This window comes from Suncus etruscus, chromosome 8, assembly GCF_024139225.1.
Source record: "Suncus etruscus isolate mSunEtr1 chromosome 8, mSunEtr1.pri.cur, whole genome shotgun sequence".
Taxonomy (NCBI): Eukaryota; Metazoa; Chordata; class Mammalia; order Eulipotyphla; family Soricidae; genus Suncus; species Suncus etruscus.
This window is the reverse complement of record NC_064855.1, coordinates 14134355-14204421: the sequence shown is the minus strand read 5'-3', so window position 1 is coordinate 14204421 and position 70067 is coordinate 14134355. Positions and strand designations below refer to the sequence as shown.

Genomic DNA, 70067 nt, shown 5'->3' with positions numbered 1-70067 from the left:
CCACAGGGGCCAGAACTGAACAGACCCTGGCACAGGCAATGGGAGGGCAAACCCACAGGCCCTTTGGGGGGACACAGAGTGTTGGTGGGGAGCCCCTCAGCAGGTTCTGGGCTCCCCCAGGCTGCAGTGAGGCTCCTGGAAAGTGGGTCTATTACCCCTGCCCATGGGGAGGGAGGCAGCTGGTGGCTTCTTCCACAGGATAGAGGGGGGCACAGGACAGAAACTGAGTGTTGGGGACTTGGTCCTACTTGGCCATCATGTCTGGCTCCACTGCGAGGGCTCAGCCCATGTGCTGGGCAGGGTTGACACCTGTGTCAAACATGAACAGGCACTTTGCTGCCACAACCATGGCCCTGAGCACCCACAAAGAGCAGGACATGGGTCCCCTGGGGGACCAGACACAGGGTCCCAGGGGGAGTCAGACATGAGGGGTTCCACTAGGTCCAGTTGTGCTGCCCCGTCTCACCACAAGGTGTCTCTACGCCTCTGTGAAGCTGGTGCCATGAGCCTTGCTGCTTCTTCTGCCTCCTAATCTTTCCCTTCTGTTCCCTTCCCCGCAGCGATGGCCCTGGACGGGTCTCTGGACTCACTTCCCCCCATTCCCGCATGCTCTTGGTCTGCTCAGGCACCCTGGCACTGGGGAATCCCAATCCCCTGGAATCTAGGAGACCAATTCCAGCCACTCCCTGGAACCTGGGCCTGTCCCCCACCTGCTCCTTGAACATTCCCCAGGTTGTTGGAAAGTGGGGTGAACCCAGTGGAAAGGTCACAAGCTCCAGTGACCTATAACTTTTTATTGTTTGTTTGTTTTGGGGCTATACTCTAAGGTGCTCAGGGGTTACTCCTGGCTACATGCTCAGAAATCGCTCCTGGCATGGGGCTAGCGAGGTGGCGCTAGAGGTAAGGTGTCTGCTTTGCAAGCACTAGCCAAGGAAGGACAGTGGTTTGATCCCCGGTGTCCCATATGGTCTCCCCAAGCCAGGGGGCAATTTCTGAGCACTTAGCCAGGAGTAACCCCTGAGCATCAAACGGGTGTGGTCCCAAAAAAAAACAAAACAAAAAAAAATCCCTCCTGGCTTGGGGGACCATATGGGACACTGGAGGGTCGAACCTCAGTCCATCCTAGGCTAGTGCCAACAAGGCAGATGCCTTACCGCTTGCGCCTCTGCTCCGGCCTCTAGGACCTTTAACATTTTAAATGTTGGCTCTAATGTGAGAGATTGAACCCTGGTCTGGGCCACACTCAGGAGGGGTCCCCAGCCCAATCACTCTGGGGTGAGGAAGGAGGCAGAGGAATGGGTGAAGATGCCCAAAGTGGGGGGGGGGCCGCGAAGGTGATTAGGAGAACAGGAAGGGACCAGGAATCTGGCTGTGATCAGACCGTCCTGAGACTGGTCCCTGAGGCTGGTTGGTTTTATGGGGTGAATTACAAGAAAGACAGGGCCTCTCCCCCCTGGAGCCTTTGTAATGGGGGTGGCTCTCCACCCCTACTGGAGTCTTCACCCAGAACTCTCCTGTCCTGTCTGTATGAGAGCATCTTCTCTCAGGGCCCACAGACACCTCTCCTGCTCTGGAAAGATTCCACTGCCCTCTGCTCTCTCCCAAGGCATTGTTGTAATGAGGTGTGGGCTGGGGCCAAGCAGATGAAAAGGCGCCCTAAGTCCCAAGTGGCCAGTCTGCTGGATACAGGTGTCCCACATGTCTCCGAGCAGGCATGGGGCATGGATGCCTGTGTCGGCTCATAGCTGCTACGGCCTCAGTGACTGGGACAAGAGCCCCCCTAAGACTATCTGGGGACCCCAGTGCCCCTGCCCCCAATCTCACCCATCTCCCCTCTTGGCTGAGATGGGGTGTGGACCCCACGGCAGCTACCACAATGTCAGTGTAGACACGGCCTGGCAGCAAGATGATCCAGTATAGAGAGGCTTAGATTCTAGGGGTCAGCCCAAGACACCCCGGTGCTCAGCAGCTCTGATCTGATCTGAGTCCAGCAGGGGCAGGAGTGGGAGGGAATGAGGTGGAGGATGGGACATCAACTTTTTTTTTGTTTTCTGTTTTGTTTTTGGGTCACACCTAGCAGTGCTCAGGGGTTACTCCTGGCTCTATGCTCAGAAATCGCTTCTGGCAGGCTCGGGGGACCATATGGAATGCTGGGATTCGAACCACTGTCCTTCTGCATCCAAGGCAAATGCCTTGTCAATGTGCTATCTTTCTGGCCCTGGGGGATATCAATTAAAAAAAAAAAAAAACAGAGGGGGCCAGAGGGATAGCACAGCAGAGAGGGCATTTGCCTTGTATACAGCCAATCCAGGTTCAATCCCCAGCATTGCATATGGTACTCGAGCCTGCCAGAAGTAATACTGAGTGCTGCTGGGTGTGGCCCCAAAATAAACAAAACAAAACAAAAAGACAAAAATAAAACCAGATAGTGCACAGGGGTAAGGCACTTTCCTTGTCCCTAGGCCAGCCCCAGTTCAATCCCTGACACCCTGTATGGCCTCCCAAGTAAAGCCTAAGCACCGTCAGGTGTGACCCCCAAATCCTCAAAAAGTGAAAACACAACAGAAACCCTCTTTTTTCTGTACTCCAAACCAGAGAATACTCTCATGGTCCCTACCGCTTAGGGTCCCTTCTCTGGGTCCCTTTCCGGCTAGGGAGGTAAGAGTTTAGCATTGGCCAAAGAAGGGTTGACCCCCCTATCCCCTTTGGGAGATACCAGTGCATTGATAACAGATAGAAGTTATCTCTCTCCTCCATGGTTTGTCCATTTTCCAGAGATTTCTACAGGTATGTGTGTACTATTGGTCATAATATAGGAGACAGCCCCCATGGGTGTTTCCAGGGTGGGGAAACCAAGCCCAGTCCATCCACACTGGCCCAGCGTGCCAAAGTGAAGTGTGTGCACTGATAAGTGAAAGCAGGTGGGTATAAACAGTCAATGTATGGACAGGTGCTTGCTTTGTGCTAAAAGCTCTCAGATTTGCATGTAGAAGGCCCCAGGTTCAATCCTTGAGTTTTTCCAGGAGTGACCCCTGAGCAGCACCAGGTGTGACCCAAACCAGCCAAACAATTCTATGTTGTTTTGTTTTGGGAGTCACACCTTGTGGTACTCAGGGCTTATTCCTGTTTCTGTGCCCAGGAATTATTCCTGGTAGGTTTGAAAGATGATAAGGAGGCCACGGATCAAACCCAGGCCAGCAGCATTCAAGACAAGCACCCACCCTCTGAACTATCACTACACCCCCCAAAAAAATTCTGTATTATTACGAACAAGTCACGGGGGGGGGGGGGGGCGGAGAAATAGCATGGAGGTAAGGCATTTACCTTTCATGCAGAAGGTCATCAGTTCGAATCCGGCTTCCCATATGGTTCCCTGTGCCTGCCAGGAGCAATTTCTGAGCATGGAGCCAAGAGTTTCCCCTGAGCACTGCCGGGTGTGACCCAAAAACCACAAAAAAAAAAAAGAAAAAAAAAGAAAGGCCCATATAATGTAGCCTGTTGATGGTAAGGAGGAAAACAGCTTGTAGAGATGGAATATTTCTGAGTGAGACTCCAAAATTCATTCAGGGAGAGGGTATCGGGTGGTAGCCAGGAGGAGCAGTGGAGAGGGCCCACTTCCTAATGTAGCACCCTGTGCAACTTTTCCAGTTAAAGAAAATAAGCAACAACAAATAGTTCCTGGGGGCATTCACATTTCTCTCCTGGCTACCTTTGAACCTCCCAAGTCTGGCTGAGGCTTCCTCCCCACGTAGACTGCCCGCCTCCAGCCTGGGTGCCTATTTCTGCCTCAGTTAGGGACAGGCCTGTGCCCCAGGCTCCTTCCAAACAGCAAGAAACCCTAGGGTTGGGGAATTCTCCGGTGGCCAATGGAGGACACAGAAGCAGTGAATTAGGCTGGAACTGAGTTTCATTCAATGCTGACTAGTCATTGCAGTCACCTACAAGAGGCATCAAAGTCTCTAGGACTTGCAAAAAAAATTAGTTCTTGGGGACTGGCGTGATAGCATAATGGGAAGGTCATTTGCCTTGTACAAGTTACAATTGGGTTTGATTCCCGGCATCCCAGATGGTCTGAGCCTGCCAGGAGTGATTTCTGAGCACAGAACCAGGAGTATGCCTGAGCACTGCTGGGTGTGGCCCCACATCAAACAAACAAACAAAAATAATTTAATGGGGTTCATTCACCTTTTGAATTAATCAACTTGTTTCCCACTCCTCTGGGCTCTCAGCTAGTCCTAAATGGATGAGCTGGGGAAGGCTGAGAATTTCAAAGAAATTCTTCTCCCAGCCCCCCAGTCTGTCCTGATTCCTTCCTAGGAGAGGGTCTAAAGGAAGGCAGGTGGGAGGCATCAGGGAAGGGGAGGGTAGGTGCAGAAGCAGGAAATCCAGTCTGGTTCCCTGGCACCTTCCTTCCAGGCTTCATAGCCAACATGAGGGATTATGGGATCTGTGTGTCATCCTGCCCCTGGTCTTGCTCCTAGAAGCTCCAGACCCTTAGAAGGAGCGAAAGCTTCCGTCTGCCCAAATATGTTCTGGCTGAAGAGCTCGATTCCAGGATGATTTCAACACTGGCTGATTTCCCAGCCCTGGAAGGCATGTGGGAGCTTGGAAGGCGGACAATGTGTTTGAAATAAGGGGGCTTCTCGTCATGCTTAGGAGGACATATGGAAGGGATGTGCTGACTCCTGGATCTGTGCTCAGGGATCCCTCCTGGTGGTACTCAAGGGACCATACGGGATGCCAGGGATCGAAAACATTCACATACTTCCATGCTCACACACTCACACACACATATACATTTACACAATCACTCACACAGATATACACTCTGCAATATACTCACACATGAAAACACACACACATGAAAACCCCATTGATGGGGTCAGAGTCAGGTTACCCCAGTACTGATGTCCTGCCCAAGTGTTTCAAAGTAAGGGACCAGAACTTTTCAAGTTTCTCATTTCACATCCAAAATGAGGGAGAATTGATGAACATGCAAAGGCCTTCCTGAACTCTTCCGAACTGAAGGAGCTGGAGGAGATGGGGCAGGAACCTGAGCAGAGGGATACAGGGATGAGACATTTCCCAGGAGAGGCTGAGAAATGTGCTTCTCAGGATCATGACTCCCCCCAAAAAGCCAAAGCTTTCTATCTCATAGGATTCACATGGACAACATGGCAACACCTCCTCCTCTTATGACCCCTATCCCACCCCCACCCCCAGTGTGAGCTCCCCAACTGCCTGCAACCATCCCAACCAGGGCACCCCAAGGCAATGCTGAAGAGACCGAAGCACACTAGGTCAGGGCTAAGGGAGACTATGGATGGGGCACTAGAAATATCTCTGCAAAGGCCTGGCACAAAATCAACCTGATCTTGAAGTCACTGCACAGAGGTGTTTGGGCTAAGTTCAGAGCCAGGTTCAGAGTTCAAGGGCAAAGGCAGACAGAGGTGACACTGAATCCAGATAGTGCCATGGACCAGAGGACATGGTTCAGAGGTGATCCTGGGCGTTAGCTCCCCAACTCACGGCCTCTGAGTCAGCACCCCAAGCTGGAGGCGAGCAGAAGCCACCTGGGGCCTTCTCAGAACCCTGTGGGGGTGTGGGCTGGGTTCCGGTGAGACTCCGGCCAAGGCGGCCCAGCATGGTCCATTCCCAAGGAATGAAACCCAGGGCAGCTTTGATCCCATGGCTAGTGGTTCCCAGGGGCAGCCTCGCCTACTGCCCAGCCTACCAGCCCCTCTGAAGGGTTGCCTCGTTAATGTGGATGGTCCCTCCCCGCCCTCCTGTAGCCGCAGCAGCCCCTAGTTTCCCCCAGAACACCCCACCCTCGAACCAGCGCTGACTCCAACCTCTGAGCTTCCTCACCTTGAGTCAGACACAGAAAGCCAGAGCCACGTCCAGTCCATCTAGAGGGCCTTGTTCTAGACGCTGACCTGCCCTCTGCTCTCTGACCTCCCTCCACCCTCTGACTTCCCCTCTGCCCTCTGACCTCCCTTCTACCTTCTCCCTCCCCTTCACCCTCTGCCCTCCCCTCTGCTCTCTCTTTTACCCTCTGACCTCCCCTCTGCCCTCTGACCTCTTCTCCACCCTCTACCCTCCCCTCTGCCCTTCTCTCTGACCTCTGACCTCCTCTCTGCCCTCTTACCTCCCCTCTGCTCTCTTACCTGCCCTCCCAGGCCCTCCTTTCTCAGCCCTCTCTCCTTGTTCCCCACTGTGCTATGAAAGGGCTCTGTCCTCTGGCCTTCTGGAAAATTCCGCTTCTGCAAACTCAATCACCCCTTGCTCCTCCCCACAGCAGAAGGGCCCCCCAAAGTCCATTCGTGGACTCTGCAGCAGGCGCCTGGGCAGCCCATGCTTGAGTCCAAACCAGGCGGCAGGGCAGCCCTGAATCCTCAGGGAAAGTCGCCTCTGGGGCTCAGCCCAGCTTTCTCCTGTTAATTGAGATAATGAGACTGGAGCCAGGCTTGAAAGGGGCTTTGAGAGGAGGATGAAAGGCGCAGCCCATTACAAGGCTCAGGCCAAGCTGGCCAGGAGGGGGCCTGGCAGAGCCTTTACAGTCCCTGCTGAGTCACTTCCTCCCCTGGCTGCCTTCTCCCCAGTCCAGGGGGGTCTTCCCAGACCCTGTGAGCAGGCCTTAGATGGGTGAACATCGACTTAGCAGCACCAGGCCGTGGCCTGGTCACCTGGAGGTGCTTGACACTTTTGAAATGTCCCTTCCCACACATCCTAGAGGCCGATGGGCTGACCCCTGGTGCCCGCGTGGGACCTGGCCCCCAGAGCCTGCTTTGACCTGGGGCTGCTGGCATTGGGCCCCACTTCCAGGTTGTTCTGCGATCCAGAAGGCCCCACTTAGCCTTGAAGGAAATCTTTTCTTTTCCAGCTCAACTAGTACCACATGAGCCCTAAAAAGGTCCCCCTTGATATTTCAGGAGAGATTTAAGGGGAAAATCAGGGTGGTTGAGCAGGGGTTGAGGCCCTGGGCAGGGTCCAAGGTGGCTGTGGGTGGACTTGAACTCAAATACTTCCAGAAAGGCTCCTCTGCCCACCGTGGCCATTGTAAGCTTCAGATTCCCTAAATCACCCTCTGCAATCCTTGCATCTGGGGGTGGGGTGGGGGGTGGTTCTGGGACTGGGACTGGGACTGGGACTGGTGCAAGAAAATGACTCCCTGAAGGTGAACACAGAAGGACAGAGATGAAGATAGTGCTGGGATACTGGCACTTTGGAACCCCAAATGCAGGGTCATTCCCAAATCTATCCAGACTCCAAAATTTCTTCCCGGGGAGCACCAGAAGCAGGTTCCTGGGGTCACATCTGGGACGTGCCCCTCTAGCCCTGCACTTTTAGCCCTCCCTCCTGCTCCTGTCACCCACTCTTGTTAGAAAACACTGGGGAGATGTGGGAACAAGAGAAATCTTCAGAAGGAAGAGAGGTTCCTGCAGGCCAGGGGTGAGAAAGGACTTTATGGGAGACCTTCAAGATGCTCCTTTGTTTGAGGTGTGGTGGAGTCTGGCCTGAGGCATGGGCTCCCCAAATGACCTCGATCTGGGTCTGATCTGGAGCTGCAGGGCAGGTCAGGGGATTAGTTTCTCTGACTTCTCTGGACCCTGCGGCTGGTGGCTCCTCCAGGCACTGAGCTGCCCTGGTCCCAGCTTGTTAGTTTTAACTGGAACAATTTCCTTTGAACTCAGCTTGAATTAGTATCACCATGGCGATGGAGCCACGTTTTTCACAAGCCGACCTGGTCTTCACCCCTCAAGCAATTAGCTGGAAGGAAAAAAAAAAAAGAGGAGTTGAGGAGGAGGAGGAGGAGGATGTGTGAGGGGAAGGGTGAAAGAATGGGGGGACAGGAAGAGGAGGGGAGGAAAGCTGAAAAGGAGGAGGGACCCAAGTGGGAAGTGGAAGTCTGTGAGATAAAGCTCCTGCCTTGCATTCAGCTGACCCAAATGCAATCCCCAAAACCCCATATGGTTACCCCCAGTGCTGCCAAGAGTGATTCCAGAGTGCAGAGCCAGGAGTAAGCTCCGAACACTATCAGGTGTGGCCCCCTAAAAAAGATGGGGCAGGAGTGATGCACAGTGGGTAGATCGTTTGCCTTGAAAGTAGCTAACCTGGATTCTGTCCCTGGCATCCCAAATGGTCCCCCAAGCCATCACTCTTGCTCCAGGCTCTCTCTCTCTCTCTCTCTCTCTCTCTCTCTCTCTCTCTCTCTCTCTCTCTCTCTCTCTCTCTCTCTCTCTCTCTCTCTCTCTCTCTCTCTCTCTCTCTCTCTCTCTCTCTCTCTCTCTCTCTCTCTCTCTCTCTCTCTCTCTCTCTCTCTCTCTCTCTCTCTCTTTGGTTTTTGGGTCACACCCGGCAGCACTCAGGGATTACTCCTTGCTCTACGCTCCTGGCAGGATCAGGGGACCATATGGAATGCTGGGATTCAAACCACTGTCCTGCATGCAAGACAAATGCCCTACCTCCATGCTATCTCTCCGGCCCCTGTCCAGTCTCTCTTGGGGGGGCAGGGAGCACACCCAGTGACAGTGCTTAGGGTTTTCTCCTGACTAAGCTCAGGAGAAATTGCTCCTGACAGGCGGGGTCCCAAAAAAGATGGTGCCTGGAGGAAGGCACCTCCAGAAACTGAAGGTATCTGCTCCCCATTCCTCCTGCTGGCACTTGGGACCAGGAAGTGTGGGAGCGCCTCTATCTCCCTGGAGTCAGCCACCCCAACTGTAGGTAGGAGGAACCTGCAAGTCCCAACACCCCCAGACCACCCCTTGTCAGCAGGAAGGCAGCATTAGATCTAAACATCACTGAATCCCTGATCACACATGCCCAGCCCACAGGACTTTGTTTTTTAAACAGTTTAATAAACGAGTTCTGGCTTCCCTTCTACCCCAGTCAAGGACCTCTCACATGGGGAAAGAATGACAGCCAAAAACTTTTCGAATGAGTGTTGAACCACTCCATGAGCTCCTGTCTTGTCCCACCTTCTTCAGGATGCTCTCAGAGATGTGCTCCTTGCCAAGGAACCTCCCCACTGGTCCCCTGCACTTTGCTCTGTCACCAGATGGGGTCAGTGCTGAGCTATTATATATATCCTCTGTGTCCCTCCCCCAGGCCAAAGCCCCAGGAAGCAAGCACAGGGGAATAGTAGTAGATGCTGCAAACTTGTTTGTGGAGACTTGAAGCCCCATGTTTATGGGATGCCAGGGCCATCACTCAGTGGTGCCCAGCATGGGGCCAGGTATCACCTTTCCAAGGCCAGTGGGGAGGGCATGCATCTTTGCATGCATCTAGGTTTCATCCCTAGCACCCATACTGTCCCCCAACCTTGCCAGAAGTGATGCCTGAATGCAGAGCCAGGAGTCAACCCTGAGCACCGCTGGGTTGGCCCTGAAACAAAATAAGAAAAAAAAAAAAAAAGGCAAACAAATAAGCCCAGAGGCAAGGGTCTACAGTGGGCAAACACAGGGCATGGAGTGGAAGGAAGGCATCTTAGTGCCCTATCTGCTCCTCAAATGTCCAGGAAAGGTTTCTGAGGCCCATGAGAGCCCAGAGCGCCTCTTGGTGGCTTTTAAACTCCAGTACTACATGGCCCCCGAGCACTGTCAGCATGATCCCAACCCGCTATCCAAAGCCCAGGGCACCTCACTTGGGCAGGTACCAAGAGGAAGGACCTTTTTTCTCATCTGGGACCCTCCAACTTCCCCAGAGGAGCAGCCTGTCCCATCAGTGAGGACCCAGGAGGCCCTCCTTTCCTTCCTTCCTTCCTTCCTTCCTTCCTTCCTTCCTTCCTTCCTTCCTTCCTTCCTTCCTTCCTTCCTTCCTTCCTTCCTTCCTTCCTTCCTTCCTTCTCCCCAGTTCTCCCTGTCCCAGGTTCCCACTTGTTCTCAACACCCCCCACTGCTCCTTTCCCAGCTCTCAAGCCCTGCCCTTGGCAGAGGAAGGACCTTTTTTCTCATCTGGGACCCTCCAACTTCCCCAGAGGAGCAGCCTGTCCCATCAGTGGGGACCCAGGAGGCCCTCCTTTCCTTCCTTCCTTCCTTCCTTCCTTCCTTCCTTCCTTCCTTCCTTCCTTCCTTCCTTCCTTCCTTCCTTCCTTCCTTCCTTCCTTCCTTCCTTCCTTCCTTCCTTCCTTCCTTCCTTCTCCCCAGTTCTCCCTGTCCCAGGTTCCCACTTGTTCTCAACACCCCCCACTGCTCCTTTCCCAGCTCTCAAACCCTGCCCTTGGCCTCCCTCTGTGCAGCTCATTATAAAAAAGCAAAACTCGCCAAATACGCAAAAAATTCACTCAGCCCCCAGGACCTGTTGTGCACAATGGGCCACTTCTTTCCAGTGCTCTCTGGGCTGGCCACTGGCTGCTAAGGACTGGCCTTTCACAGGGCTGGGAAGGACAGGCAGCTTCCCAGAGGTTGTGAGGGGGCAGCTGGGGGCGGGTGACATTCTGCAACTCCTAGGGGGCAGGGAGGAAAGTTCTGATTGGATGGCTGGGCTAGCTCAGGACCCTGAAAGCCTTTTTTCAAAATTGTTTTGAATTTATTTTTGTTGTTGCTGTTTTGGGCCCATCCCCGGCGATGTTCAGGGGTTACTCTTGGCTCTGTGCTCAGGAATCATTCCTGCTGGTTCTTTTGTTTTTGTTTTATTTTGTTTTGGGACCACACCTGCTGATGCTCAGGGATTATTCCTGGCTCTGCACTCAGAAATCGCTCCTGGCTTGGGGGACCATATGGGATGCTGGGGGATCGAACTGAGGTCCTTTCTAAGTCAGCCGCTCTGCCACTGCTTTGGAATCGTATGGGATGCAAACCATATGGGATAACAAGTGCTATCCCGCTATGCTATTTTCACAGGCTCCATGAAAGCCTTCTTTAAAGTCAGTTCAGAGGGGCACTGAAGGTCAGAGGTGGGCAGAGTGGGGGGCAGGCCAGCCCCAGATATGAGCACTTCTGGGAGACTTTTGAGAGCACTGTGATCCCTCCACCCTGGGCCCCTGAATCTCACACAGAATTCTCAGAATTCTCCCATCTTGAGGCCATGGGAGCCCTCAAGCTTCAGGCCCCTCAGAACCAGGAGTACCTGGCTTCACTCCAACAGGAGCTGGCTTGGGGCCACCAAGCTTTCATCCCAGAGGAGCCTGGCCTCCTTGGGTGTCTTGGAGGGCAGATGTGGGCAGCAGAGGCAGTAGTGCCCAAGCTGGAGAAAAGCTAAAGGAGGCCTTTGCTCAGCCTCAGCAGGCTCTGCCTCCCACCCCCTGAATTTTTGCCTCTCCCTTTTGCCTGCCTTTATGCTTCCCTTTTCTCCTTCCCCTCACTGGGCCAAGGGCCACAGGGCGTGGGTATTTGGGTTAATCAAAAACCCTGTACTTTGATCAGGAAAGAGGCTGAGCTTGGGCACAGGGTCAACCCACTTGGTTGTTTTTTTTGGTTTTTGGATCACACCTGGCAGCACTCAGAGGTTACTCCTGGCTCTATGCTTAGAAATCACTCCTGGCAGGCTCAGGGGACCATATGGGATGCCGGGATTCGAACCATAGACTTTCTGCATGCAAGGCAAACGCCTTACCTCCATGCTATCTCTCCGGTCCCAGGGTCAACCCACTTGTTTGGGCCCAGAGATTGTTGGAGGGTCCAAGGGCTGTTGAAGGCAGAGGGGAAGTTCTCCTGCTCAGACACCCACTTACAGTAGGGTGCAGGGCACGCCCCTGTTTGTATTGAAGAGACTGGTACAGAGTCATTAAGAAAGTCCCATCTTGCAAAATTAGATGAAGTAGCCCTGGATGCTCCAGAGGGCAGAGGGCACAGAACTAGAACATTCCAGGCTGGACCACAGTGAAGGGCTGGGTGTCAGGGGCAGGCCAGTGTGGGCGCATGTACAGTAGACTCCAGGCCAACGGACAGTCAGGAGCTGGGGAGAGCCCCAGAGATTCCTGGAGACCGAGAGAGAGAGAGAGAGAGAGAGAGAGAGAGAGAGAGAGAGAGAGAGAGAGAGAGAGAGAGAGAGAGGCAGGAATCCTGCGTAAAGAGAGGCTGGAAGGAGCTAGGCTGGGCCTCTTCCCTGAACCCCTGAAAATTCTGGCCAAGCTGGAGAAGAGCAGAAACTTGGGCTTCCTTGTTGGACAGGCCAGGTTTATAGGTCTTATTTCCATGTGAGCCAGGTGGAGACTAAAAGGGGGTAAGTAGCCAAGGATGTGGGGTTGGGGGCTCATTCTTGGCCCCTCCATACCTACCCAGCATCAATGTTCACTGGGGGTCCCGTAGCTGCCCCTATCCTTCCCCTACCTTGAGCTTCCTTCCATTTCTACACCCACCTCATTCTTTGCTCTTCCTTGGCCAGGGCCCCTCTGGCTAGAGAGCAACATGGAGTGTCCTGGACATTGTAAAGGAGAGGGTCAGGCATCTGAGGGAGATGTGGGTTGTAGGCATGGAAAGGGGGGTGGGTCTTCAGAAGGACCACCCAGAGTCCCAAGGAACCAGGTGAGGCAGGAAGGAAGCAAAGACGGAGAATCAGAGGAGGCACCCAGCCTGGGACCTCACTTCTCAACTCACTGGAGCCAGCCTGTTTTGGGGAAGACTCTGGAAGCAGCTGGTCTTACAGCCACCCTTTAGGCCTGTCTCAGGGCCTCCTCAGCTCCCAAGAACCAGCTGCATCCCCACTTAACCCTTGCATGACTGGGGCCTCCTTGGCCCCCTGTCAGCGGCTCCCCCCAAACACCAGATGGCCCCGAGGTGAGGGGCCTGTCCCAGCCCAATCAGCTCCAGAGAAACCACAGAGTACAAAACGTTCCCAGAATGTCTCGCCTCCCTTACCAGAGGCAGAGAGCACTATCGAGTGAGGTGTCCAGGGGCCTGCATGGGGCAGGGTATGGCCGGGCCCAGGGTGCAGCTGGGGAGGTCTGGCTATTGGGGTACAGCTCACCAGGGTGTGATATGAGGGGGTGCCCCTTGCCTGGTGGGATTCAGAAGCGACTGGAGATGAGTCAAGCCTTCCACGAGTGGGCGTGTGAGTCAGCATGCACTGGCCTGCGTGTGGGGGGGGGGGGCGCCCAGATGTCGCATGAGCTGGCACACAGAGGCTGAGGGGCCTGCCCTTGGGTTCACCCAAGAACCTCACAAGGGCAGAAAAGCAGCAGCTGAGGCTCCAACTCCAGCTCCGGAGTTTCCAGCCGGCCACGCTAACCCGGCCCAGATGTGCTGCCACTGTAAACAGACCCCCCAGATTTTTCCAAAGGAAGTTAATATCCTGATGTCTGGCCTGCAGTCAGCCTGGATGGGTGGGGTCGTACATCAGAGCAGAGCCAGAGGGGCAAGACGAAGGGCAAGATGGAGGGGCAAGACAGTTCCCACAAGCCAGCAAAGAGGAGACTAGCTATAGAAAGGTCTGAGCTAGCCATAGAAAGGTCCATTTTGAGAGCATTCAATGGGGAGTCAGGTTTGCTTGGACTCTCCCTACTCCTCTCTGAAGGGGGAAGCAGCATCCTCTACTCTCTCTTGGTGAGAGAAGGCATTGCACCCCCAAACCTTCACCCCAAACAGTCACAAGCACCCTGGCCACGTCTCCTCTGCACCCACACCACACACCTAGTACCCAAACACACCGTCACATCACCCCACACACACATACTGATCACTATATATTTTTGTTTGTTTGTTTGTTTGTTTTTTGGGCCACACCCGGCGGTGCTCAGGGGTTACTCCTGGCTGTCTGCTCAGAAATAGCTCCTTGCAGGCATGGGGGACCATATGGGACACCAGGATTCGAACCAACCACCTTTGGTCCTGGATCAGCTGCTTGCAAGGCAAACGTCGCTGTGCTATCTCTCCGGGCCCGTCATCACTATATTTACATGTACATATGCATACTATCACACACACACTGTTTTGTTTTATTTTTTGGTTTATTTATTTTCATTTTGGGGTCATACCCGGCAGCGCTCTGGAGTTACTCCTGGCTCTACGCTCAGAAATTACTTCTGACAGACTCGGGGGACCATATGGGATACCGGGATTCGAACCACCGTCCTTCAGCATGCAGGCCAAACACCCTACCTCCATGCTATCTCTCTAGCCCCCTCACACACACTGTTATCACATACATTTTGTCACCACATTCACACTTATGTACAATACCAACCACAATACACTCATACTAATAGAACCACATTCATACACATGATACTGTCACCATACAACATGCCCAGTACCACATTCACATCCCAGGGCCTGTGGTCAGCCTGAGGTCATCCATGGCTGCCCCGCACCCTGTGTGGTCCCTGTTGGGTTTTCACATGCCTCCTGTCAGCGGGCTCCTCTGCATTACAGCTTCCCAGGCCAAGCTTGAGTCTCCTCCACTTTCCTTCTTTGCATAGTACACTCCATCCCGGGTTTGATCTCTGGCATTGCTTGCAGCCTCCCCGCCCCACCGGGTGTGACCCCATAGAAAAGTAAGACAGAGGGGCAATAGCACAGAAGGAAGGGTGTTTTCTTTGCAAGCGACTGACCTAGGTTCTATCCCCAGCAGCCCATATAGTCCTGAGGACCCGCCAGAAAATGAATTCTGAGTGCAGAGCCAGGAGTAACCTCTGAGCACTGCTGGGTGGCCCCAAAACAAAACAAAACAAATAAAGCGAAAGTAAGACAGAGCTCCAGCTGTCTGGATACGCCTTCTTTAATGCTGCAACCAGTGATACCACATTCTACATTGCTAGGCCCATGGGGGATCTGGGATACCCTGCAGAGATATTGGGCATAAAGTGGGGTGCAGGGAACCCTATCAAGCTTCCCTGGCCCTGCAAGTGAAGACTGCCCAGGATCCATCACACCACGGCAGGCACCTAAGGCAGTGCCACTTCTGTCCTGAAGGAGGTTTGTGTCCCACCAACAATCTCCAGTCCCTCCCACCCCAAACCCAGTTTCCAAAAGAGAAGCAAATTCAGTGGGACCCTAATGGCCCATTGAATGATCATAAATGAGAGGTTCTGGTTTTGGTTAGCCAGACATACTGAGACATACGGCTTTGGACAAGTCCTGCCATGCCTTACCTCCTCCCCTCACCTTTGTTGTAGGGAGCAGAAGTAACTTCAGGGCTGTGGTTAGTGGCAAATCCTGGCCCTGATCTCCCTGTCATCTTCACCAACATTTCTCAAATTAAAATAGAGTTTCCTAGTGGTAGAGCAAGAGCTCAGGAACCAGAGCCCCTGCCGGGCAAGCGGTCAAGTTCACCAATTCAAGACACACACCACCTCCTTGCGTCCCCACAATCGAGCAACTCTGCAGGGGTATCTCAGCCCTGGATGCGGGGTGAGGAGTGAGGGAGCCCCCCAAAGCAGCTGGCATTACACTGGCAGAGCCTTGCATGGTCAAGCAGGCTTTGGCCCCCATGAGCCCCAACATCTGCAGTGGGAGAAGGGGTGTGGCAAGACCTGGAGGCCTGCACACACCTGCTATGAAGGCCTGGGAAGGAGACCTGAGCTCTGGCTGGACCATCCAAGACCTGAGAGCTGGGAGAAAAGACTTGCACAGCCCATCTTGGTGGTGGGGTCCCCCTTCTGTCCTCAGTGGCCATGCTGGGGCTGTTCCTTGTCCACCTTTGCCCCTTGGAGGTGAAGGCAGTGAAGGGTTAGAGAGCCAGTGGAAAGTTCTGGATTGCAGCCCTGTTCACAGGGATGGTGAAGACACCCACAGCAAAGAGGGGGTATTTCTTTTATTCTAGCCCTTCTCCATATCAGTCTCCTTCAACCCCAGCATGGCCCGGGAAACCCCAAAGCTCTAGAGAGTTTGTGCCCCCAAAGTACCTGGCTACTCTGGCCAAGGAGAGGTTGGTCCCTAAGACCTCCCTGACTCTTCCTTGGGCTCTGAACACCAGAAATTCTCTGAGGACTCCAGGGGCTGGAAAGGGAGGCCGCCAGGAGAGGCCCTATCCCAGGACACTCCCCAAAACCATGATCAGGGTTAGGATGCAGTCCTCAACAAGCTGAGTGGGTCCTTCCATGGAGGGTCCTGTCCTCTAAGCCTCCTGGGAACAGCCAGTCACCTTCCAAGTCCCCAGAAATTTCACCAGGCTCCCTCCAGCTTCAAGCCAAAGCCCAGAATTTGCTGGAAGCACAGAGGACCAGCTGGAGAGGTTTCAGGGCTTAGCTTGCTATCCATTCTCCCCCCACCTCCGAGCATTTCTGAGTGTTGTCCCAATCCCAAAAAATAAGGAAAAAGTAAAGGCAGGGGAGGATCAGCCAGGCCTAGAAGATGCAACTGGGGCCTTAGCACATGTGCAGCCCAGAGTCTGCTTGGCCCCACCCCTCCCACCTGTAGTCGATGCCCCCCTCTTTTCCGACCCTCTTTGTAGCCCTGCCAGATCGGTGGCTCCGCCCACCCTGTACTTGCCCCGCCCAATCCTGCTCCTGGCCCTTTCCAGTCCTTCCTATGGCTTGCTTCACCCCATTCAAGGGGGATGGGAAGTGGAGGGGAGAGCATTCATTCACTACACCCTCTCCCTCTTTGCTGGGGTCTTTGCTGGCTTCTGTGCTGTCCCTGGACAAATGCTCCCTTTTCCCAGAATCTGGCATCCAACAACTGCAGGTCACTGGTGGGACCAGCCACCCAGTTCTCCGGGCTTGGGTGGAGGGTCAGGAATGGACTAGGTGGAGGGTGAGCCATGCTACCTCTACCCAGGCTCTGGAGATTCCAGCCCCAGCCCAAAGTTCGGGGTGGACCCAGAGCCATGGCCATGACAGAAGAAAAGAATGCAGCGCGGAGGTTTGTGGGGGAAAGATCCCATCCCTGAGGTCCCACTCCCCTCCCCCGCCCTGTGAGAACGATTTCCCAGCTAGAGGGAGGCGAGGCCTGCACAGAAAGCTGGTTGTTCCTTAGTTGGATCCAGATGTGGCCTTGGCAGGGAGGGTAGGGGTGGGAGACAAGGCTGGAGAGAGGAGGGGGAGCAGGGGAGGGAGGCTGGAAACCTCCATTGTCCTGCAGTCACTGCTGGTTCCTAGGTCCTGTGTTTGGTGCTTGGCTGTGGGCTGACTACAATGAACACCCACAGACATGGCCCAGGTTTAGCCTTTCTTTCACCTTCCCCAAAACCCTCACAGGCAACTCTTTTTGTTCTTTGGGCATCCCCACTGTGTCTGGGGGAACCCAGGACACCAGCACGGCTTTCATTCTGCACATGGACAGCAGATGGGAATGATTCTACCCTGAACCCTTTTTCCCTTGAAGAAACAAAGTTCTGCATCTCAGCAAGCCTCTGCTCATGTCCCTCCCTCCCTTCTCCCCATCTCAGAGCTACCCCCTCTACCCCAGCTGAAACAAGACCAAACTTTGTTGCAGGGAGGCTGAGCAGTATCTTTGAATGACTAGAGACCCAACAAGTCCTAGAAATTAGAGTCTAGTGCAGACAGTTTCAGGAGGCAGAGAGAGGTGATGAGCCCCTACTGCCCTCCTAGGAGACAAGAGCATCTTGGGATGCCAGGGAGCTGGGTACCAGGAGGGCACCGCAGTCCACTGCTCTGGAGGCCCTGACCTCCCATGCCTTGTTGCCTCACCCTTCCGGGAACAGGAAGTCCATGATCGGGTCCATGACCCTGCTGGGAGCAAGGGTCACATCAGCAAGGTGTGTTCTGCTATGTTCCACGCCTCTCTGTGGGCCTGCGCCAGGGGTGTGGCTGGGGCCAGAAGTTGGAGTGAGGCCCAGGGTGGACCCTGGAGCATGGGTAGGACTCACAGCAGATGGGCAGGTGTGGTTCTCCTGGACATAACCTGCCCCTCGAGCTAACCATCAAGCAGAAAGTCTCTGGGCTCCTCAGTCCAGGAGTTCAGGGGCCATGGGGTGTGGGGGGAATGCTGGTCTCTGGCCCTGTCCTAAAAGCAGAGCAATGTTAGCCAGCCCTAACCTTTTGGGTCTCCTTTTCCAGTCCCCAGCAGTCTAGGTCTTCTTGTGGAAGAGACCATTCTGCATCTCTGAATCTCCCCAAACCTCTCCTTCCCTCATTGGGGATGGGGGAATCATTAGCAGAGTTGCAGGACAGGCCCAGGCGACTCAAGGAAGCCTTGCTGAGGATAATTGGCACCATCAGAGCTTTGCCTGATTGCGAAGAAGGAGCGTGCAGACTGCCACAGTGTCTCTGCCCTTGGGGTTCACAATCCATCTCAGATTGCACACATCCCCAGCAGCAGCTCCTCCCTACTCTTCTCCTCCTTCCTGGGCCCCAACTTGGGAGCAGGGCAGGCAGAGGGAGGGGTAGGGACCTAATCCCCTATAAAAGGGTTGGGACTACATCGTCCTACTGCCTCCCCTGAAGACACTGCCAAGCTGCACCCCGATGTCCATTGGGGTCTGAAACACTGGCACTGTCTCCAAAAGGAGCCCCAACTTTTGTTTGTTTGTTTTGGTTTGGTTTTGGGTTTTGGGTCACACTCAGCAGTGCTCAGGGGTTAATCCTGACTCTATGCTCAGAAATTGCTCCTGGCAGGCTCGGGGCACCATATGGAATGCCAGATTTGAACCACCGTCCTTCTGCATGCAAGGCAAATGCACTACCTCCATGCTATCTCTCTGGCCCCAGGAGTTCCAACTTGTCTCAGGAATCCAGGGGTCTGACTTAAATGGAGATTTGGGCACCAGAGAGATAATACAGTGGAAAAGGCACTGCACTTAGCAGATGTGGGTTCTATCTCTGGCATCTCACATAGTCCCCCAATATCACCAGGCATGATCCCTGAGCAGGGTCAAGAATAAGCTCTGAGTACTATTGGGTGTGCCCCCCCCCAAACAAACATGCATAGCCTCTAGCAATGCCACAGCAAGTGATTGTGTGGGTGTGTGGGTGGAAAGTACCCAGGGTCTCACACATGTAGGCAAGTGTCCTACCACTGAGCTACCAATTCTGGCTTGACCTGTTTTTGACCTGCACCCCAGTATTCTAACCTGGGTGTTCTATAATTGAACTTTAAAGGACAAAGATCTAAGCCAGTTATACAGTAGAAAAACAAACTCTGGTGGGATCTAGGAGACAATAAATGGGAATCCAGGAGGCAATAAACACTGATTGGTAGGATCCAGGAGACAATAGATGATGGTTGGTGGGATCCAGGATGGGGGTGGTTTCTGTCGTGTTCATGGATGATCCATGTCCCTAGGATGTCCCTCTTGGGGGAGTCTGGGCTTTCACTCCCTTTCTCCCCTCCCTCTGAGGTCAGGGTGGTCTTTCCCTGCTGCACATACAAGTTGTTTCTGAGTTCATAGGTCAGTTCCAGTTCACATAGAAGAAACCCACATCCCTCAGTTTTGAGGGAGGGATTTAGGGGTCCTGAAGATTCTATTTCCAGAAAATTACTGATACACACAAACCTTTGTCAGCCGCTTTCAGAACCACTGGCCTCTGAAGACCCCTCTGAGCTACCCTCGGCTTTGAAGTACCAGCTAAGAGGCAGCCACTTGGCAAAGGAAAGAGGAAGGTCTGTGGAAAGAGCAGTGATTAAGGGGCCAGGCACCCACAAATTCTGAGAACTTTCACTCCCCCAATTGCTAGGAGGAGACAGAAAAAGTGTTTTGAGTTTAAACAAAGGAGAATTAGGGAGAAAGTGCAAAGTGGTGGGGGTACATCCTACTGTGTAAGCCCCCAATTTGGATTCCAACACCCAATGATATCTCCAGCTTCCTGGAGCTGTGGAGTCCCTGAACATGGAACCATCAGGTGCCCAGGCCCAGGAAAGTTTTGAAGAAACTCCTATGTTCCTGGGCATCACTAAGAACCCCTCTCACCAACCCCTCAAAATCTGTGCAGGAAAGAGAAAGGGACAAGGGGCATTTGACTGGGTTGGTTCTGAGTTTGCGCCTTTCTGGTATGAAGTGGGGACATCCATGCATCTCTCCAGTCTGGATTTTCTCACTCAGTAACAGAAAAATGGTTCCTACTGCCCAGAGACAGAGTAATAATCAAAAAAATGAGGCCAGGTCCAGGTTCCTTTAGTAACTCATGGTGATGTTTACAATAAGTTTTTTTTGTTGTTGTTGTTGTTGTTGCTGTTATTTTGAGGGGGGTTCTTTGGGCAAAGCTATTTAAAATTCCAAATAGGAAATGTAGAAAATGAGCCAGTCTTGGAGCTAGAGGGATAGGACAGTGGAGTGCTGTCACAAGCATAAGGGTGCTTGCCGACATGCCTTGCACTCTGGTTTGATCCTCGGCACCCCATATGGTCCTGGAACTCTCCAGTAGTGCTCCCTGAGTGCAGCACCGAGAGTGAGAGCTCTGAGCACTGCTGGGTGTGTCCCTTCCCCCCCAAAAAAGAGCCATCATTTTTTAAATCCAGGAATCAATATACTCATTATCTTTGCTCGTGTGCAAAGTGGTTATCACAATAGTCTCTCCCCCAAAAGGGTCTTTGGGAATCTATGAGAAATCAGTGGAAGTGACTGATGTTACCTGCAGATACAAGCACACAGAAATGATTTCTCCTCTTGGCCTCAGCCTTCTGCAGCCAGTGGTGTCTCACAGGAGGGCTTCGGCCAGCAGCTCTGTCTGGGTCTAAAGCCAGAGACTGATGTAGTGAGCACACTGAGGTGAACTCTGGATAATAAAGGTGTCAGTATTGACATGAGGACTGTAACAGGACGTTGGAGGCCGAGTGTTCAAGGTTAAGAGATATATGGGGTATCCTGGTCTTTCTGTTTAAATGTTAGTGAAATTCAAACTGATCTCAAAGTCTCTTAAAAACTGTTTGGTCAGGGACCTGAGAGATAGCACAGAGGTAGGGGCGCTTGCCTTGCACTGGACCAATCCATGATGGACTCTGGTTCAATTCCCAGCATCCCATATGGTCTCCTGTACTTGCCAGGTGTGATTTCTGAGCGCAGAGCCAGGAGTAACCCCTGAGCACTACCGGTGTGACCGAAATCTCCCAAAACAAACAAACAAACAAACAAAAGAAAACTGTTTGGTCAGTTAGAGCCATAGTGCAGCAGGGATGACATTTGCCTTGCTCGTGGCTGACCCAGGTTCCGATCCCTGACATCCTATGTGGTCCCTAAATCTGCCAGGAGTAATTTTTTTTTTTTTTTTTTTTTTTTTTGGTTTTTGGGCCACACCCGGTAACGCTCAGGGGTTACTCCTGGCTATGCGCTCAGAAGTCGCTCCTGGCTTGGGGGACCATATGGGACGCCGGGGGATCGAACCGCGGTCCGTCTCCTAGGCTAGCGCAGGTAAGGCAGGCACCTTACCTCCAGCGCCACCGCCCGGCCCCAGGAGTAATTTTTAAGCACAAAACTAGGAATAATCCCTGAGCATCTCCAAGTATGACCCCAAAACTGAAACAACAACAACAAAACCAATCAACTGTTGGTTGGTCCTGAACTGAAGCTCTGACATAGCGATAAGGGCACTTGTCTTGCACGTGACTGATCTGAGTTCAATACCTGACACCATATATGGTCCCCTAAGCACTGCCAGGAGAGACTCCTAAACACAGAACCAGGAGTATGTCCTGAGCACAGCCAGATGTGACTCAAAACCAAAATAAAATGAAAGAAAACAAAGCAAAGCAAACAAAAAAGGAAAACAAAAATGTCACGCCAGGGCCAGGGCCAAAGCTCAAAGGTCTAAAGCGCTTGTTCTGCAAACAGGAGCTCTAGGTTCCATTCCGGGCGGCCACATAGTGCTCTGAGCACCGCCCAGAGTAGCTCTGAAAACTAGTGATTTCGTCCTCACCCTCAAAGTGTCATGATAAGTGGTAAGGTAGCTGAGATCCCAGGTCGAGAAGAGGGGGTGTCCCTTTTCTATTCTGTAAGGAACACAATGTGTGTGGCCCAGCTGGCTGCTGCACCTCCCTTTCTGGATAAGTCCCACCAGGCCCTTGCAGGCGCCTCTGTAAGCCTGGGTGATACCATCAGCCCGATAGTAGAGAGAGAAACAGAACTGTACCCCCCTCCTGACACCCCCTATCCTGGCGTGACAGGAAAAGTAGGTGGCTGGTCAGAAATGGCTCCATCCCGGCCCAGCCTACTCACACTTGGCTCACTAGGAAAAGTCAGGACTCTTGTCCTCTCAAGCTGTGACATGCACCTTCATCCTGGAAGAGCCGTCAAAAGCTGAGCTGAAAATCCAGTGTATTGTTTGCTGATCTGTTTCTGCAGGACTGCACAGAGGCCAGAACAGTCACCCCTGAAATGCCTTTATCAGCACAGGGGAGCAGCCCTGCCAGCTCCCTGTCTTCCCTCGGGGTGCTGTAGGCTTTGTAGGAACCAGACTAGAACAGCACTCAGAGATGCAGGTGCTGGCGAGGGGGGTCACTGGGGGCCCCTCCGGGTTCTCACTCTGGAGCACTCTGTCAGGTACAATTTCTGAAACAGGCATCAGCAGGCATGGGTTGTGTGTGTGTCAAGGCTTTCAAGTCACATGATAAAAAAAAATCCAGGAAAATTTTCACGAATTTTGGTGGTGTCTTCCTTCCTTGTGCTGAGTTGATCTGTGCACTGAGTGCTGGAAAAGGTTTGACATGGAAACAAAGACGAGCCCTATCTCCCAATGCCCCTGCCCTCACAGACCCCCATGTCCCCACCAAGAAGTGTCTCAGGGGGCTGGTGTGGAGTTCAGTGAAGCCTTCCTGGCATCAGAAGGCCATGCTGCCCCCTGACACTGCCACCAGAGTTGGCCTCCTAGTGCCAACACCAATGCAGTGAAATCATTCCAGCAGAAGGCAGAGGTTCCCTGCTAGAACTAGGCCTTGGGTTCCAAAGCCAGGATACTGGATAGACGGGGGTCTGAAAGCAAACATCAATGTAGGAACACTAACACACACACACACACACACAAACACACACACACACACACACACATTAAAGAGGGAGAAATGGTCCAGGAATTCCAACATGTAACCCTTCAGCTCCTAATAAGCAGGAAGCTCAGTGGGAAGACTGGAAATGCAAGAGAGCATTTTCCTACCATCCAGCGTATTTATTGGTGAATTAGGTGTTCTAAACACCAATCCAAGGTACTACATTCAAAGATGTTTCCAGAGCCAGAACGATTGCACAGCGGTAGGGTGTTGGCCTTGCATGCGGCCTACACCGGACACACTCCGGTTCTATTCCCGGCATTCCATATGGTCCCCCTAGACTGCCAGAATTGATTTCTGAGATAAGAGCCAGGAGTCACCTCTGAGTGCCATCAGATGTGACCCAAAACCAAAAACAAACAAGCTAAAAAATATGTTTCCAATCAATGAGTAACAAGACAAATACTGAGTAGGATGGGATCTGGTTAATCCCACAGTACCCCAAAAGTGAACTGCTGTTTCTCAAGCTCACTCTGGGAGACCATCCAGTGTCCAAGCCTGGGTCAAGAATGTGGCCTTCGCCCTGGCCTCTCAAGTCCAGAGATGGAACGTGGAAACTCCCACAGAACATTTCCACTCCCTGGCCCTACAAAGTCAGCATTCCCAGATCCCAGGACTACCAACATGCTCCCAGCCACCAGCATCCCAGCTTCTCTCATGAGGCCACTGCAGTCCAGTCCCAAGGGATCCTGTTAAGCACATGCTCTAGGCCTGCCTTGCCCATCAACCATTAGGTTGCTCCTGGCTTCTAAGGGGAGCAGAGCCAAGCCTGCTGGCACCTCACACTGCCCTCAGGGCCTGGTTGGGCCCCAGACTCATGCCCACTCCATGCCCCACAGGTCTCCACTCTTAGCATACCCAGGAACTCTAGGTAAAGTTTCTGGAGAGCTCAACTGCCACCTGGGTGCCAACTGCCCCTCCTACTGGCACTTTGTCTCTGCTGATAAATCCTGATTCACCTTTGTCATGTTTTGAGGAGACTTAAGGGGCTTTTTCCCACAATGTGGGACCAAACCCAGAAGTGCCGGATCATGCTGAGGGTCCAGGGATATGTTGTTGCTCAGACCCCTGAGCACCTCTTGCAATATTCACAGGCCTCAGGGCTGGACCCAGTGATGTTCAGGAGGCCTTGCAGTGCCAGGGATGGAATTTGGGCAGGACACATGCAAGGCCTGCGTCTTAACCTGGTGCCATAGACCCACCCTTGAAACATCCTGAGTCTTCCAGAACTTTCCTGTGTCTGAGTCCCTGGGCCTAGGTTTGCATTTCCTGTCATTCTCCAGGTTCCCACAATTTGCTTTTACATACTCACTTTTCATTCTTTTGAAATGTTATATGAGGAATAGTACACAGCCAACCGGGATGGACCCAGGTTTGATTCTCAGCATCCCATATGGTCTCCCAGCCTGCCAAGAGCGATTTCTGAATGCAGAGCCAGGAATAACCTCTGAGCACTGCTGGCTGTGGCCCAAAACCAAATAAGCAAAAAAGTTATCTGGGGGAAAGATTGGGCAACACCTGGCAGTCCTTGAGGCTCTATACTCAGGGGCCACTTTTAGCAATGCTGGGGGGGATTGTGCAGTGCTGAGCCAAGCTACACTCAGCCCTTTGAACTATCTCTCAGGCCCATGCACTAAATATTGTTTTTTTTTTGGTGGGGGGGGGGCACATTCAATTCAACTGTGTTCAGGCTTACTCCTGGTTCTGCACTCAGGAGTCACTCCTGGAAGTGCTAAAGATGCTGTAGGTCTGCAAGGGACCCCTGCAAGGTAACCTGTGCAACCTGTGCATGTTGGTAGTCCTGGGACCTGGGGACACTGGGTTTGCAGGGCCCATTGTACTATCTCTCTAGTTCCCACATTGAGCTTCTATTATATTATTTTTTGGTTTTTGAGTCACACCCAGTGATGCTCAGGGGTTACTCCTGGCTATGCACTCAGAAATCGCTCCTGGCTTGGGGCCAGAGAGATAGCACAGCGGTAGGGTGTTTGCCTTAGCTGCAGAAGGATGGTGGTTCAAATCCCAGCATCCCATATGGTCCCCTGAGCCTGCCAGGAGCGATTTCTGAGCGTAGGGTCAGGAGTAACCCCTGAGCGCTGCCAGGTGTGACCCAAAAACCAAAAATAAATAAATAAATGAATAAATTGCGCCTGGCTTGGGGGACGATATGGGACGTCGGGGGATTGAACCGAGGTTCGTCCTAGGTCAGCGTGTGCAAGGCAAATGCCCTACCACTGTGCTACTGCTCCAGACCCAACACATTGAGCTTTTAAATGCCTATCTTGCTGGTGCTTCCCCTGGATTCAGCTTTGCTGCTTCCATCTCTAGTGCTGCCCTAAACGCAGCCCTTTAAAAAAAAAAGTCTTTAAGGGCCCGGAGAGATAGCACAGCGGCGTTTGCCTTGCAAGAAGCCGATCCAGGACCAAAGGTGGTTGGTTCAAATCCCGGTGTCCCATATGGTCCCCCGTGCCTGCCAGGAGCTATTTCTGAGCAGACATCCAGGAGTAACCCCTGAGCACTGCCGGGTGTGGCCCAAAAACAAAAAACACGTTTGTAGTTGGGTTTCAGTCATAAAAAAGAACACCCCTAGGGCCGGAGAGATAGCATAAAGATAGCATGCAAAAGGATGGTGGTTTGAATCTCGGCATTTCATATGGTCCCCTGAGCCTGCCAGGGGTGATTTCTGAGCATAGAGCCAGGAGTAACCCCCGAGTGCTGCCAGGTGTGGACCCCCCCAAAAAAAGAATACCCCTTTCACCAGTGCAACCTTCCCACCACCAGTGCATCCCATCTCCCTCCTCCCCCGCCCCCCCCCAGCCTTGAGCACAGCTCTTTGCACCACCTGTCCTTGGTCTGATAGGTGGGAGCAAGGCAGGGCTATCATGTGGGTCTGTGGAAAATGTTAGTGGTACAGGTCTGCACCTGGTACTCTTGGTTTGCCTGGATCTTGTCGTGGTGCTATTAAAAACTTTTGTATGTAAATATTAATATACAAAGAGTCTTCTAACTCATGGCTTCTATTGCTGCTGGTACAGTCTGAGAAACTGGTCTTATCTTTTTGTATGTTTGCCAGTCTGCAGGCATCCAAAGGCTGCCCAGGGCATGGAGAGATGGTCTGTCCATCTGAATTCAGTGGGGAGGGCGCTGTCCTTACAGATGTGAACCAGGTTCGATCCCCAGTACAGCATGTGATCCTCGGGTCACTGCTAGGAGTGATCCCAGAGAGCAAAGCAGAAGTAGGCCCTGAGTACAGCCAGATGTGACCCCCAAGAAACAAAACAAGATGAGGACAACAACAAAGGTTGCACACTGCTCTGGATGATGATTGGAGGAGGAGGAGGAGGAGGAGGAGGACTATAGCTAGAAGGGAGGAGAGAACTGTGTTCACGCCCAGGAACTGAGGCCCCTTCTGCTGATCTGAACATGTGGCTATTTCTGCTGCTTTTTGCAGCCAAAAGTTACAGACCTACCCCCTCCCTCCAGGGACATGTGGGGCTCTGCTGCCTGTTTGTGCTCTCTCTCTCTCTCTCTCTCTCTCTCTCTCTCTCTCTCTCTCTCTCTCTCTCTCTCTCACACACACACACACACACACACTCTTTCTTTCTCGCCCCTTCCCTCCTGCCCCTTTCCTACCTTCTCTCTCCAGATCCCTTTAATTTTCTCCCTCCTTTCTTCCCTACCCCCTCCCCAGGCCCCTTTCCTTCCCTCTGTCTTTCTCTTTCTCCAGGCCAGCTGCCTCTCCAATCCGCTTTCCCACCCCACCCTGGGATTTATGTAACCGAGTAATTGAGTGATGCTGTAAGAATGATGTTGTAAAACTAATTTGCTCTTGTACTCACCTTTGTCATGCTTTTAGGGGACTTAAGGGGCCTTTCCCACAATATGGGGCCAAACCCAGAAGTGCAGGCTCATGCTGAGGGTCCAAGGATGTGGTGTTGCTCAGACCCCTGAGTGCCTCCTGCAGTGCTCACAGGCTTCTGGGGTCTGGACCCAGCAGTATTCAATGCTCACACAGGGTCAACCCAATGTCACGCTATTTTGGGGGTCACTGCCATGAAGTCTGTGCTCCCCCCCCATTTCACGGAGGAAAAATGCCCAGCTCATGCAAGGCCAAGCTCCAGGACCCTAATGGGCTTGTCCAGAGCTATCACTGGCCAATGCTTTCCTGGCACAGGCGAGCAGAACAGATGAAAATGTTTTTGCCGAGGAGGTTGTTGGCAGTAGCTACATCTGATGGGGCTGGAGTGGAGGGGGGTTGGGGGGTTCCCCAGTCTGGCTGCTCAGGGGGGAAGTTCTGCTTCTCTAGCACAGTGCTGGCAGTTTGAACTGCTTTAAACTATCTTGCTGGACTCTAAGCGAACCCCACAGGAAGCCTGGAGATTCTGAGAGAAGATTGCCCAGGTTCAGGGCAGTGGGGGGGTCTGGCTATTGCTCCTGAGGCTCCCACAGCTGCCCACACACCCTCCTGTGTGACTTTTGGGACTGTTGGTTTGTGACTTTTGGGAGTGTTGGTTTCCTAGGTAGCCCCAAAAGGCAAAGAATAGCAGTTTCTTTGGACAGTCGCCAAGGTCGTTAAATAAGATGATACCTGTTGAGCGTTTGGGGCCTGGCTCAGACTGGACACGGCTCCAGTGAGCAAAATAGGGTGGGAGGCCTGAAGTAGGGGTGAGCCAAACTGGGTGGGGACCCCAGCCCTAGAACCTGGAGATGGGACCTGGAGACAGGTTCAAGCCCAGGAAAGGAGACCGAGGAGACCAGGTGTTGCGTGTCTCCACCTTAGATGCCAAATCTTCATGGATCTGTGGTTAAACGGAAAAAGCTGGTGGTGGGGAAGGAGGAGGGGTGTGGAATGGGGCTCACGCCCAGGATTTGAAGAAGAACAAAGACAGCAGCTAAAGAAGCCAGAGGAACCAGCCCACAGGGCTGCTAAGTGCTTTTGGGGCCTTGTGGGGACCTGCTGGGATTTTGTGAGTGAGCTGATGCTGGGGGAGAGGGCAGACCACGAAGCAGAGGGAGGAAGCAATGGGGTGAAAAGAATATCACGAGTCCTTCCAGCTCAGGACCCAGGAACCCACCTCGGGGAACAAATCAACTTGGGACTGGCCTTATATCCTTCATGCGAAGATGAGGGGCCCAACTGACTCCCCAGGGAACACGCTGCTGTTATTTTTTTAAATTGAGGACCCAGAGCCATAGCATAGTGGGTAAAGTGCTCGCCTTGCATGTTGCTGCCCTGGGTTTGATGCCCAGTATCCCATATGGTCCCCTGCACCCAGCCATAAGTGATCCCTGAGTGCAGAGTCAGGAGTCAGCCCTGAGCACTGCCAGGTATGGCTCCCCCAAATATTTTTTATTCATTCACAGTGATATAGAGTAAAAAGTTGTTGATACATGGGGCCTGGAGAGATAGCACAGCGGTGTTTGCCTTGCAAGCAGCCGATCCAGGACCAAAGGTGGTTGGTTCGAATCCCGGTGTCCCATATGGTCCCCCGTGCCTGCCAGGAGCTATTTCTGAGCAGACAGCCAGGAGTAACTCCTGAGCACCGCCGGGTGTGACCCAAAAACCAAAAAAAAAAAAAAAAGTTGTTGATATTTGAGTTTCATTCTTTTTTGGGGGGAAGGGGTCACACCCAGCGGCACTCAGGGATTACTCCTGGCTCTGTGCTCAGAAATCGCCCCTGGCAGGCACAGAGGACCATATGGGATGCTGGGATTCAAACCACCTTCTGTCCTGGATTGGCTGCATGCACGGCAAAGGCCCTATAGCTTTGCTATCTCTCCAGCCCTTGCATTTCATTCTTTTTCTTTTCTTTCTTTTTTTTGGGGGGTGGTTTTTGGGTCACACTCGGCAGCACTCGGGAGTCACTCCTGGCTCTACGCTCAAAACTCGCTCCTGGCAGGCTCGGGGGACCATGTGGGGTGCCAGAATTCGAATCACCGTCCTTCTGCATGCAAGGCAAATGCCTTACCTCCACGCTATCTCTCCGGGCCCCTTGAGTTTCATTCTTTTTTTTTGGGAGGGGGCCACACCCAGTGGTGCTCAGGGGTTACTCCTGGCTGTCTGCTCAGAAATAGCTCCTGGCAGGCACGGGGGACCATATGGGACACCGGGATTCGAACCAGCCACCTTTGGTCCTGGATCGGCTGCTTGCAAGGCAAACGTCGCTGTGCTATCTCTCCGGGCCCGACTTTCATTCTTAACAGTGTTCCAACTCTTGTCCCTGAGGAAGCTGGCTCGCTGCTGTTTTATGTGGATTTTGTTGTTGTTGTTGTTGTTTGGTTTTGGGGCCACATTTGGTGGCACTCAGGGGTTACTCCTGGCTCTTGGCTCAGAAATCACTCCTAGCAGGCTCAGGGGGAAACCGTGTGGGATGCCGGGGGTTGAACTCGGGTTGACCTTCATGCAAGGCAACCACCCTACCCACTGTACTATCTATCGCTCTGGCCCATATACAGCTGTTTTAGATCCTCTGCTCAACAAACTGACCGAGCAGCACCAATAATTGAGTCTTCCATCAGGATTGCTGGAGATTCCTCCAGAGCCCAGGAGAGAGCACCAAAGGCAGGAGCATTAAGCTCATGGTGGGGTTTCCAGCACTGCATGGTTCCCCCAAGGTAGCACCAGAGAGGTCCTGGAGGCCCCCCAGCACTGCTGACCAGGAGCAGCACTAGGCCTGAACATTACTCGGGGGGTAAAAACCCACTCCCGTTTCTTTTTAAAAAGTGTATTTGTTTGTAGCGGGGCTTGGGTGGCGGGATGCTCACTTCTTTTCTCACAGGATCAGAGAGGCTAAAACTTTAGCTAGCTAGGTTTTAAGCAAGCACCTCGAAGCTCTTTTGTCAGGCAAATTTGGAGACCCTTTCCTTCTGGATTCGCCTCTTTCTTAGCTAATCTTTGGAAGCTTTCAGTCCTAAATTTAGGCTGTGAGTGCCAGAGCAGTGGCCCTGGGGTGGGGGTGGGGGGCAGAAGAGCAGCTCTTTGCAGTCCTGGCCCAGCTGCAGTTCAAGGCTATCTGCTCAGCCAGGCTTGGGGCCTGGGTGCCTGATAAGAAGCCGTCTGTGCTGGGCTCCCCGAGTTGAGGTGAAAAGGGGCCTGCAGAGCTTATGCCCCATTTGCCTTGAGGAAGAAAAAAGACTGGAATAAAGACAAACGCCAAGTTCACACCAGTGCCAAGAGGTTTTCAAGCTCCAGGGGATTGCCAGGAGGTTGCATTTTTCAACTACCCCGCTTACACATATGGAGACAATGGGTCCCCAAATTGGGAGGACTGAGGCCACATCCGTGGTGCTTCTTGTAGAGGGTACTCAGAGGACCATGCGGGTGCCAGAAATGGAAATGGGACTCCCGTGTACAAAACATGTCTTAATCCCTTCGACTCATCTCTGAGACTTGTGAAAAGGTCCAATGCATGGAGCACTTGACCTCCCAGCAGCTTTCTACCAATCTATTGTGGGGGTGCAAGACAAGACAGTCATGTTTTTCCCTGGGCTTTAGAGGAGCACCTGTGGTCAAGCACCAGTGTCCTGAGAAGTGACATGCCTCTGGATTTGCTCAACCCATGAGAGAGAGAGAGAGAGAGAGAGAGAGAGAGAGAGAGAGAGACAGAGACAGAGACAGAGACAGAGACAGAGACAGAGACAGAGAGACAGAGAGAGAGAGACAGAGAGAGAGACAGAGAGACAGAGAGAGAGACAGAGAGAGACAGAGAGAGACAGAGAGAGAGAGACAGAGAGAGAGAGACTAAAGAGTGTGTGTGTGTGTGTGTGTGTGTGTGTGTGTGTGTGTGTGTGTGTGTGTGTGTGTGTGTAGGTTGAATAGGGAAGTGTGGAGGCGCCCTGCAAAAGAAGCTGCCCCAGCACCCAGGGGGTTGTTCCCCAAACCTCCAAAGACATCCTCACTTCTCAAGACCTCAAGCCCTCCAGGTGTGTCAGCAAGCTTGCTTGCGTGCCTGGGAGTGAGTTCTGACTCTCTTCTGAACCCAGCCCGAAGAAATCCGCTGTGTCAGAGAAACGAAAAGGCCCAGCAAAACCCCCCAGAAAACTGCAAAGCCGGATGAGTTCATCCACGTGGCACCAGAACAAGCCAAAAGAAAAAAAGAAAAAAAAGAAAAAAAGAAAAAAAGTGGGGGGGGGGGGGCGGGGGAAGCGGTCCGTCCCGCCCCTGCTGGGAGGAAGAGCTTTGCGGGGAGCGTTAGTTAAACTTCTGACACCGCCTGTCCGGGACGCAGCAGCGGGGAGACACCCGCTAAGCCGCTGGGCCGGGCCTGCAAACCCCCCTGCCAGACGGGACCCCAAAACCCGCACCCCGGGGCGCAGCGCGGGGGAGCCGCCGGCCCTTTAAGGCCCGAGAGGTGCGCGGTCTCTTTAAGGCAGGTCTCGGTTTCTGTTTTCGGAAGGAAGTGACGGGGGGTGGGATTGAATGAAAAGCGCAAAAGCGGGTCGGGGAGCGCAGGAATTGGGGGCCGCGGCGCGGGGTGCGCCGTGCCCACGGGGGTGCGCGCGGCTGGGCGCTGCTGCCCAAACGCGCGCTCGCCCCGGCCCGGCGCTCGGGGGGCTGATCCGGCCCGGGCCCGGGCGTGGGGAGTAGCGGGGAGCCCCCTCCGTGCGCCCCGAGCGCGCCCGCCCGCCACTTGGAGAGAACTTTTGGTTGTTGCGCGCGTCCCGGCCCCGCGCGCAATTACGCACGGGCGCTCCGCAGTCTGGGCCGCCCGGGGATGCCCCGATCCGGCCTCTGCGGGGTCCCCACGGCGCCCCCCGCGCTGCTGCTACTGCTGCTGCTGCTGCTCTGCTCTTGGCCGCTGCGAGGGTCGCCCCGCGCCCTGGCTGCGGGGTCCGGGGCGCCCGCCGAGCTGCGGGTCCGCGTGAGGCTGCCCGACGGCCAGGTGACCGAGGAGACCCTGCAGGCGGACAGCGACGCGGACAGCATCAGCCTGGAGCTGCGCAAACCCGACGGCGCCCTCATCTCCTTCACCGCCGACTTCAAGAAGGTGAGGCCGCGCCCCCCCTCCAGCCCACCCGCTGGAGAGCACCCCCTATCTCCCCGCCTTGGGGAGTCCCCCTCGCTGGTGGCCGGGGAGGGAGGCCACGTCGTCCGCAATGTTTCAGTCTCTCCTCTCTCTCTCTCTCTCTCTCTCTCTCTCTCTCTCTCTCTCTCTCTCTCTCTCTCTCTCTCTCTCTCTCTCTCTCTCTCTCTCTCTCTCTCTCTCTCTCTCCTCCCCTCCCATCCAGGGACCCCCTTCTCTTCGCCCTCTGTCCATCAGTCTATCTTCACCCCAGCCTCTGACCTCTTGGCCACCTCCTCTTGCCCATAAGTGAGTGCTCCCTTCCCTGGAGCTTTGAAGAATTTCTCGCCCTCTGGGGAGTCATTTCCCTGATCTAGCGGTTATGGGTTCTGCCATGTGTTCTGGGACAAGGGACTGTCCATCTTTAGACCCTGTCTAGGGCGCTAGGGCCCCCATTCTGATATCTTGGAGTGGGCACATCTGTCTACTGCTGGGCAGGGGAAGGGAGGTTTCTGGGAAGAATTGTGTTGTGTGTGTGTGGTGGGGGGAGGTTTCTTCCACTCCTAAACTCTTCTCTGGTCTGAAAAGTGGAAGCATGTCTCAGAAGGAACCGAGAAGAGCCTCAAATGAGACAGACCCCCTCATTCTAGGAGAGGGGATCCCCTTCTCCTGCTGTGCTGGAAGCTGAGTTCAGATTGTGGGATTCCCTAGTGCCCCGGAGGTGGGCTTGGCATGCCAGGGCTGGCACTGCAGCTTGGAGGTTCTTGCTGATGATTCTCAGGAGCAGGGCCTAGACAGCTGTGAGGTTCCGCTGTGCCCCAGCCATGCTGGAGAGGGAGTTGAGGCTTAGGACTCACAACTCCCCTAGTTTCTCTGTTCCCCCTTAAGCAGAAGCAGCTGGGGGGTGGGGGAGGACCAGTGAACCTATCATAGGACCAGGGGCAAAGCCTGACTTGAGTTTGGTGAGGAGTTGGGTGCTGGTATTGGTGTTGGATTCTGGGGAGTGGGGAGCAGGTATGGGGGTGGAAGGCATTCTCCTAGAAGGCCAGAGGAGTCTATGGTTTTGGGGTGCAGTTTGTCCTTCCCTTGCTCAATAAGGCCTAAGGTCTTTAAGTAGGGGCAAGTGAGTGTGTGTGGAAAGAGGGGAGCTAAGGACAGACCTCACACCCCAGGTCCAAGAGATAGCAGGTCCTCGAACTTGGTTGATTCTGGTTCCATCCTCAGCATCCCATCTTTCCCTGGACCCGCCTGGGGGTAATTCCTGGGCACAGAGCCAGGAGTAGGTAGGTCCTGAGCACTTTCAAATGTGGCCCACCCAAAAAGTAGGGCCTCTCCTTTCGGCCCATCCAAACTTGAGGACATTTTGTCAGCAAGGCCTCAATGAGTTAATCCAAGGACAAAAACCTCATCCTGTCCAGTGGCCTGCCCTTTGCCCACTTCTCTATCACCAGCCTACTGGCAGAGAGATTCTGTCCTTTTGAGTGCCTTGCAACCCAGCCAGGACTGAGACAGGTTGATAGACAGTTGTTTTTTTTTGTTTTTTGTTTTTTGTTTTTGGCCAAGTGGTTCTCAGGGGTTACTCCTCGTTCTGCACTCAAAAATCACTCCTGGTAGGCTCAGGGGACCATATGGAATGCTGAAAATGTAACCTAGGTCGACCTCATATAAGGCAAAAGCCCTCTCTATTGTGCTATAACTCTGAGCCCTAAGCTGAACTTTTATGGTTCTGAGCTGCTGCTGGGCTTAATTGGGGGGGGGGGTTCCACACTTGGGGGTGGCGGCAGTGGCACTCGGGGGTTACTCCTGGCTCTGCGCTCAGAAATCGCTCTTGGCAGGCACGGGGGACCATATGGGATGCTGGGAATCGAACCACTGTCTGGTTCTGGGTTGGCCGCATGCAAGGCAAGCGTCCTACTGCTGTGCTATCTCTCCGGCCCATGGGCATAATTTCTTTGCTCAGTGGGGGCCAGATGGAAGCAGGATGCAGGAAGAGGCATCTGTGGGGAGAACTGGAGTTAGCCCCTTCCCCTTCTGCGCCCAGAAATTTCCAGGAGAGCCTGGAACCCCGAAACTGTCATTTCACTGCCAGGACTCCATCTGGAGTGGAGGAAGTAGCTCCTGGAGCTCTCCCTTACCAGCTCCCAGCTCAGCCGGCCTTGGGGTAGGGTGGGGTCCGGGAACTGGGGTGCAGGGTAACCTCACTCATCTGAACTGGCAGGTAATCCTTCAACAGAGTGGTCCACCCTTGCTCTTCATCAGGGACACAATTTCCGAGGAAGTGAGTTCTGTCTTGGAGTCATGATTTGTCACGAGGAAGCGGCCCCGGGCATGAGCTTTAGCACTGTGCCCTGCACCCCTTTGGGGAGGATGGGAAGAAGCAGTTGTCAGTGCACTTGGAAATGCCACGTTTGCCCCTGACCATCTCAGGGTGCCCCTGTGTGACCCTGCTTGGTGCACAGTGACCAGTGAGGGCAAAAGCTCCACAAAACACCAGAACTCTGTAGAGAACTCAGAAACTGTGGGAGGAGGTGTTGGGGGAGACCAGCCCTGTGGCTCTTCACTCTGGATGTCCAGATGCCCTCTGCACTGTGGACAAACCCACAAGAATGAGCAGGGATGTTTCCACCACTGCGTTCCTTTGCCAGTGTTCAGGACTGCTGAGGCCCTGCCAGTTCCAGCAAGGAGCAAATGTGTCCTTCTTCGCCCTTGAGGGGGTGCAGTCACCCCCTGACAATGGTGGGAGCCCCGGCTTTCCTCACTCTACCCATATCTGCAGACATTTGGTGTTTGCCCAGTTGCCCTGGCCCAGTCTCACTGGTTAGACTTGCCCTTTGGAGCAGGAAGTACCCATCCTTGACCTATGCTGATAACCCCTGTGCCCTCCTTTACGCCCATCTGGCAGCTTCTGATTTAGGGTTCTGTTCTCACCCACCAATGCTGCCATGGAGTGGGGAAGTGGTCCCAGAGGCCAGTGCAAAGGACAAGGGTCTGGGGCCTCCGTCAGCATTGAGGCCCTGCCCAGTGGGTGGTGCTACCATCCAAAACTAGTGGCTCGCACACCTGGGTGTGCTTTAGGGCTCCCTTGAGTTTAATCCTCAGCATGGTCCATATGTAACGCCAAAACAAGGCAGGAAGGGGCTGGGGTCTCTTTAAATGTATGAAATCCCCAGAGACCATGGCCCAATGCCAAGCACTACAGTAGATTCAGGTTTAGAATACTGTGTTCAGGGGTCACCAGGGCCATATGCAGTGCTGTGGGGATAGGATGTTGGTACCTGCGGTAGTCCCCAGAACTTGTTGAACAGCAAGGCCAGGCAGGGCAAGGCACCAGGAGGACATTAGGGTTCACTGCTGGAGGAAGGCAGGGCCCCTGGAGCTTGCCTTTCCCCAACAAACTCCCAGCCTGTCTGCACCGTGTGTGGACTTTAGACCAAGTCCACCAATTCCTGCTCCCGCCCCAGCCTTTGCTCCTGCCGCATGTCCTTTCAGGGTGTCTACACACAAAGCCCTTGGGCATGCAGCCTGGGCCCCCATCTGTTCCCTTCCCCCCAACCTCCCTGTTGTCCTTGTATCTGAGTATCCTAAAGCTGGGGAAGAGGTGAGTCATATTCCCAGCAGCCATGTGGCCCGGATGGGGCAGCCCAGAGAGGACAGGGCTACGTGTGGCTACATCATGGGCAGTGGGGTGGGGAGGGCCCCCTGGGGTGCTGAGTGATGGTCAGGTAAGCAGAAACCTCTGGGGTTGAAGGGGTCCCTTAAGGTAGCTCTGAAGGAAGTGGGGGACGTTGTGGGCCCAGAATCTACATGAGTGGTGGGGACAGCCCAGAAAATGGAGTGTGGAGGGACAGGGATGGTCGCCTAGGACTGCTGTTCCAAGAAGATCCTGGGAGATTTGGGGCTGTGTGAACCTGTCTGGCTCCTGTAGTAAGGCTGTGTGGGTGGGAGGTGTTGGGGAGCAGATTGCAGGTGGGTGCCACTGGGAGAGACTGGCTTGTTCCAGGAAAGAACAGGAATTTGGGGGAGCCTCCCTGCATTTCATCCCTTACCCCTATTGGTTTGTTCAACCCCCCATTGGTTCCATCTGGTCCAGGACCCATTCTGGTTCTCATCTTCCATGCCCAGACTGTAGGGGTCTTCTCTGAGATTAGGGGGTACAGGTCTGGGTGAAAGTAGGGGACCCCTTCTCAGGCATGTGAGTGAGTAGGACAGTGGGGATGTGGGCCTGGAAGCCATATATTATTCCCGGAGGTGGGTGGAGGACAGACATAACCTCTGAGTCTGGCTGCTGACAACATTGGGGTGTTAGATTATTGGGGACCAGGCCCTGTTCTCACTGAGATTGCAAAAAAGCCAGATACAAGATCTCTGTCCCTCTCTCCGGCCTCTGGTAATGATGTGACCTCCTGGTCATGGACTTGGCCTGGCTCGGGGTGACTCCCTTGTACCACCATGGGTACCCCACAATGCCCAGGGCACACAGCTCCCACTTTGGGCTGCAATCCCATAGAGGCATGCTCCTTCCCTGCCATGGAGCCCCCAGCCTGAAGTGGAGGATAAATATTTAGATTGGCCCAGCCTGGGCTCTCCATCAGGTGCTCGGGTAAAGACAAGATGGCAGGGAGGGTGGCCAAGACTCCTGTGAGAACAGGGGTGGGGGCTCTGCTTTCGGAGGAGCCTGGAGGCAGGATCCCCAGCTGCCCCCATGAGAGGTTCGGAAGAGTTGGTCCCTACAGCCATTTTGGGGCCGAGGAAGGGGGTGGTGTGGGGGCCCATGAGGGGCAATGCATGTGTGAGAGATTTCAAGGGTGTCTTGAGGAGGAATGAGGAGCAGGGGAACTGTTGGCATGTGTGGTGCAGTGGAGGAACTGGGGGGCAGACTGGGCCTGAGGCTGAGGTGGAGGCATGCGGCAGGGGGGCAGCATGCTTTCCTTGGGGGAGAGCTGAGGAGGGGAGCGATGGAGGCCTGTGAGGAATGCACAGGGTGGTCTTGGCCTTTGATGGAGGGCAGGACCCACAGTGCCGTGGGGACACAGGGGCCGGCCCAGACACCCCAGAGCAGTGCAGGGAGAAGGAAGCTTCCTGATGAGGCTGGAAGAGTTTCAAGAATCAGGCAGAGGGGTAGGAACAGGAGTAAGACGGCCTTGTAACAAGGCCTAGCTGCCCCTTGTTTTCTCCTGGTACAGTCAGGGAAACTGAGGAAAGTGGAGTAAAATTCTACATCTTCATCCTCTGGGAAACAGAGAGGTGTTCTTCTGTGTGGGGTGTGGGACACCAGCTGCTACAGCACAGACTTCAACATGGGGAAGCCCTGCTGCCAGACCCATAGGTAGGAGCCCTGAGCACTGCCATAGTGGCCCTCAAACACCGCTGGTATACCTCCCTAGCCTCAGAAGGACCCAGGGATCTGACTTTAGGCACAAGCCCTGGTCACAGCCAGCCTGGGGCCTGCCCATAGCTAACCCCTGAGCCCATCATGGCCAGGGGCTACATACGTGTTCCCCAAGGTCACCGCAGCAGTCAGGCCAGACCTCCACTGCCCATGCCAGGGCCCAGCCTGGGGGCTGATGGGACACATGGCAGGGCCAAGAACGCCACGTGCACCACCAGTGCTGCTTGAGCAATGACCCAGCAAGGCTCAGGTTTCGGCCCTGTGCTTCTTCCTGGAGCCTGTTCCAGAACTCACGAGTGGAATCTTCCAGAAACATCCGGTGTAGGGAGTTTTGACCGCCAACCCTCGTCACAGTCCCTCTGCCTTGGGTGTCAGCCATGCCCATGGGCATCATTCCAGGAGACTAATGGGCAGCTCTATTCTTATTATTATTTATTATTACATCGTTTGATTTTTCTAATAATTCTTAATATTCTTTAATAATAAATTAAGAACAATTAAACATTAATATAATGATAATATTGCTAACATTATTAATAATCTAGGCATTATTCTTCCCCTAGTCTTTTTTTGGGGGGTCACACCCACAGTGCTCAGGGGTTACTCCTAGCCCTATGCTCTGAAATTGCTCCTGGCAGGCTCAGGGGACCATATGAGATGCTGGAATTCAAACCACTGTCCTTCTGTATGCAAGGCAAATGCCCTACCTCCATGCTATCTCTCTAGCCTCGCCCCCTAATCTGAAATTGGGGAAGAGGACAGGGTCCCTGGAAAGGAGAATGGGGCCCTGGGAGTGAGGATGGATCCCTGGGAGGGAGGACAGCCCTGTTTATTCCCGAAATTGGGTAAGAGGACAGGACCCCTGCAAGCGGGGATGGGGCCCCTGGGAATGAGAACGGGAGGGGTGAAAGATGGGTGAGCAGGGTTTGAGGATCCAGAAGCTGGGCTCCCACATCCTCCCCACGACCAGCAGGTGGAATGTGGTTTTCTGGAGAAAGGGCTTCGGCTTCTGCACTCAAACCACTGACCCCAATGGGGACATGGGCAGGTCTCAGTGTTTCTAATAGAACAGCTGGTTATTTAGCTCGGCTTTCAGTTCCAGAGTAAGCCAGGTGGCAGCGAGCACTGTGAGTAAGCTCAGGCCTTTCAACTGGACTGCCTGTATTAAAATACAATATCTAAGCGGGAGGGCATTTGCCTTCCATGCAGCCAACCCAGGTTCCACCCCCAGTATTCCTTATGATTCCTTGAGCACTGCTAGGAGTAACACCTGAGCACTGCCAGGTGTGGCCCCAAAACAAAAACAGAAACCGGAAGCTCCAACGTCAGGGACAGAACATACCCAGAGGACTCAAGTTTGACTCCTGGGGCCACCTCCCTGCTCCAAGTGGCATCCTGCACTTCTGCTGGGCACCACGAAAGAGATTCAGCTATAATTATGTCAGGCCTGTGCCATGACCGGAAGATGTGGCCCCCACCAAGAACCATGGTCTATCCAGCCCCATCATTATAACCTAAGCCTGCAGAGGACTGCAGTGGGGAGAGCCCGGCTCAAAGGACTAGAGATTGTCCAATGGTCAGAACACATGTTCCTGTACTGGTTTGATCCTCAGCCCCCCCTGGGAGCGCCCCCCCCCCCAAGCCCAGCCCATGCTGGGAGCAGCCCTCTCTGCAAACCCAGAAAGGCAGAGACACTCCCCTCTCTGCTCTTTAGTTGCGTCGGATAGACCTCACTTCCCACCCACCCTCACCCCCCACCGTTAAATGGACTCAGCTCCCTTTAAGTGGACAGTGATTTGTTACCTCTACTTCTGAGTGTCCACCAGGGTGTGGCTGCCTTTGTGAGAATGTCTCATCCCTCTGTCCGGGAAGCTGACATTTTTGTGGCCTCCAGCCATTGTCATTGACACCTTGACCCAATGACTAGTGGCAGGGAACCTTTAAACATCCGGGTCAGTCCCTGATCTGGTGCAGAAACTCAGGTGTTTCCTCTTCATGCATGGAGGCTTGTGGTGGGGCAGGAGGCTAGTTCAGGGGTATGAGTAGACTGTGCCATCTTCACTCCTCATGGTCTGAGCAGCACAGGTAGGTGCACCTGAAGGAGTGCCGAAACTGGGGCTAAAGCAATAGTACATCAGGGACAGTGTTTGCCTTGCAAGTAGCCGAGCTAGATTTGATTCCTAGCACCCCATAATGGAACCCTAAGCATGCCAAGAATGATCCCTGAGTGCAGAGCGAGGAGTAGTCCCTGAGCACCACTGGGTTTAGCTCCAAACCCAAACCACACAAAATAGTTGGTATTGGTTCTTGGACACCCCGAGCCCCTCCACCGCGTGTGGTTTGGGAGTAGTTTAGGAAATGTTCTAGAGATGAAGCTATTGATATTCCTTATAATGTCCCCGGGATGGGTGGGGCTCCTGTCTATGGTTCCCATGAGGGGAAATTTGGGGTCAAGTCCCTACCTTCATAGTTGGGCCACTTCTGCACACCCTGGAACAGGATGGAGTTCTCCTTCCTTGGCCTGCAACCTAGACCTGGCTGGTCCCAGTCACAGGAAGTGAGAAGGTCACAGGAAATGGAAGGGGGTCATGGGAAATAAGAGGATCACAAAATGCTAAGGTCACAGGAAGCAATGGGAGTTACAGGAAGTGAGGAAGTACAGGGGGTCACAGGAACTAATAGGGGTCACTGGAAGTGAGGGATTATAGGAAGTAAGAAGTCACAGGAAGTGAGTGGTCCTTGGGAGGCAGAGTTTGGGGGCTGGGTTTCAGTTCATTTGTGATCCCCTGGGCCAGGATCTCTTTAGCTCCCATCTAGCTTTCTGGATCTTTTGGTGTACCCACTGTTATCCCCAAGCTCATTCAGGAGCTGTTGGCTGATTCACTTTGGAGTTGGGGGAGCCAAGGGCAGGACTAACTTGCAGAGCACTGTAATACCAAGTCCCCCAGGGAATCTGGGCCCTCCATGGTGAAGCCAGAGCCCTGAGGAGCATGAACAAGGCTGACCCCTAACGTGGGGCAGGACTATGGGGATCTGGCGGGAAGAGCAGTTTGGGGTCAGGGGACTCTAGGGGAGATTTAGAGTTGTCAGCCTCTCAGTGTGGGGACACAAGTTCTCAGGGCCTTACGGGGAGGGCATCCCACTCCATGGCCATGTGTTCCCACCTCATTCACTGTAATCCAATAACGAGGTGCCCAGCTGTGGTCCTTCACCCATCCGGAAGCTTCCACTGGTCAGTGTATTGTGGGCAAGGACCATGTGAACTTATGATGGAGGGACAGTGAGGATGGGGACTTGGGGACAGAACGATAATCATGGGGAGGGCATTTGCCTTGCATGTGGCCAACCCCGGTTCAATTCCTAGCATCACAGATGATCCCCAAGCTTGCCGGAGTAATTCTTGAGCACAGAACCCTGAGCACACCCACACATGAGAGAGAAAGAGAGAGAGAGAGAGAGAGAGAGAGAGAGACAGAGAGAGACAGAGAGAGAGAGAGAACGAACAAACTAGAGAGGGAGAGAATGAGAGGGGGGGGGAGAGAATGAATGAGAGAGAAACAGACTAGAGAAAGAGAGAAGGAGAGAGAGAACCAACTAGTCTTCCCAGGCTCTGCTCTTAAGGATGCAAGAGAGACAGAGACAGAGAGCACAAACACTAATACCCCCCGGGTTCTGCTCCTAAGAATACTCTGGGGGACTCTGCTCCCCAGCCTCCCTGACCCCCTTCCCTCTCCTGCAGGAGGTGAAGATCTTCAGGGCCCTGATCCTAGGGGAGCTGGAAAAGGGGCAGAGCCAGTTCCAAGCGCTGTGCTTCGTCACCAGGCTGCACCGAAATGACATCATCCCCAGCGAGGCCATGGCCAAGCTCCGCCAGGTGGGACCTCTCTACCCCCCATGTTCCTGTGCCCATCACCCCTGCACCCCACGTTCCCATGCCCCTCACCCCCTCTGCTCCTCACCTCACAGTCCCTGCACTTCGAACACCTCTGCCTCTCACCCTCACCCCTTATACCTACACTCTTTTGTTTGGTTTGGTTTGGTTTTGGGGGTCACACCCAGCAGCGCTCCGGGGTTACTCCTGGCTCTATGCTCAGAAGTCGCCCCTGGCAAGCACAGGGGATCATATGGGATGCCAGGATTCAAACCACTGTCCTTCTGCATGCAAGGCAAATGCCTTATTTCCATGCTATCTCTCTGGCCCCCTATACCTACACTCTTTACCCTTCCTCCTTGTACCCCTCACCCCTGCCACCCCTCACCTTCATGCCCCTTACCCTCGTACCCCTCACCCCTCAGTTCTTCCCTGGACCCCAGTGCTCTGTTATCTTGTCCTGTTATCTCCAGGTCAAATCTACGCTCCCCTCTCAAAGCCTGACCCCTCACTGAGCTGACCATTTTACCACACCCCACTTCCAGCTTCCCCCAGGGCCCTCAGGCCTGCTGCCCTCTGCCTGTTCCTGTCTGGGTCATGGGGCTCCCTGCCTGGTCTCACAGCACCCATGTTCCTCCTGCAGCATCAATTAAGAACTGAGGGCCAGGACTTAGCCTATGCAGGGGTAAGGGTCTCACCCTGTGTACTTCCCACCTGGGTTCACCCCCCCAGCAGGCCAGAAGCAAATCTTGAGCTCAGAACTGGGCCAAACACACTCACAAATGAAAAAGTCAGTGGGGACCAGGGCGAGGGTTTACGTGTGGAGCACATGACAGGTCCATGTGAGGTCCTGAGTCCAGGGATCCTGGGGTGACTGAAGTCCAGGTCCCATACCACGCCATCACTGAGCAGAGTGCCCCAAGAGAGAGGCGTGGGCCCCTCCAGCACCATGGGGTGGGGTGGCTGCTATTAAAAGAGGGAGCCAAAATGATAGCACACTGGATAGGGTGCTTGCCTTGCATGTGGCTGTCCCCAGATCAATCCGCTACATCCCATATGGTTCTCTGAGCCTGCCAGGAGTGATTTCTGAGCACAGAGCCAGGAGTAACCCCTGAACAGTGCTGGATGTGGCCCCAAACAAACAAAAAGGATGCAGGGACGTGTTTGCTATAGTTTCAAAGCATCTCATCATGGGGAGCTGCTCCTTCCTTTTCAGAGGGACCCTCGCCTCCCACAGTCTCTCCTGAGTCCCCTGGTTCAGCGTCCCTCACCCACCACCCCTGGGTGCAGAAGGTGGAAACTGTTTATCTCTTTCCCTGTGGAAGAAGGCTCTAGACCACCGCTGGGCTGGCCTGGTACCAGGGCTTATTTCCCAGAGAGCTAGCCCTGTACTGCTAGCCCCTAACAGGTCTTTTCATTCTGCAATTCTGGGTAGGGCTGGTTGGGCAGGCTTGACCACACCCCAAGTGTATGCCTGTCTGCCTGGAGCCTGGGTCTGACATCTGGATCCTGAGCCAGAACAGAAGCTCCCTGACCCCAGCTGCCCAACGAACCCCTCACCCCTCATGGCCAGTCAGTAGGAGTGACAAATATATCTGTTTGTTTTTGCTACAGAAAAATCCACGGGCTGTAAGGCAGGCTGAGGAGGTGCGGGCCCCCGAGCATCTGCATATGGACATGGCTGTCAACTTCAGCCGGGGGGCATTGCTGAGCCCCCATCTCCGCAATGTGTGTGCTGAGGCCGCCGATGCCATCTACACCCGCCAAGAGGATGTGCGGTTCTGGCTGCAGCAAGGTCAGCCTTCGGGGGATCTCTGCGGCTGCTGGGTCCTCACAGCTCGGGGCTGGACAGGGAAGGCTTCCTAGAGGAGGACACTTGTGTGACTCTTCAAGTCAGAGGGCAAGGAGGGAAGGACCTCTCCCTGGTGGGGTCTCATTGCTGTGACTCTGCCAGGCTCCTGAGAGGGAGGGTCCCTGCAGCCCCCACCTTGTTCCTGCCCTGGGAGGAAATGCAGAAGCAGTGACTGATGTCCCTATGAGTATCTGATGGCATTGGTCCTTCTGCCACTGGCCAGACAGGACAATCCCTTCTTCCTGGCAACATTCCTAGCTGCCTCTAGGGTCTGAATTTGTTTGTTTGTTTTTGGGGACACATCCAGCAGTGCTCAAGGGTTACCCCTGGTTTTACGCTCAGAAATCACTCCTGGCAGGCTCGTGGGACCATATGGGATGCTGGGATTCGAACTACTGTCCTTCTGCATGCAAAGAAAATGCCTTACCTCCATGCTATCTCTCTGGCCCCTAGGGTCTGAGTTTTTGCTGTGCTTATGTCCTTCAAAGCTTCCCAGATTGGGGCCAGGCCAGCCTCTCCCAGGAACCTCCCTGGTTCCGCAGCATTCCACCCAGCCTCCTTGGGACCTTCTTATCCCCAGGTTTCTCCCCTCTGTATTGTTTTTGCCCTTATGGGGTCATCCCGGTGGAGCTCGGCCACCCAGGTCATGGGGTGGATTGATCCTGTGTTCCCGTCTATGCTGCTGGTACTCTAATCCCCGAGCTGTGTCTCTTGGCCCCGTGTGAATGTTTCATTTTTTGAGCCTGTGAAGGCTTCACAGCCCATGGGGGAGCACTCAGGATTCCTCAGGACTTAGCCTTGAGGGCTGCTGTACTGGGGGTGCTGCATGCTCGGTCCCTGGCCCCCAAGACACTGCCTGGAGCCTCAGACCTGCACATCTCCTGTCCAAGTGTCCTGCTAGGCTGATGTCCCTGCTTCTTGTCTTTGCAGGTGTAGATGGCTCCGTGTTCCAGGCCCTGCCCGAGGTGCCGCAGCCCCTGCTGGCACCCCGCTGCGGGCAGGTGGGGGACCGTGGGAAGGCCTGTGTTTGTCGCTTCGGCCTGAGCCTGCCCTGGTACCCCTGTGTGCTCAAGTACTGCCACAGCCGGGACCGCGCGTCGCCCTACAAGTGCGGAATCCGCAGCTGCGGGAAGAGCTACAGCTTCAGCTTTCCCGCCTTGCAGCGACAGCTCTGCCTCTGGGACGAGGACCCCTAAGCTCTGGCCTGCTGCCTTCCTCAGCAATTCTGGGCTCACAGAGACTGGGACACAGCATGAAGCCCCGCAGGCCCCTCCAGCACCCTTGTGCCTTTCACCTGGGGCAGAGTGGGGAGCCCCTCAACTCCCCTTCTCTGCAGCATCTCCCCGAAGTCTAATCCTGTATATAAACAACCGGATGTGACCCGGGATTTTTCTCGACTCTGAAGTCGGGAAGCTTGAAAAGGCACTGGGAGTCACCAGTCCACCACCTCAAATCTGGGGTGAGCTGGTGCTGTCCAGCAAGGCGGGCACATGGCCCCCAGAGGTGTATCCGCAGGGTCTGATGCCCCAGCCCCATTGTGGGGCTTCTTTTCGGTGCCACAGCCTCCCCACCCCTGACTCCCACACCCCAAACTGCCAAAGTGCCTTTCAGATCCACAGTGCTGCCCCCTGAGGCGTCAACTCCCCCAAACACGTTTCTGTAAGGTTCAGGGCTGGGGGGGGAGGAAATATGAAGTATGAGGAAAACTTGAATTCCAGATTTTTTAAAATGCAAAGTATTTATCGTTTGTACCAGAAATAAAAGTTTACGTTTGTACCTGCCAGCCGACTCCTGGAAGTTCCAGAAGAATTTAAGGCAGATGATGCCCCCTGGTGGCAGGAGAAGTATTTCCACCCCGAGGGAGCCCCAAGTGGGAGAATTGGACATTTTATATTTGTCTCAGGGATGCTCCTAGCATGGGGCTTAGGGGGAGTTGGGAATGGAACCTGGGGCTACCGTATGCTGCTGCTCCAGCTTTGTGAGTCTCTCCTGGCACCTCAGACTAGGCCTGGCATAGAGCCTGAGCATGGCTGGGTGCAGCCCCTAGATGAAACCATGTTTAGTCTGAAACCAATCTAAAGGTGCAGTGGTGCCAGAGGACTTCTTGGAGGGGTTGTGCATCAGTGGGGGAAACCAGGGCCCAGATGAGGGGGGTTTGTACTGAGGCTGAAAGGTGGAAGATTAGAGCAGGTGGTTAGGAAGGAAGGCAGGGAGGAGGGTGGCCGAGTTACCACAGAGAACCTCCCTTTAAGGTTGAGACACAAGTACAAGTGGCAGATTTGTCCTACAAAACTTTGGAGAGATAAGGGACTCTTGGGGCCAGGTCCCTGACTGCTGCTCTGGCCCTAAACAGGCAGCCCTGCACCCCAAAAATAGGCTCTTGTGGGGACAAATTTGGGTACCAGCTGGGCCAGATGGCTGGGCCAAGGCTGTTTGTTTCCCATGATCCGACTGTACTGGGCCCTTTTTAAGCAGCTGTGCTGGATCCTAACCCCCGAAATAGCCCCAGCTCCTGACAGGTGTGGGGGGGTGGGCAGGCCCTTAGCCCCTCCATCAGGCCCTCAGTCCAGAGTCATCAGTCTTGAGAAAGACAGCCTAGCCTCCCTCATGTACTCTTTCGCCCTCCCAGAGACCCCAACTGTTCTCCCCATGGTCAGGCCCCCAGCATCTGCCTAACATTGTGAGGCCTGGGGGAACCACATCACTAGGGGATGGGGTCCTGTGTGTGTCCTTTTCCCCACCTGCCTGTACCCTGGAGCAAGGCACTCAGGGCAGGCTCTGAACACTCAGTCAACACAGCCACACAACTCACAAACATTCACACACAGCTCAGTCACACACAGCGACATAAACAACTCAGGGGCCAGAGAGAGAGCATGGAGGTAAAGCGTTTGCCTTGCATGTGGAAGAATGGTAGTTCGAATCCTGGCATCCCATATGGTCCCCCGAGCCTGCCAGGAGCGATTTCTGAGCATAGAGCCAGGAGTAACCCCTGAGCGCTGCCGGGTGTGACCCAAAAACCAAAAAAATAAAAAAACAACTCAGTCACACGGTTACATTCATATATACAACCCATCTTCATGCTCTCCATGAACCAAATGGGCTAACCTGGGACCTCAGCCCTGCTGCTGGGAGGGGCAGAGAGGTCTGTGCAGACCACACAGAGCCAAGCCATGGGCTTGGTGGGAGAGGCCCCCTGGGGGACAGTGGTGCAGCTCCTTCCCAGGAAGTGCTGGGCATCCCCACAGGGCCTGTCTGGATCTGAGCCTACTGCTGGAGGGGCAGGCCTCTGACTCTGGGCGACCAGGGGGATCTTCCAGCTCCCCACTTCCTTCTTATACTGTCTCCTCCACTCCTTGTAGGGCCTGAGAAAATTTCCATCTTATCTGAGGAGCATATTGAGGGGCCTGCCACGTGTCCACCTGACACGTGTGAAGCTACAAGTCCCTGATCTGGGGCCACCACCTGTGCAAAGCCTCAGGGGGGTCTGACATCTGGGACCCCATCCTGGGGCTGTGAAGAGCTGAGCTCAGAGATGTCATTTCAGCATGTCATATCAGGACCCCAGGGGGCAGTGACAACTAGCTTTTATTTCTTTTTATTTTTTGGTTTTTGGGCCCCACCTCAGTGATGCTCAGGGGTTACTCCTGGCTATGCACTCAGAAATCACTCCTAGTAGGCTCGGGGACCATATGGGATGCCTAGGATTGAACTGAGGTCTGTCCAAAGTTAGCTGCATGCAAGGCAAATGCCCTATTGTTGAGCTATTGCTCTAGCTCCAGAGAGCTTTTGGGTTGTTTTGTTTTTGTGGTTTTTGGGTCACACCCGGCAGTGCTCAGGGGTTTTTCCTGGCTCCGTGCTCAGAAATCGCTCCTGGCAGGCACGGGGGACCATATGGGACGCCGGAATTTGAACTGATGACCTTCTGCATGAAAGGTAAACGCCTTACCTTCATGCTATCTCTCTGGCCCCGCTCCCGAGAGCTTTTACTTCTAAAATAATAGCGCAATGGTAGGGCTTTTGCCTTGCACGTGGCCAATCCGGGACCAACCTTGGTTCGATTCCCAGCATCCCATATGGTCCCCCAAGCCTGCCAGGGCCAATTTCTGAACACAGAGCCAACAAACAAAAAGATATAGGGCTGGAGTGATAGTACTTTGGGGAAGGTGTTTGCCTTGCAGGTGGTCAGCCCAGGTTTGATCCTTGGAATCCCATATGGTCCCCTGTTTTGTTTTGTTTTTTTTTTTGGGGGGTCACATCTGGCAGCACTCCTGGCTCTACACTCAGAAATTGCTCCTGGCAGGCTTGGGGGACCATGTAGAATGCTGGGATTCGAACCACCAACCTTCTGCATGCAAGGCAAATGCCTTACCTCCATGCTATCTCTCTGGCCCTGCCAGGAGTAATTTCTGAGCACAGAGTCAGGAGTAACCCCTGAGCGCTGTGGGGTGAGGGCTAAAAAAAAATGACAACAAAAAGATCAAAGTCTAGGGATATGACTGGGTGGCTAAGCACATGGTTTGGATGTTTGATACTATGAATTCCATCCTTGGTAACATACATACACACACACACACACACACACACACACACACACACACACACACACACACACACACGATTCCATGATAAATGGATAAAATCCTAAACTTACAAACCATTCAAGGCCATGGTTCTCTTCACCTGCCTGATCCTCCTTGTTCATTGTGGTCAGATTCCCCTGAGGCATGAGGCCCCAGGACTGGGCTGACATCCACACCAGAAGGCCCAGTTTCTCCCACCCACCATCATCCCCTGTGGGTCCCCACCTGCCTGACCCTGCTATCCCTCCCAGCCTGTCTCTTGCACCCTCTGAGCTCCTGCCCCTTTGTCCCTAACACCTCCTCCTGCTGCTGATCAGATGTACCCCCCTTTCCCCCCCCCCAGGCCACCCTCAAATCCTGTTGTGGGGTGAGGACCTGGAGTCTAATGAGGGGTCCCCAGGTGTCCCCCCTCCCTGTGAGCTTCCTGAGTCTGGTCTCATTCTTGCCTTGCACTGCTCCAAAGGATACCCCTAAAGTTCTCTAAATTGAGGATGGCTGGGGCCAAAGAGATAGCACAGCAGGGAGGGCATTTGCCTTGTACTCCGCTGACCTGGGCTTGAGCCCCAGCACCCCATAGGATTCCTGGAGCCTGCCAGAAGTGGTTCCTGAGTGCAGAACCAGGAGTAACCCGAATGCCACTGTGTATGACACCAAAAGAAAACTTAAAAAAAAATTGAGGGTGGCCAGATACTTGTCCTGTTAGGTGTAGGAGTTAGATTGGCAAGTGTCTCCGTAGCTGAGGAGGGTAATGTGGGAGAGAGCAGGGCTGTCCATTGGCAAGACAGACAGACAGATGGACCAGCTCTGGGACTCTTGTTGTACCCTGAGTCCAGATAGGGTTCTATGAGGAAGTTCGTTTAAAATAGCAAGAGTGAGAAAAAAAGACACGTATCTTACATTAAAACCCAGTATCTGCAACTGGAGCTATACAGGCGGCCAGGCCAAGGCTCTCAGCGCGGGGTCATACCCGCTATCACCGCGAGAGGGCGCGCTGGGCTTAGACTTGGTCTCCGCTAGCGGCTCAAGTTTGCAGCCTGGGTTGTTCAGCCTAGGATGTCCAAAGTGGCTTCCGCTGCTGCTCCTGCCTAATTCCAGATGCTGGACCCCGCTTCCTGGTGGCTTTAAGGTGCACCAAGTTTATCAGAAGGCTGAGTGGCTTCACTGTTCTAATATTTTCCTCTATCATTTTTTAGGGTGGTATCAACCAGTGGTCAGCTCACTCCAAAGTGCGGCCAAGTGTCCAGGGCTGGAGTGCTATGTAGTAGGGACCACATAGCTGGAAGCAACTGTCCTTTCTGACTCCCGAGGTCCCCCTATCCAGGAGGGACATTCTCTGGGCTTCCAGGGAACCCCAGAGCCAGGATTCTGTCCTCTCTTTTGTACAGCATCTTGCTGCAGTCACACCACCACATGGACATGTCTGTGACATTCAAACAATCCTGGAAGTTCCTGAAAGGGCCTCCATCCGCTCCCCATCTGCCCTTTCAGGGAGCCTGCGCATTAAGATCCCTTTCCCAGTCGCCCCAAGGCAGGGCGCCGACCCCACCCTGCGCCCCACGCTCACCCTACAGCCCTACAGCTCACCTGGCAGACAGGAGCAGCTAGAAGGGACTTGTTCCTTGGTGGGTTTCCAGCGCACCCGGCTCTCCGCCCTTCTTCCAGGCCTGACAACTCAATCCCGCTGACAGCACAGGAAATGAGAATGAGTTATGGGCCTGTGGCCAAGAAGGAAGCAAGGGTCCTATCTGGGGGAGTGTCTTTGTCCCCTTGCCCCACCACCCCAGCACCTTCTGCACCCTTTTGACTGTTCCCAGCAGTGTGGATGCAAAGGGACCAAGAGTTGGTGTTTGTAGCAAAAGCTGTCGACAGCTTGATAGAGCAGACACTCAAGCCAGGGACTTTTTTGGGGTGCACCCACGGAAGCAGAAGAGGGCCCTCATCTGTAGAAGGGGCTGAATTGTTAGCAGTTTGGGGGCCATCTGGGGTAAGACTGGCTACTCTTGGAAAAAGTCTTCCAGCGGTTAGGAGAGGGTGGGAGTGAAGAAGACAAGACTGATATTTGCATTGCATTTGCATTCCATTTGCATAGGGCTCTTTGATGGATGTCCAAAGGCAATGAAATTTCCTGTCGTTGCTTCTTTTTGGTCCTTCTGGCCTCTGTTCCTTTCCCAGCTCCAGGCAACCCCCGTGTCTCTTCCTGTCACTGTTTTTCCTCTCCCAGGTAAGCGCCAATATAGACCCAGGGGTAGGCACTTTTTTCTGCTTGGAGAAGGGTTACAGGTGGCTTTGGTAGCCCCCATTTCCAATTCATCTCAACAAAATGATCAAGAGGACCAGAGAGAGAGGAGTCGATAGGGTCCCTCCTGTCCTTTTTTTCAGAGCCCCAAACCCACCTGCGTTTTTGAGGAACATGTGTGTGTGTGTGTGTGTGTGTGTGTGTGTGTGTGTGTGTGTGTGTGTGTGTTGGGGGGCAGAGGGGAGGAAAAGGAGATGGGGGAATTTTGACTCTTTAGCATCCAGGGCCCATCCCGCCCTGGAGGACCTCTGGTCCCTCCCGTGAACAGCATCAACATACCTTCAATACCTTGAATGTCATCTCAGCCTCCTCCCAGCTGCCTGATCTAGCTCAGTGCTGTTGGCATGAAAGGTAACCTTCTGGTATGGTCTTCCTAAAGATTACCGGAAGTCCCCGTCAGTATCTGTGGCATAAATGAATGAATGAATGAGGGAGTACCAGCCCTTTGCCCCTCCCATACTCTCTCCCCCACTCCTTCTGTGCTCCCCCTGCCCTTCGCCCACACTAGCTCTGGAACCCAAAGCTGTGTCTGCTTCCAACTCAGAACCTTCCTGGTACTACCTCTGTGCCAGAGGGTTCATACCCAGAAAGTGCTCCCCAGAACTCGTGAATACTAACCTGGAGCTGGGTGACCCCTGGGAAGTGGAGGCACCTGAAACCCTGTCCAAACTCCGGAAGACAAAGTGCCACAGGCCTGAGAGGTGGCCAGAGCACCGAGTACTGAGCAGAGTGCCACCTCTCTGCTCATGCCCAGCCCTTGGGTGACAGGAACATGAAAAGTGGCTTTTAGAGTAAGGACCAGCCAGGACAGGAGGAGGGACAGGCTGGACGTGTCCTGGGAAAGGGCCCAATTCTGGGTTTGGATTTCTTCTGCCCCCACAAGCCTTTTCCTGTTGTTCAGTCCGGGAACAGGCATGAATTTATTTGTCCTGTCTCCCAAGACTGGGGCTGTGAGGAGACTGTGCTGAGGAAGGAGGGAGGGCTACATGTTTCTGAAGAAGCACCAGTCAAGCATCCCCGTCCCCCAGGGTGCTGTGGTCCTGAGGAGCAATACCTGATTTCTGGCAAGTACTTAGCACAGAATACCTGGCTCCAAGTACCCAGCTCTGAGTATTAAGCTCCAAGTATCCAATGATAAGCACCTAGCATTAAATACCCTGCCCTGAGTACCTAACTCTAAGTACCCAGCTCTGAGTACTAAGCTGGCACCCAACTACTTAGCACTGCGCTCCTGCTGCCAGGCAGTTAGTAAACAGCTGGGCAGTTTTGAGAAGAGCCCCACGAACCCAGACACCAAAGGGTGTTGAGTGGTTAGTCAAGGGCAACCAAGCTCCCTGGGTTTTGAAGGGGACACAGTCATGGGGCAGCGTGTAGGGCCGTGGAGCAGGAGCTCGGGTCCTCCCAGCTATGCCCCCCTGAGCATGTCTGGGTCTGGAAATCTTGGAGATCCGTCTGTGAGACAGGACTAGACAGGGACCCTTCCATGCTGGTGCCAGCCCCGAATACGACTCCTGGCGCAGAGGGGAGGGTGGAAAGCACCGGCTGTCAGTCAGGGTTCTTGGTGCTGTGGGCGGGGCACGCCCCACCCCATCTGGGAGCTGGAAGCTGGGGTCCAGCTCTGGGGGCAGGCAGCGTGAGCTCGCCCTGTCCTCTGTGGGCCCAAACCTTCGGGCCTTGTGAGAAGGTGAGTGTCCCATGATGACTATGGCAGGGAGCACTTGGAGACAGAGTCCAAAGACCAAATTCTAGCAGGGCTCCCTCCTTGGGAAATCAGATGTTGGTGGACAGGTCATTTCTGGGTGACCCCCAGATCACTCCTTGAGAGTTCCTCATCTTCCTCTCCAGGATGTCCCAGTTTTGGGCAACAGAGAAAGCAAAACCCCTCCATGGACAGAGGCAGGGTCCAGGACCATCTTGCCAGGGTCTAGCTAGCTGCCACCCTACCTGACCCTCTGACAGCCCAGCGAGGCGCACAGACTGCTGGCCGGCCGGTGAGCGGTTAAGTCGCTGCAGTGGCATTTCCCGCACCTCCATGGCTCTCCAAACACCCCAGGGTTCCTGGCCCAGCCTAGGAGGCTGCGAGAGGGAGTCTGTCCAGGGGGAAGGCGGTTGGACCTCCGGGCTGGAGGGGAGAGGCAGGCAGCAGGGCCAGGTCGGGCATTGGGCGGGCAGGTGTCTCCTTGGGGTGGGCACTTGGCCCGGCCCGGCTGCACCCCGCGCCCCCTTACCGGGCCAGGCTCCGCAGATGCAAATCGCTGCTTTGCCTGGGCCTGGGGCCAGGTGCGGGGGCCCTGCCAGGGGGGTGTGGCCGGCGCCCCCGCCGCGCCCCGCGTGCTCACTCACCTGCCAGTGTGGCAATCGCGGCCGGGCCGGGGCAGCGGAGCGCAGCGCGCACGACAGCGGCTGCTCCCGCGGGGCGCGCGACGAGGGGACCCTGGCTTCCCCGGGGGCCCGGCTGGGCCCAGCTCGCGGAGTCTGGGGGGGCTCTGGCTTGGGCCCCGCCTGGGGCAGGATGGTGAATCTGGAGCCGGTGCACACAGGTGAGGGGCGCGGGGCGCTCCAACAGGTGTCCCCAAATGCGCCATGGCGCGTTCGGGCAAGGGGGTGCCAGGCCCTGGGGGTGTCACCCCCCTTGGGTGGTGGGGAGAGGGCAGGGTGAATAAAAGTGGCCCGTGGGCGCGCCTGGCTATAGGGACGACCTGGCTATATGGGTTGGGGTGCTGCTTGGAGCAGAGAGCGCTTGGGGGGCTGCCCGGGATGGTGTTGCGTATGCCTGAAGCACCCCCTTTCCGAAGCAAGCTCGGGCCCAGGGCGGCCCTGGGCGCACTTACCGCTCACCCAGAGGGGTGTGGACTGCGGGGAGGCGTGTGCCCACATGTTTCTGGGGAGTCCCCATGAGTGCTCAGGGGAGCCTGAGGGAGCACTGGGAAAGTTGAGGGTCTCAGGGGAGCCGGATTAAAGGGAGTGGGCGGAGTAACAGGGTAGGTGCCCTGCTGGGGTTGATTATTTCTGGGTCCTTGAGCCTCAGTGAGGTCTGAGCATGAAGCCCAGGGAGTAGTAGAGGTGGGGCTCCGTGCGTTTGGGGTGTGGGGTCCCCCCAGGGCTGTGGATGGTGCTGGCAGGTCTCATATAAAAGGACAGACATCCCTAAGTTCCATGTCCCTCAAGTCTCCTTTTCTGGGGCAGAAAGGGGCCCCTATGCTAAGGGCAGCGAGATGGCCGAGGCCTCCTTCTGTGCCAGCTCTGTCTTCAATCGTGGAGTTGGCCTGGCATAAGACTGAGGATCTGGATCAAAGGGTGTGGGGGGTTAGGATGGAGGTGAGCAAAATAGAGCTTTTTTGGTTTGTTTGTTTTGGTTTTTGGGTCACACCCGGCAGCGCTCAGGGGTTCCTCCTGGCTCTATGCTCAGAAATCGCTCCTGGCAGGCTCAGGGGACCAGATGGGATGCCGGGGTTCGAACCACCATCCTTCTGGATGCAAGGCAAATGCCCTACCTCCATGCTATCTCTAAGGCCCCCAAAGTAGGGCTTTATAGACCCCACAGCTCCTGGTGTCGACCTTAGCAACTTCCTCCCACAAAGCGCAGGCCCCACTTGTGGAGGAGCCTCGCGTGGGGGCTGTGGATCTTTCAGGCAGGAGGCCCTGGGCTGCCCATTGGGTGCCCCTCAGGAGCAGAGCAGACTGGAGGTCTGGCCTGACGACACAGTGCATGTAGAAGAGAGAGGCTGGTTCCCAGGCCCTGGGGTGTCCCTGGAAGAGGGTCCCAGCTAGATGCCATGAAGCCTGGGTGTTAACAGAGGGTTGGCTCCCACCTTGACTAGGGGTTAGGGGCTGGCATGCTCAGGGCACAGCAACTCTGCCTGCTGCATATCCCCTCTCAGCTGGGGTCCCCCCAACCCTCGGTTCTTTAGGACCAAGATCAGAGACTTCCTGGCCAGGGGTTTTCCACTTCATTGTCTAGAAAGACTCGTGCTGGGAGAAGTGGGGGGGGGGGCAAGCTGGGGGAAGAGAGGGTGAGGGGAGACGCCCAGTGCACCCCACCCCTAAGGCACTGAGGGGGGAGACTGTTAGCCACAGCTGGGGGAGTGCTAGTGTCCTCGGTTTATCCTCTTCGGAGTTTCTTCTCAGCTTTGATAGTCTATTGGGCTTGGGGGGTTGCTCCTGTGCCCTATCTCTATGGGGCCTGGGTACCCTTCAGCAGCATCTCTCAGGAGTGCTCATAGCTTCCTGTGGGTCTCTCACGGTGGTCGCTGTTGGGTCATCTCTGCAGCTTTCCAGACCTGGACTTGATCTCAGGCTCTCTCCAGAAGATCCTCTATGGGGTCTGTGGGGTACCATCCCTTCAGTTCCCTGTATCCTGCCCACTCTTTAATTTTTGGGAGCCATACCCAACAATGCTCAAGGGTTACTCCTGGTTCTCTACTCAGGAATCACTCCTGGCAGGGCTTGGGGGACCCTAAGGGGTGCCAGAAATCGAACCCAGGTCAGGTGCGTGCAAGACAAACACCCAACCCCACTGTACTATCACTTCTGCTCCCCAATTTGTTTTTTGAGCCACACCTAGGGATCACTACTGGTGGGGTTCAGGGGAACTATGTGGGGCCCAGGATTGGTTGGACCTGGATCACCCTGCATGATCTCTCCTTCCCTCCTGCTGACTCTGCCCAGACAGCACTTCCCCTGGGCACTCCAGGTCTGGGCATTTGGGATTCTCACTTATGGGAACAGTTTGGGTGGAGCTCGCAACCAGCCCCCCCATTTCTGAGTCAGACTATCTTTATGCTCTGATAACTGGAGTGCAGCCATGAATCAGGAAGGTCCTCGGCTCTGAGTACTTCATAGAGCATCTCTCACTAGGGAGCACAGGGGCACAGGATTGGGAGCTCCCCAATCTGGTGCAAACACAGGAGCCAATGAGAGTGGGGGAGAGGGTGGGCATAAGCCTGTGTCTACCCTATCATCCCCTCCCTGAGAGGGGTTCCCCAGGAGACTTGGACTTAGGAGCACCTCAGGTGAGCATGAAGGAACGACTGGGGTACCAGGTGGGCTGGAGCTATAGCACAGTGATAGGGCATTTGCCTTGCATGCAGACAACCCGAGAGGGACCCAGGTTGGACTCCCAGCATCTCATATGGTCCCCCAAGCCTGTAGGAGTGATTTCTGAGTCCCCAAGCCTGTAGGAGTGATTTCTGAGCACAGAACCAGAAGTAATACCTGAGCGCCACCAGGTGTGTCTCCCCCAGAAGAAAAGAGTGGGGTGATGGGTCCCCTGAAACACTCCCAAACAAATACTCCCAAACCAGGGTCATCATGATGGGGCCAAGAGAGGGAGTCAGGGGCATGCCCATCCTCCCCCAAAAGAGAGAGGGTGTTCTGTGAACATAACTAGGACCCCCATGCCCCAGGGGCATGAAAAGGGGGACTCTGAGTCTGGGGGTGCTGTCTGGGACGCCGCTCCTGCACACACCACACATCCTGGATATCAGACACCCCCCCTCCGTGGGCCCAGACCAGGGGAGTGCCTTGTTTTCCCCATTTCCGGATGGGAGGGGGCAGGGTGGGGCTGCCCGGGAAGCCTCACCAGCTCAAGCTCAAGATAAGAACTGCTGTGCCGCCCCACCCGGCCTCTCTCACTCACCCGCAGGTGCCGTCCCACGGGCAAAGGGCTCCGGCATCAGGGAGTTTCGGTGTCGGCCCAGTTTTAGGCCGAGACCCAATGGCACATCTCTCCCAGCGCCCTTTCCTCCCCACACCCCAGCCAGAACCAAAATGTGTTTGGCAGGTAGCTGTGGCCATTGGAACTGGGGGTACCTGGGCCACCACTGCCCCTGCACTCAGGGCTGAGTCGCTGTCTTCTTCCTCCATGCCACTGTGGCATCCGGAGAGGTCTCCACTGATGGGTGACCAGGCTCAAGGCCATGTTCTGATGGTGTCAGACCACCCCTCTGGACATGTCTGGAAGCATTTGGGGAGTGGAGCAGAGGGTTTTGGGGTTCAGACTCCAAATTATGACTTAGGAGACCAGTGGGAGGGTTTTAGGGGAAAGAAGCACATGATTTTGCAAGAAGGAGTCATGGAATTAATTTCTGAACAGCACTGTTGGCCATGGTCCTCAAATAAACAAACAAACAAAAAAGTTTTATAAATGTAGAGTTTAGGGAAGCAGTGAGGAGGGTGTTTGCCTTATAATGCAGCCTACCTGGGTTCGATCCTTGGCATCCTATAGAAGCCACAGAGCCTGCCATGAGTAACTCCTGAGCACCACTGGGTATGGCCCCAAACACAAAACAAACCAAAACAAACAAACAAAAAAACAACAACATACTATTTAGGGGCTGAAGAGATAATACAGACATAGGCACTTACCTTGCCTATAGCCAACCCAGGTTTATTTTGGGGCACCATGGTCCCTCGAGCCCCAGCAGGAGTAAGCCCTGAGTAATGCCCTGAGCACCACCACCACCACCCCACAACCCCCCCAAAATGAATGTTTAGTTTAAGAGTCCCCTTTCTTGGGTTAAGGCACTTGCCTTCCATGTGACTGACTCTGGTTTCGTACGTACGGCACCACTTAAGGTCCTCAAAGTACTACCAGGAGTGATACCTGAGCATTGCCGGGCACCCACCCCAAAATAAGGAGTTCCCCTTCTTAGGCTGGAGAGAAGACACACAGGGCCAGAGCACATCCAAAACAAACAACAACAATAACAAAAAGTAGAGTTGGGGCTGGCGAGGTGGCGCTAGAGGTAAAGTGTCTGCCTTGCACGTGCTAGCCAAGGAAGGACCGTGGTTCGATCCCCCGGTGTCCCATATGGTCCCCCCAAGCCAGGGGCAGTTTCTGAGTGCTTAGCCAGAAGTAACCCCTGAGCATCAATGGGTGTGGCCCTCCCCCAAAAAAAGTAGAGATAGCCCTTTAAAAATATCAGGTTTCAGAAATGAGGTGATTTTAGACAATCTGACCATTGGCTCAGCCCCACTGGGTCTCCCCTCTCCATCCCAGCACCCTGGGGAAAGAATAACCTCTCTGGAGCAGAACACAAGGTAGCAGAGGCATCTCGGGTGACCTGGAGATCTAATACTTCCTAATTTGTTCTTTTATTTCTGTCTTCCTGCATCTGTCAGGTGGTTTTTTTTTTTTTTTTTGGTTTTGGTTTTTGGGTCACACCTGGCAGCGCTCAGGGGTTACTCCTGGCTCCATGTTCAGAAATCGCTCTTGGCAGGCTCGGGGGACCATATGGGATGCCAGAATTCGAACCAATACCTTCTGCATGAAAGGCAAACGCCTTACCTCCATGCTATCTCTCTGGCCCCCATTGCCAGGTGGTTTTTATTTTTTTCCTTCCTTCCTTCCTTCCTTCCTTCCTTCCTTCCTTCCTTCCTTCCTTCCTTCCTTCCTTCCTTCCTTCCTTCCTTCCTTCCTTCCTTCCTTCCTTCCTTCCTTCCTTCCTTCCTTCTTTCCTTCCTTCTTTCCTTCCTTCCCCTCTTCTTCCTTTCTTTTTTTTTGTTTTTTGTTTTTGGGCCACACCCAGTGGTGCTCAGGGGTTACTCCTGGCTATCTGCTCAGAAATAGCTCCTGGCAGGCACAGGAGACCATATGGGATGCCGGGATTCAAACCAACCACCTTAGGTCGTTGGTCGGCTGCTTGCAAGGCAAATGCCGCTGTGCTATCTCTCTGGCCCCCTCCTCTTCCTTTCGACGAAGGGTCACACCTGGTGGTACACAGGATTACTCCTGGCTCTGTGCTCAGAAATCACTCCTTGCAGACTCAAGGACCATATGGGATGACAGGGATCAAATCCTGCTAGGCCAAGTGCAAAGCAGACACCTCCCTCCTGTGCTATTTTGGTATCACTCAGTATTTCTGGACTCATAATGCCTCGGCAAGACATTCCTCCGAGGCATTCCTTCTTCCCCTCACTGTTGTTGGGAGCCCTGTGGTTCAATGATACAGCGAGGGCCCCCAATTTAGCCATGGTACCGGGATTAAGCCTGCTGTCCCAACCCCCTTCTAATACCACCTAGTACACCTCACAGGGTTGTGTGTGTGGTTTGTGGAACCTCCCAGAAGCCCTGACCCCACTCAGCACGGTTGAAGACTTTCTATGGGGAAGTGTGAGTGTGGTCCCTGTGAGAGTGGGGAGGAGTTCATGGGTGGGACAACGTTAGGGCTTTCTCTATTGGAGGAGGTGGCAGTGTACCCCAGTATTCTGCATAGCCACAAGTCGCAGCTCACGGCAAGTTCCAGCTCTTGCAAGTAGGACTTGGGCTTGGCTTAACAAGCTTCTTCCTAAGTGTGGCTCAGAGGGTGGGGTACCGGGGTGTAGTAGCTCCCCTAGAGAAGGTCTTATGGCCTCAGGACCCTCCCCCTTCTTGAGGATATCTGTAGGGTGCTGGGGCACTGCAGAAAGCTGCAGCGATGCCCCAGAGCAGTGAGTTTGGCTGGTCTCAAAATTCCTCCTGGGGTACCTAGGTTGGACAGTCCTCCCCTGCTACTGGGGTGTTCTAAGGGGCTAAAAAGAGCAGCTGGTCCCTGTTCCCCCCCCCCAACCACATAGGAGCCACAGTGCCAAACCCTTTGAACTGTCTTTAAGAAAAAAAGAGGGGCCCGGGCTAGAGAGATAGCATGGAGGTAGAGCATTTGCCTTGCATGCAGAAGGATGGTGGTTCGAATCCCAGCATCCCATATGGTCCCCTGAACCTGCCAGGAGTAACCCCTGAGTGCTGCCGGGTGTGACCCAATAAACAAACAAACAAACAAACAAAAAAAGAGGGGCCGAAGCAATAGTACAGCAGTAGGGTGTTTGCCTTGCATAAGACCGTCTCGGGATGGACCTGGGTTTGATTCCTGGCATCCCATATGGTTGCTGGAGTCTGCCAAAAGCGATTTCTGAGCTCAGAGGTAGTTGTTACCTCTGAGTGCTGCCGGGTGTGGTCCCAAAACCAAAAAAAGAAAAGAAAAGAAAGTCAGTCCTCCTGTGGCTTTTCCTGGGGCACCCAGAGGGGCTGGTTCCAGTCCTCCCCAGACCATGTTCCCCTGCCAACTGCATGATTACCTGATGCAAATGAACGCCAAGTGCTGGCCCAGGGATTGGATGCCGCTCCCATATGCAAATTGACCCCCTGACTTTATCTGGTTTGAAAGAGTTAAAGCGCTGCCCCTAGAGAAGGAAGGTGGGGTGATGAGGAAGGGGGGGGTCACCACTATTTGAATAAAATATTCTTTCTTTAACGGCTTCTGTATATGAGTGGCTGAATAAGAGAGGAGAGAGGAGGAAGAGAGAGAAACAGTCAGAGACAGAAAGGGGAGAGAGGAGGAAAGAGAGAGGGTGAGAGAGAGAGGAGGGGGAGAGGGAAAGAGACACACAGAGAGAAACAGAGACAGAGAGAGTAGAGGAGAAAGGAAAGAGGAGAGAGGAGAGAGAGGATAGAGAGAGAAAAGGGAGAGAGGGGGAAAGAAAAGAGGAGAGAGTTGGCTGAAAGTTGCCTCTGGCATCCTTTCTGTTGCCTGAGAGAGATTGAGGGGTGGTCGAGTGTTGGTGCAACTGTGGGTAAATGTTTAATTTAGTGAAATTATGTGGGGATGTGGTTGCCCATGGGGTCTCAGGCCAGGACCTGACCTCGGTGCTCTCTCTCTGAGGGGCGCTGACCTCAAGACTCCCCTTCCTCTCTGAGCTTCTGGAAGGAACTGGAGAGAGCTGCCTGTCAGCATCCCCCCACCTCCCACCCCTGCACCCCTGAACAGGATCTCCAAAGAGACAACACAGACCTGAGGGTCTGGGGCTGAGCTCCTAGAGCCAGGCTGAATCCCAGGCCGAAAACTGGGAAGAAGGTGAGAAGAGAATCAAGCCCCATCTCCTGGGGCAAGGTTGTGGTAGGGATGGAAGGGGAGACTTTGGGAGCTTAAAAATATTAAACTTCTTCCTCGGGTTCCCCCAGGGAGTGAGGATCGAGAATGGGAACTGCTGCTTGTCGTGTCCCCCCCACCCCAAATCAGTCCCAAGCCAGCCTTCTGATTGAAGGACCTGGGAATGAATGATGCAAAAGGCAAGAGAACCCACCGCAACCAGGGAGGAGAGAGAGAGGAAGTGGAAGGGGGAAGGTGGCAAGCCAGGAAAGAGAGGGGCTGTGTTCCCCCCCCACTCTGTTTATGAATATTCTAACGGTTTTCTGTTCGGGAATCTGGAATTTGAAAGTCTGATGGTTGGTGTAATTACATTCGTCTTCGCTGTTTCTTGAAAGCCACCCATGTCATAGCGAGAGAAACTGTGACCTGTTAATAGAACCAGTGGTTCTCCTTGCAGCCATCAAGATGAGCGGGGATGTGGCCGATCCCATGGACTCCCGGGCCAGTGTTCTCAGCCAGGTGGAGACAGGTAAGGGACTTCTGTTCCGGGAAGGGGGATAGAGAGAAGTTTCTGGAAAATGGCCAACACTGGGAGTTTCTCTTCTGGCTTGATCTCTCAGCCAATCAAACCCACTCACAAACTGGGTCTTAGCAAGTAAAGAAGTTCCCTGAAAATCAGGGAACACAGTGATGACATCAAAAGGCCCTTCAGTGATGACACCACTAGTGACAGGCAGTCACTTTCCTGCCGTGTGAAAGAAATGACAGGAAGAAGCTATAGCAAAGGGGCCAGAGCCTTAAAAGAAAAAAGAAATACGGCTGGAGTGATAGCATGGAAGTAGTGTGTTTGCTTGCATGCAGAAGGACGGTGGTTCAAGTCCCGGCATCCCATATGGTCCCCTGATCCTGCCAGGAGTGATTTCTGAGTGCTGCAGGGTGTGACCCAAAAACAAAAATAAAATAATAAAAGAAATAAAAGGGGCCTGAGCAATCTTACCACAGGAAGGGTGTTTACTTTGTATGTGTCTGACCTGGATTCAATCCCCGGTGTCCTGTATGATAGAGTCCTCCAGAAATGATTTCTGAGCTAGGAATAACCCCTGGGGACCACAGCTGTATCGTCCCCTGCCCCCCCCCAAAAAAAAGAAAAATAGAAAAATCCCCTAAACAAGGAGATTTGCCCCTGGGCATGCTCAGTCACTCCGAGGAGACTCTTTAAGGCCTATTTTTGGTGGCTTCCAACCAGCTCCCACCAGGAGGCTGAGGGGTGGTCTTGAACCCCAGACTTCCCCATCCGTGTGGCCCCAGGAGGCCAACTTACAGGGTGCAGGTGTGCTTCTCCCAAGTGAGGCGCGTGTGGGTGGGGAGACGAGATGGCGGCTGGGTGTCAGAGGGCGGTTTGGCTTTGGTGCGCTCGGAAAGAGGTCAGCAGGAGAATGGAGAAGAAAGTTCATTTCCTCACTGCCTGAGTTTTAACTCAACCATGCAAGCCTGGCTTTGAAAACTCCATATAATTAAAAAGAACTTAAGGATGAGTATAAATTGTAACACCACCAAATAACTTTAATAGCATCCCAACGAGACCTCAATTAGCCTTTCATCTGGATCATTAGCGACAGAGGCAACCCCCAGAGCTAAGACCTTTTCCCAACAATTTCTTGCCCTCTGGTTCCCTTCTTGGTGCTAAAGATCTCGGGGGTTTGGGGCAGGGAAAACATCAGAGATGTGACATGAATTTCTTGTCCCTGGTTTCATAACAAACTATTTGCTTGACTAGTATCGGGTTTACCTAAACTTTTGGCGGCTCTTTACCGGCCCCCCCTTCAGTCTTTTTCTTGTTTGTTTTTGTTTTTGGGCCACACCGGGTGACGCTCAGGGGTTACTCCTGGCTTTGCTCAGAAATCGCTCCTGGCTTGGGGGACCATATGGGATGCTGGGGATTTGAACCTCCGACTATCCTAGGTCAGCCATGTGGAAAGCAAACGCCGTACCCTATACCACCGCTCAGGCCCAACCCCCCAGTTTCTTATTGTTTTTTTTTAACTGAAAATGTTTGGAGTGCTGTGCCCCCCAATGATGCTGAGAGGCTTGGAACCACTTGATAACATTTGGCTTAGTGATGCTGGCCTGGTGGATTGGTGCTAGGACAAGATGATGGGGTGACATTGGAAAAGGTGGAGCTCTATGTAGACGAGATTGAACTAGGGATGCTCAGATACTGAGACTCAAGAGACCCTCTGGCCAGTGGTACAGGATGGGGGGCACCAGAGCCACCCCCAGTGGTAGTAGCAGCCATAGGGTGTGCCCACAGGGCCAGGGACTAAACTCTGGGCCTCATGCAGGCTGGACATATGCCCTTTGATCTGTTCCCCTGGCCATAAGCTGATAGGTTTTGCCAAGGGTTGTTGAGGGGAGAACTTTGTATGTGTGTTTGTGTGTCTGGGATGGGGGTTTGGGCCACATCTAGAGATGCTTAGGGGTTACTCCTAGTTCTGCACTCAGAAATTACACCTGGCAGGTTCAGGGGGGCTAAATAGAGTGCCAGGTTGGCTGCTTCCAAGACAAATACCCTTCCCATTGTGCTAGCAATCTCGCCCTGGAAGGGACACCTTTTCAGCCCAGTTGAGAAGAAAATAACTTGAAATCTCAAACATTCCAACTGGTTCTACTGGAGTGTGGCTTAGAGACTAGCTTTCCCAGAAGAGATCAGAGATCAGAGCCCGGAACCCCCCAAAACCAGAACAGGGCTCTCCAGAAGCAGGAGCCAGATATGTATGGGGTAGGGGGAGTCAGCGTACAGATGAACCACACATGTGAGGAGGTGACTATCCTTCTGCCATAGTCAAGTGTTCATAGGCAGTGCTGGTAGAAAGGCAACACAGCACTTGCAGGTTTGCTAGTAGGGAGTGGACTAGAGAGGGGAAGGAGCCATGGATGATCTGGCATCCTGCTTTGTGTAGACAAGGCGGGTGAGCGGCTGATCTGGCAGAGGCTGGGACTTGCTGGACCTTCATGCCTACTTGGAGCTGCTGTTGTGGACCCCTGGGAGACTTTAGACTCTTCCTGGGAGAAGAGAAGGAATGGAGACCCCCAATGAGATGGGCACTGGACACTGGAGTTCTGCTGCCTGTAGGTTACTACACACATGGCCATAAATGTGCTTTTCTGCCCCTTTGCTTTGTGTTTTGTGTTATTTTGGGGCTGCTACTGGCTCTGCTAGGGGGCTGCTGGTGGTGGTGCTGGAGATCAAATCAGTCAGCTGCGTGCAAGGCAACTACATAACTCCTGCACTATTGCTCCAGCTCTTGTTTCCCTCTTCTGTACTGGGGTTCATGCCGTCTGTCTGCCTTAGGGGGTGGGAGAGAGGTCAGGCCATGGACCTCTCTAATGGCATCAGAAGATGCTTTGAGGAACGCTGGTGATAGCACAGCAGGAAAAGCTTTTTCTTTCCATGTGGCCAATCCAGGTCTGATCCCTGGCATCCCAGATGGTCCCCTAAGCACCACCAGGAATGCTTCCTGAGCACTAAAGCAGGAGTGAATCCTGAGCACCACCAGGTGTGACCCTAAACTAAACCAAAGAAGATGGTGTGAGTCTATGGGTACAGAATGTGTGTGGATGTGTGTGGGTGGAGGGACTGCAGGTACTTGGGAGGGAATACTGTTGCCTCTTCTGGGCTCAGCTGGTGGTTTTGTAGGGAACTGACTTTGTTCCCTTGATCCGCCAAACAAGGGTTTTTGGTTATTTTTTTTTTCAAACAAGGGTTTAGTTGGCTGTTTCCTCCTGAGTCTCAGTTCTGTACTCCAGAGCTCCCTGACCCCAGACCCACTGCTTGGAAAGGTAACTGGGCAGCATCCATTGGTCCCTCTGGGGATCCTCCACTTGCTGTGTGTGTTTTTAAGGGATAGAAAAAAGGAGATGGCTAATTAAGGCAACCAAACTTCCTGGAAAGCGAACTGACTCATTTTTCACCGAGGAAAACTTGTTATGAGTCACAATGGTTTGCACCTTACTTTAATGGCTTCCTTTGGATTTAAAAGGCCGATTCTCCTTCCCAGCAAAGAATGAGTTGGGGGGTGGTTTGTATGTGGGTTTTAAAGGAACAATAAACCCGAGTTTATAGAAAGCTCCAGTATCCTGAATCACCCTGTGTGGTGGGAGAACCCTCCTACAGGGCATAAGAGTCAGTCTAGGTCCAGAGACTATCCAAGGGTGTAGACCAGGTGGTGACCTTCCACACCTCTAGGGAGGACAATCTTTTCTTGGATATCTCCCCTGGACTCTGGGGTCCAACTGTTCTCAACTTGGCGACTTCCAGCCCTTTTTCCATCTTCCTCTGGCCACACATGAGCCTCGTTTTCCGGTATTCTCAGTGAATTGGCAGGTGTTTCCACTTACACAGTGTCCTCCCGAATTGGGCACATGTCCATGGACACCAACTCTGCCCACTTTGTCTCTTGTGTTGCACCTCACACACAGATCTCAGCTTTAGACCATCGATAGATGACTTGGGAAAATTATTTTTCTGCTCCCCAGAGTGCTCAGGGGCTGCCTAGTCTCCAGGGCTGCTTTTATCCTTATTTTAGTTTTTATATGTTTGTTTATTTGGGTGTGTGGGTGTGTGTGCATGCAAGGTACATGGGCTTTTGAATGCAAAGCAGGAGTTCAGATGCTTTGAGTCATTGCCTGAATCCAAAGGTGTGTGTTGAACATAGAAGCCCCAGGACTCATGCTCAGCACCATAGTTTCCCCAACTGGGAGCAACCCTGAGACATTGACAGGAGAGACCCCCAACGAAGAAAAGACACGTCCAGTCCTGCCTTTCCCAATGCTGTTTCTCACTTTAGTTTTTCTGCACTCAGAGCTTACATGCCTCCCCATTGGCACGCACACACGCGCGCGCGCACACACACACACACACACACTTATAAGGGTTCCTATATTTCAATGTCGGCTTCTAGTAACAAAAAAAAAGTAGAATTACTTTACCTCAATTATTTTATTATTTGGTCTGAGTCATGAATAGATATTTATTTTGGGTAATTATTACAAAGGCTTGCTGGGGTTGGGGTGCATCTCTCCTCGCTCTCCTGCCTGCCTTATTTCCCTTCAGCTGGGTTTCCATTTCTGCCTTCTCTCATCCAGCCTCTTCTCTGCTTGGGGCTTCTGCCCCACCACTGCAGACCACCCCGAATCAGACTTCAGACTCAGAGGGAGATGGGGTCTGGGTGCTGAAGGGGCTCCTACCCTGCACAAGAAGTCCCCAGGACTGCTGGTGTCCATTCAGAGGCTCATTCTTGGAGACTAGGACCTGCTGTGACCCCGATCTGCAGATGAGAAGGTGGAAGCTGGGGGAATTTCCAGTTTCTTCCCCAGATTCTCACCCAACCAGGAGAGACCAAGCTGAGTCCTCAAGACTGGTCGGTCATAGGCAGCACAGAGGAAAGGCCTGGGTTGAGGCTGAAACGGGGAACCAGAGCTGAGGATGGGGAGATACTGACATGCCAGAGAAGGGCTTGGGCAAGGGACTGAGGGGCCCCAAAACCCCAGATTCAGAGTATGGCCTGAGGCCAAACCTTGCTTGGTGGGTTAGAGGAAGACACATAGTCAGCCCTCAGCCTTCTGGAGATCTGAAAGGTGAGATGAGAAAAGTCTCCTTTTCTCTGCTCTTGATGGCTTCTATGGCACCCTGTACCCCAAAACCTAAGGGGAGGGGATTTGCACATTGGTCTGCTCTGAAATGGGGGAGGACTTGGAGGAATGTACAGGGGATGGAGAGGGAAAGATGTAGGCACCACTGCAATTGTCCCTCCTGAATGGGGTGGCACACATCAGTGCCACTGGGTCCCTGAGTCATTTGGGGACACATGGAAGAAAGCTGAGCATCTGGAACAATGGGAATGGGACTTGTAGGGCAGCACAGAAGAGGCCTCTGGAGGTCTGAGAAGGCCTGACCCATGGCCACAGGAGAAAGGTCCAGGGTGGTCCCCAGTCCAGGGTCCTCTGTCCCCCAGCCCTGCAAACGCCCCACGGCAATGACAGTCCTTTAGGAGCAAAGGAGCCCTCCATGCACATGTGCTCCCCACTGTTCCTGCATAAAAGACAGAGTGGGTATGAGAGTCTCAAACACATTCCGTCAGGCCAACAGGTATGAGCTGCATTCAAGGGACAAGATGGAGTTGTGTCATGGGGCAATGTGGGCCAAGTGTCCCCGAGCCCTTGCAGGAGAGAGTGCTCCCTGTAATCTGGGAGAAAGAGAGAGATTCCTGACTCTGGGAAGGAGAAGGGAGAGAGTGCTCCCTGATGATTGGGAGGAGAGAGAGTTCCTGGCTTTATGAGAAGGGTAGGCCCATGGTTCCTAGAACTGGACCTGCTGCCATGTGCTGGTGCCACCTCGTCCTGCCCAGTTTGTCCCTCCTCTGGGACAGCAGTTTCTGCCTAGCCCTGGGAGAGAGGTTGAGGAGCATCACTGTGGGGGCTCTGAGGGATCCTGTCTCTTGATTGCCTGATGCTCAACCCAGGTGGGTCCCCCCCCTGTCCCAGTCCTGTCCCCTCTCTCCCTGCAATCCAGTCCAGTGGAGGGAGTAGAGTCATGTTCTAGCCTGGGTCCCATGTTGGTCCTGGTGGCCCTTTTAGAATGCCCCATCCCTGGGACTCTGTGCCCAGATGGGACAAGCACCCACAGAGAAACTGCACCCCCTGTAGCCTGAACTTCCCCACACTGCATAGACACACACAGATACAAACATACATACCAGACAAACTGACTCACCACACAGACACAGAAACTAACACCCAGACACACACCCAGACAAACTGACATGTAGACATATACCCTCACATATACTCAGACATAAACTGACAGACATACACTAAGACAAACTGACACACACTGTCAATAACTGATACACACAGACATTTTGATACACAGACAGGGACAGATACACAATCAGAAAGACACATAGGCACAAATACGCACACAGAGACAGAAACACAGACACACAAATTCACACACAGAAGCATGCATAGGTCTAGACATAGTCAAATGCACAGATATAGACACACACATAGATACACACAAAGGAAAGAACTTGAGTGTACCTATGCCTGCTGGCAGGTGCCCTTCTGTGAGGGGGAGGCGTCCCTTTCAGTGACCAGATGAAGGGAGGTGGTGGCTACCTGAGGGACAGGTGATGAAGTTAGGTGCAGTTGGGGTCTTGGCCAACGTGGCCACAGGGTTTCAGGTTGACCCACACAAGTACCCAGAATTGCTTTGTCCCACCTCAGCCCCTTCAGCTGAGTCCTTAGAAGCCCCATTGGATTCCTTCACCCTGATTTCAACCTGAGCCTTGGGCAGGGCAGGAAAGGAGGGGAACCCAGAGCCCCAGACTCTGCCAACTGACTTCAGTATCAATCATGAACAGGGCAACATCCTGGGCTGCTCCTCCAGGATCTGTGTCCCTGGGTCCATGCCTTCCTGCCCTGCCAGGAGTCTGGGAAGCCAAGCTGCAGGCTTCTCCCTAAAGGTACCCAAGCTGTTGACTCAAAACATAATGGGGTTCATTTGCATGGCGCTTTCCATGCAGGCTATGGGTGGCCGGGTTCCTCATATCTCCCATGAAGCCCCACTATGTCCATGGGTCCCTCTGGGGACACTACCCTGTGCTCCAGAAACACCCGTGTCACACCCTGACCTGCGCCCTCTGTGGACCAGCTGCTGCTGGAGCCACTTGGGAAGGCTGGGCAGATGGATAGGACAGGAGCAGCAGGTGTGGGGGGCCGAGGGGGCGCTGGTCCACTCCAGCAAGACTCCCTCCAGGAGCTTGCCCATCCCCTGGCGTGTCAGGCTAGGAAGAGGATCCCAAAATCTTAGGGGGCAAGCCCAGAGAGTTACTCAAAAGCCCAGGCACCCCAATGGTTTCCATGGTGATGAGGTCTGGGTGTCCGATTTGCATAGGGCGACGATTTGCATACTGCAGGCTAAATTTCCATATCCCTGCCTCCCAGCCTGGCGGGCCGCGGAGGGGGCGAGGGAAGAGGTCATTTGAAATTCAAATGAGGATGATTAAGGTTTTCTTGTGGAGGGAAGCACAGGACAAAAGGGGTTAAGCCAGCTGGCAAAGACTCTAGGTCTCCAAGTTATCAAAGGCAGCGCCTGCCAGGCTTCTTTTCATCCCTTCCCTGCGGGCTACTGGGGATCTCTGGGAGTGTACGTGTGGGGGTCACACCAGGTGGCCGTGACCTTAGCCCAGGACAACTGGCCGAATTTCAGTCCCAACTGCCTGCCCTGTGCTCACCCTTGAACTTACCCTTTGCTGCACAGGCCTGGAGGACTCCCGATGCTCACTAGAGCAGTCTGTGAGTTCTATGGACTTGGGGCTCAGCCTTTCCTCCCAGTTCAATCTTCCAGCTCGCCCAGACCCTGGAGAAAGCTCCAGGACAGTTGGGGGCTCAGCTGGCCACTGTCTCCACTTCAAGCTGGGGCTATTGGCTGGTTCTATTACAGTCCAGTCTCTAATAATGGATCCCAGAGACCTATGGGTCACTCACCTGTTGCTCCCGGGCACTGCGCCAATGAGTGGCCGCTCCCTGGTCCTGACTTAGCTCAGCCAGACACTCATTAAGACCAGAGACTTTACAGTCAGTTGGCCTGTGAGTCCAGGCTTCACTGCCTACTTGTTTTATGACCTTGGGCTACTTCATGAGCCTGACTGTGTCTAATAGGCCCCTCCCGATACCTCCCAGACAGCTGTGGGATTAGATCGCCCTCAAACAATGCCTTTCAGTGATGCTCTCTGCTGATGCTCCAGTCCCAAGGGCAACCTATCAACACCAACAGCCAACTGGGGGAACCTCCGTTTTGGCTTTGGGCCACACCTAGTGGTACTCAGGGCTTATTCCTGGCTCTGCACTCGAGGATCACTCCTGGAGGTGCTTGGGGGAACCAAATGGGATGCCAGAGATAGAATCTGGGTCAGCCACAGACAAGACAAGCACCCTCCCTCCAGACATGGAACCTCATCTTTTGGGGGGTTGGTACCTACTCCCAGAGGTATTCAGGGGCTGCTCCAGGTTTAGGTTCACTCCTGGTGGTACTCAGTGAAACTTGGGGATCAAACTTGGTTCTCACACATGCAAAGCATGTGCTGACGCTGCCTGAGTTGTCTCTGTCTTGGCGGTCCTTGGGGGTATCCAGCCTGACCCCCTCCAGCCCTGCCTGTGAATCTGCTCTAGACTATGAAGCAACCTCAAGTGTGGGGTGCACACTTAGGACAATATGTCTATGCTGGAAGGGGGTTCCCATAAGAGCCCACTGTGGGAGGGGTGCCTGTCACTTCAGCCCAAGAGGGCCCTCTCGTCCCCAACTTTTTGTTTTGTTTTGTTTTTTTCGGGCCACACCCGTTTGATGCTCAGGGGTTACGCCTGGCTAAGTGCTCAGAAATTGCCCCTGGCTTGGGGGACCATATGGGACTCCGGGCCATCGAATCGCGGTCCTTCCTTGGCTAGCGCTTGCAAGGCAGACACCTTACCTCTAGCAACACCTCACCGGCCCCTCGTCCCCAACTTTTCAGGAAATGGAGAGCTCAGGAAGAAAGGGATGGATCTGATTCACTTTCTAGGAGGAAGCCAAGAACTTTGGGGGAGCTGCTGGCTATTTTTTTTTCCCCTTAAACCTCTATGGGAGTCTCTTAGGGTCCCCCCTTGGTGACCACGTGGTGGGCAGCTCAGTGTGTATCCCTTGCCCTGCTTCTACTTAACAAGGAAGTGGGGCAGCCTCCTCTCAGAGCCTGTGCAGAATGAGGATCAGGGCCACTTTGGAACACCTCCCAGGTGTTTGTGAGGGCTGAGGGCTGCCAGTGGATAAAACTTTTACTATGGCGCTTGGTCCATAGTAAATGCTCAATAAATGTCAGCTTTCTAATTAGTCTTTGTTACTGGAAACTGTGTTCTGCTGCCAGAAGGGCCAAGATTCTCTGATCTCATCCTGCTCTTCCACTTTATGGGAGAGGCGCTGGGTCAGGGAAGGGAATGACTTTCCCAAGGCTGCATCCAGGCAGTGGTAGCCCTTCACCAAGCCTGTGACCCCTCCAGGGCCTCGGGTCCTGTTGGGTCCTTAGTCTCATGTTTTTAGGGGGCAAAGCCTCCCCTCTCCTTCCACCTTAACTCCCTGAAGAGCCAGGGAACTGGAAGGATGTACTCTGGGGAGGCTGGACTACCCCACTGGCCTTTCTTGAATGCTGAGAGCCTGAGGCCTCATTTCAGCCTGGCCCCCTCTCTGGGGCAGGAGTGGGCATGTGTCTCCTTTGCAGGTCTGAGGCCCTTGCTTGGGTCCCTACCCTCCACATGAACACTGTCCTGGGCTGTTCAGGCTCCACTGTTGTGAGCTCTGGTCTGCAGCACTTGGACGGACGGCA

The 70067-nt window shown here is 53.9% G+C and overlaps 1 protein-coding gene across 1 annotated transcript; it reads left to right on the top strand.

Moving 5' to 3' along the window:
• The first annotated feature begins 31063 nt into the window (after positions 1-31063).
• On the top strand, positions 31064-44353 carry OAF (out at first homolog). The gene is made up of 4 exons (XM_049777970.1): positions 31064-31801; positions 40945-41079; positions 42691-42871; positions 43859-44353. The coding sequence occupies exons 1-4, from the start codon at positions 31529-31531 to the stop codon at positions 44122-44124; spliced, it is 855 nt and encodes a 284-aa protein (XP_049633927.1). The 5' UTR covers positions 31064-31528; the 3' UTR covers positions 44125-44353.
• Positions 44354-70067: the final 25714 nt, after the last annotated feature.

Bases quoted from the DNA above. Each gene is read 5' to 3' on its own strand.
- OAF (XM_049777970.1), top strand. From the start codon at position 31,529: ATGCCCCGATCCGGCCTCTGCGGGGTCCCCACGGCGCCCCCCGCGCTG. The intron at 31,802-40,944 runs GTGAGGCCGCGC...CCTCTCCTGCAG, and splicing joins TCACCGCCGACTTCAAGAAG to GAGGTGAAGATCTTCAGGGC. The intron at 41,080-42,690 runs GTGGGACCTCTC...TTTTTGCTACAG, and splicing joins CCATGGCCAAGCTCCGCCAG to AAAAATCCACGGGCTGTAAG.